The sequence below is a fragment of the Salvelinus namaycush genome, chromosome 16, assembly GCF_016432855.1.
Source record: "Salvelinus namaycush isolate Seneca chromosome 16, SaNama_1.0, whole genome shotgun sequence".
Taxonomy (NCBI): Eukaryota; Metazoa; Chordata; class Actinopteri; order Salmoniformes; family Salmonidae; genus Salvelinus; species Salvelinus namaycush.
This window is the reverse complement of record NC_052322.1, coordinates 47,573,765-47,645,853: the sequence shown is the minus strand read 5'-3', so window position 1 is coordinate 47,645,853 and position 72,089 is coordinate 47,573,765. Positions and strand designations below refer to the sequence as shown.

The 72,089-nt window shown below is 43.3% G+C and overlaps 2 protein-coding genes across 2 annotated transcripts; both read left to right on the top strand.

The window, feature by feature from the left end:
- Positions 1 to 6,267: 6,267 nt before the first annotated feature.
- LOC120061524 (ragulator complex protein LAMTOR5-like) lies at positions 6,268 to 13,802 on the top strand. The gene is made up of 4 exons (XM_039011428.1): positions 6,268 to 6,618; positions 6,709 to 6,770; positions 7,561 to 7,678; positions 13,376 to 13,802. The coding sequence occupies exons 1-4, from the start codon at positions 6,584 to 6,586 to the stop codon at positions 13,434 to 13,436; spliced, it is 276 nt and encodes a 91-aa protein (XP_038867356.1). The 5' UTR covers positions 6,268 to 6,583; the 3' UTR covers positions 13,437 to 13,802.
- Positions 13,803 to 29,253: 15,451 nt separating this feature from the next.
- On the top strand, positions 29,254 to 64,087 carry LOC120061712 (monocarboxylate transporter 5-like). Its single transcript, XM_039011607.1, has 8 exons — positions 29,254 to 29,346; positions 29,691 to 29,823; positions 30,325 to 30,468; positions 32,331 to 32,492; positions 32,764 to 33,459; positions 53,210 to 53,421; positions 59,128 to 59,221; positions 63,861 to 64,087. Exons 1-8 carry the CDS (start codon positions 29,254 to 29,256, stop codon positions 64,085 to 64,087), a joined length of 1,761 nt encoding a protein of 586 aa, XP_038867535.1.
- Positions 64,088 to 72,089: the final 8,002 nt, after the last annotated feature.

Below are 72,089 nucleotides of genomic sequence, written 5' to 3'. Positions count from 1 at the left end.
TGCCTCGCAAAGAAGGGCACCTATTGGTAGCTGTATAATAAAAATAATACAGACATTGAATATCCCTTTGAGCACGGTGAAGTTATTAATTACACTTTGGATGGTGAACTCTATGTCCTCAATACAAAGCTTTATGTTTGGGGCAAATCTAACATAACACATTACTTAGTACCACTCCTCATATTTTCAAGCATGATGTTGGCTGCATCATGTTGTGGGTATGCTTGCCAACGATAAGGAGTATACTTATGTAATCAATATATATGTGTTTAAAAATTATTATATATATTTTTTTAAACAAACGTCATAATTTTTCTTACACTTTGACAAAGCATTTTGTGTAGATTGTTTACATAAAATGACAATAAAATACATTTTAATCCCACCTCTTTACACAACAAAATGTGGTCAAAGTCAAGTGGTGTGAAAACTTCTGAATGCACTGTAAATAGATAGTGTAAAAGTGTGTGTGTGTGTTTGTTTTGTATGTGTGTTTGTTTTTTGTCGTGCCCTCTTCACGAGTGTGTGGACTATGTTAAGTCCTTAGTGATGTGGATGCCAAAGAACTTGAAGCTCTCGACCCGCTACACTAAAGCCCTGTTGATGTGGATGGGGGCGTGCTATCCCCTCTTTCTCCTGTAGTCCACAATCAGCTCCTTGATCTTACTGACATTGAGGGAGAGGTTGTTGTCCTGGCACCATACTACTAAATCTATGCTTTCCTCTCTGTAAGCTGTCTCATCATTGTCGGAGATCAGGCCTACCACAGTTGTGTCATCAGTAAACTAGATGATGTGCGTGGCCACACAGTCGTGGCTGAACAGATAGTATAGGAGGGGACTGAAAACACATTCGATGGGCCCTCGTGTTGAAGGTCCGTGTGGCAGAGGTGTTGTTACCTACCCTCACCACCTGGAGCCATCAGGAAAACCAGGATCCTGTTGCAGAGGGAAGTGTTCAGTCCCAGGTCCCCAGCTTGGTGATGGGCTTGGAGGGGACAATAAAAGTCCACTCTAAAATGTGCAGTTTTGTCACAACACAATGCCACAGATATCTCAAGTTTTGAGGGAGCATGCATTTGGCATGCTGACTGCAGGAATGTGCACCAGAGAATTTAATTTAAATTTATCTACCATCAGCCACCTCCAACATCCTTTTACAGAATTTGGCAGTACGTCCAACCGGCCTCACAACCACAGACCACGTGTAACCACACCAGCCCAGGACCTCCACATCCGGCTTCTTCACCTGTGGCATCGTCTGAGACCAGCCACCAGGACAGCTGATGAAACTGAGGAGTATTTCTGTCTGTAATAAAGCCCTTTTGTGGGGAAAAACACACTGATTGGCTGGGCCTGGCTCCCAAGTTGGTGGGCCTATGCCCACCCATGGCTGCACCCCTGCCCAGACATGTGAAATCCATCTATTAGGGCCTAATGAATTTATTTCAATTGACTGATATCCTTATATGATCTGTAACTCAGTAAAATCATTGAAATTGTAGCGTTTTGCATTAATATTTTTGTTCAGATAATATTGCAGCTTTTCAATTCTGTCTGATAGGAGACTTTTGAACAAATCTCATCTATCTGTCTGGACATTTTCCAATAGAACATTGGGGAGTACCGGTTGGTTTTCTCTTCCTCTCAATTTCCACCAGGATATGCTGGCACTTCTTCCCACGTCTACTCCTGCAGCACTTCGGTAGCCCATGAAACAAAGGAATGGGGTCCGGTGTGAACAAGGAACAGCTGAGTCGGAGTTGAAGTCAGATTTGAAGTCTAAATGGACATTAGTAACTGTCGATCTGATGTCTAGAAGTGCTTGGCGGTCATATGTGATAATGGTATGAGCTTTCTGTAAAAAGTAAAGATAAACACGGGGAAAAAAAGTAACTAACTAGCCCAAGCTCGGTTGAAATGTTGCTCTTCTCCGTCGACGCGATCTTTACAGGAAGAATGATATGATTTGAAACATTGCATAGCAATACTGTTGCGTATTTATAGGCTACTCATGAATGCGTGAATCAATTTGCAAAGCCTATATGGATATTGCCTTCATAAATAGCAATATATTTATTTTATTTCATGTAGATCCCATTATCTGAGGGAGGCTCAAACTGAATCCTGAGATGAGAGCTCTTCAGTGTGAGCTTATACTGTAAGTGAACACAAAGAGAGAGACATTGTTGACGTAGCAGGCTGTGTCACAGCAGTTGGCTAGCTTGGCCAGCCGGCTTTGTCCAGATTGCAGATAAGAATCAACATCCCTTTTCAAATATTTACCAGACACTTCTGTTGAGTTGAATAGAATAGGTGTACTTATAGCACCGGGATAAGGACACAGATTGGTGGTGGCTCAGATATGATCCTATCATAGAAAACTGCCAAAATAAAGGAAACACAGAAATAAAGTGTCTTAATTAACTCAGGAACAACACCTGTATGGAAGCACCTACTTTCAATATACTTTGTATTCCTCATTTACTCAAGTGTTTCCATTATTTTGGCAGTTACCTGTACCTAAAAGCCCTGTCGAGCATCAGTTGAAGACATTTCCTCCCTCACCGAAAAAATATGATATTTTTCCTCCCTCACCTAACATAGGTGATATTTTTCCTCCCTCACCAAACACAGGTGATATTTTTACTCCCTCACCAAACATAGTCAAAATAATTATGCACATGTCATGTTGAAAGATTGATTTGTTGAGACACTGAGAGAACACTTTAAAACATGAAATAAGTGTAAATGAAATATGTTATGTAGGGGAGAGTGGGGTAAGTTGAGCCAAAGGGATATGTTGAGCCACCCTTGTTTGATTTGACCAAATATTCAGGAAGAGGCCATCATTTCATGGAGTCTGTGAAGGAAGAAAACCACATGGAAAAAGTGGTAAACAAGTTAACTCCACAAAAAGTATTTTCGCCAAGTCAAATTTATTTGTGTTCGAGGTTTCATGATTGTATCTAAACCAAAGTAGATATTTTTAAGATTGTTCTATACATCAGTTGGGGGTCTCTATAAGCTTCAATATGAGATCCTAAACCTAGCATGAAAGTGCATCCTTGTAGCTGTGTGGGCTAATATAGTAAAAATGTTTGCCTTGGGGTAAGTTGAGCCAATGGTTGAGCAAATGGCAAGTTGAGCAAATTGAAGTGTTTTCTTCCCAGGCGTAATGCAATGCATTATCGCTGGGATATGGGTTAACAATAGGGCCTGTGTTAAACATATATTTTTAAGTACAAAGTGTTTGTTAGGTGTTATACAACGGGTGGGTCTAGTCCTGAATGCTGATTGGTTAAAACCACATTTCAGCCGGTGTCTATTCCACAAGTTACCACCGACTAAATCTATTACGTTAAAATACCTATTTGCTCTGTTCCATTTGACTGCGCAATCCACTGTCTCATCAGCCGAGCCAGGCAATTTATAAACTTGATCTCCACTATAAAAACATTTGGACATTATCTCATATTTATTTCAGACTAACATTTAGTTTTCAACAGCAGAGATTTGTAATAACCTTGCTGTCTGTCGCTCCAACATTTTCAACATTGTTTCAATTTCCAAATTCGATCTCTAGCTGTCCCATAGTAATGAGCGTGTCGGGAGTCTGGACGAGACAGACAGGCAGGCAGCTTTTCTCAGCCGTCGAAATCATGAATCAGCAGGCATTATTTTTATGGATACATACAAATAAATGTCTATTGGAAAAAAGGTCAAATGAAACAAAGTGCAGCTAGTTTGCAGTCTTTCCAGCTTCAGTTTGAAGTGATTGTGTTAGCTGTGTTGTTGGCTAGCTTCTCTGAGCAACAGTCGAAATCGCACCTCATTACCTAATTCTTATGGATGCATCCAAATATATGTCACTAGAAAACATCTTTAACAAATGAAGCTACTGTTGTTATTGTGGCTGCACTGTTTGATGTGACTGTATGTGACTGTAAGATAGCTGTAATTGGCTAGCAAGCAAGGGATAAGAATGTTGCCAGCCAGTATGGGAATGGAACATTTAGTCCATAGATACGGAACAAAAAGACTGAGCGACTGGGTCTCTGGCAACCAAACCGATAGAACGAACAACCAGCCGGCTTGAGTAGCAAACCTAGATTTATGTCGGGATTATATCTCGTGTAAGATTGAAATAGTATGAATAAATTAATCAAAATAAAGTTTTTAATGAAGATATGGCAATCATTATTTGAATATGTTGGTAACCCATTGTATAACAGTGATAATGCCCTTGAAGCCGGTGTTTGGAGTATATATTGACACAGTTTGCCGACCCCCGACTTCGTCTCTGGCCTAATAACACCCGTGCCATTATATCCTACAAACACCGGCTTCTCGGGCGTTATCACCTAATTAAACCTGTGTTAAAAGATACTTACGATGATTAAAAGTAAAAAAAGCCATTGTTATTGTGTTGAATTGTGTTTGGGAAATAAAGATAAACATGGTTTTAAAAAGGTAGTGGTAATATTCCATTCTGTACAGAAAATTGTAGGTGGCATAACTTACCCTGTCCCGTGGCTCAACTTTCCCCATTTTCCCATAAGTTGTGCCAAGATAACTTTTTTTGGACAAGCTATATTTTCGAAACTGTAATGTTTACATGAATTCTGATTATTTCCAGGGATACATAACATCCTGAAATATTTATAGATATATTTTTTTGAGAGAATACTATATTTTCAGGTGAATCACTCTGGGATATATGCATATTTTGTTTATTTATCAATCACTTAAGACCTAGTTGGTAAAGGATTTCAATCTTCACTGGTTCTCAAACCTCTCCTCGGGGAGCCTCAGACTTTTCACAATTTTGTTGTAGCCCTGAACAAGCTCAGTCGATTCACCTATTCAAGGGGCTTGATGATTAGGTAACAAGTTTAATCAGGCTGTGCTAGCTCTGGAATTGATAAAATACATGGAACGGCTGGGGGATCCCGAGGAGAGTGAGACTGAAAAAGATGACGGAAACGGATGTTGATGTGGAGCGTGAATATAATGGCGGGGTAATCAAGGAGAATTGGAATATTGTCCAAAAGAATAGGAAACGGAGCAATTAGCATACAGTGATGAGAATGTTCCTTCTTATCCTGTAGGAATACATTTTGTTAATGAGGAGCAGCTGATTGGATTACCAATTTTGAAGAATCTATTTGATATACCCAAACTGGTGGAGAGAGTGCTGGGTAAAGTGAAGGCTGTGAGGACCACGAGAGGCAGGCTTGTTTAGATCTGAGGAGCAGAAGAAGCGTGTGTTGCGTCTCACCAGATTTCCTGTGTGTCTCTTCGGAACAGGGCACCCCTAAAGGGGGTAATATCTGGCGTCTTTTGGGAAGTCGACGTTACAGAGATGGAAAATATTCCTGGAGTGATTGATGCTTGTCGGATGAATTGTATGGTCAATGAGGAAAAAGTGAAGAGTATCTGTTCTTTTGTTTTTTGAAATGGAGTCTCTCCCTACTCAAGTGCAGTTTGGGTATGTTAACTACAGAGTCAGAGCATGTATCCCAAGACCAATGCAGTGTGATCACTGTAAAGCTTTTGGACATGTTTCAAGTGTTTGCAGAAGAGAGAAGCCAAGATGTGGAAAAGATAATATCCTGTGTTTTAAAAGTAATGAAAATGTGACATGTTACCATTGTGGTGGGAACCATGAAGCCACATCTTTGGAATGACCAACAAGGGTGAAAGAGAATGAGATGGCCAAAGACAGGGCTGTCCAGAGCATTTCATATGCAGCGGTTGTTAAAAGGGTGGAGGTTTCGAATGGTGGTCCTGAAGAATCCATGATGGTGGATAGACCTTCACTGAAGGCTGCAGGGGTTGTCGTTCAGTAGCAGGACCCAGATATGTTAAAGGTTAAGAAGATGACCTTTTATAGCTATGGGGATTAATGGCACTGCCAAGGTGGAGAGGGAGTTCAGGAAAATAGATATCATTGTAGATGCGACGGAACGGTTCCAGGGACTGAAAGAACTTCTCAGTGGAGGAGTTTTATGGAGTATTGTCACAAGCCGTACCACCCTGTCAGGTCATAGAGCCCGAAAAGGGAGATATGGAGATTTTAAGAAAGGAATAAGTGGGGGTTTGGTTTTGTTAATGTTTTTTTTTAAATTGTTTTATATTGGGTGGATTAAGTTTTCCTTATCACGTATGGGTTTTATTTTTTGCCTTGGTTTTCTCAACCCTGTCCAGTTGGTGGCGGTAACACACCTTTTTTGGGTTGTAGTCTGCCATAAAACCTACAGAAGAAGGGTCCTGAGGAGAGGTTTGAGAACCACTAATGTAAAGTGGGGGTAGTTTACCAGCAAGAGTATATTGTTGTATGTCTATTGCTTTTGGGAGAGGAGCAACTGTTCTTATTTTGTAAAGTTGTATTCTTTCTCCACCCTCCTTTCCATTCCAGAAAAAAATCTAAAGGAATCGCGTTTGGTGTAATTTAGCCTTCGCTGTTTTCCGTAGGAATGCGCATCAGCTGACTGACTCGAGAAAAGTCAGAAAGCAGACAACCACAAGAAAATTATTGGCAAATATAACATTTATTAATTGCAGCTAACGCTATCATAACCATGGAGTCGACTCTCGAGCAACATCTGGATGATACGTAAGTGATTATTTGATCGAAACTTATTTGATTGTACTAAATCGTTGAATTATGTGAAAATGTTCCTCAAATGTTGTTTTGATATGATAGCATGAAGAATCCAGCTATTGTCGGAGTTCTCTGCACGGACCAACAAGGACATATTCTAGGCTGTAAGTAAAGTTCTCACTTCTTGTTGCTGTCTTTATGTATCTGATTATTCACCAGACAAATGTTTGACTGGCGACCACACGCATTCGTCGTCAAATCAATAACATGTATTTCACAATGCCCTGTATCAGCACTGTGCTTATACAGAGATACCCAGAGAACCACAGCGACTGTGGAAAAACTCCCTGTTAAGGCAGAAACCTAGAGGAACCAGGCCCCGAGGAGTGGCCAGTCGTCTTCAGGCTATGCCGAATGGCGATAGAGTATATGGCCATTAAGGCCTAATCGTTCTTCAAGAAAACGTTCATAGGTGACCAGCAGGGTCAAATAATAATCCGTGGTTATAGAGGGTGCAACAGATCAGCGCCTCAGGAGTAACTGTCAGTCGGCTTCCAGGACAAGGTACTAGGTAGCACATCTGGTGAACAGGTCAGGGTTCCATAGCTGCCCATCATTCGTCATAGGAGGAAATGCTGCTTAGCTAGCTAAAGTGTTTTGCAGCCTATGTCTGGTAACTACCTCTTCTAACATTTGACACTTAAACAAAATACTAACTGAATGTTTGAAAACTATAAAAATATACCGTCGAAATGGCAATAGTAACAAATATTAGACAATGCAATAAGTAAAATAATAGTAGCCTAACTAGAGAGAAATCCTGTTATCTCTGGTAATGCCTAGCTAATGTATCAGGCCCACTTTTGATACTAGGTAACTTATCACAAGATCAGCCTACATTTTGACCTTGTGGACTGAATCAGAGTCCACTTTGTCTCCTTGTGTTTATTTCAGGTCGCGGCTCTCTGTCTGATGAACATGGGGGAGTGGTATCTGTACTGGCCAGACAGGCAGCCTCTCTCACCAGAGACCCTACAGACAGCCCCACAGTGTGCCTGGAGTCAGATTCAGGGTGAGGAATCACATCCAGTCAATATTAGGGTGAGTTTGTTTTGCATCGCTTGGTGCCCCGGGTGGGTGGGATTTCACTTTAGGAACAATGGAATGGTCTAAAATGTGCAAACCCAGGACACCCGGCGATGCAAAACAAACTCTCCTTCGGATAGTTATATGACCAGTTACTATTTACAAATAAGGTTTCTAGCTCCTGTTTCTTTGGCAGAGGATCTAAAAGCATTGAATAGATAATAGTGAAAAGTTCCCAGCCTGTCAGAGGGCAATGCCAAGCTATTATCATGTTGCTAATACCTTTGCAAGTTTTTCACATCTACATGACAGGCATATGCAGGAGCTAGGGGTGGATTTGGGACTCGACTGGGAGCTTATCTGCAAAGTGCATGTCTTGTGAAACTGAAATCACATTTACCTAATGTTTACCAGCATCTCACCTGTGCAACTAGAGGTGACAAAACTCTTCATCACTTTTACCTAATGTTTACCAGCATCTCACCTGTGCAACTAGAGGTGACAAAACTCTTCATCACTTTTACTCCACACACAGAAATGCATACTGCATATAAAGATTTCCTCGCCCTCCCTTTGGCAAATCTGACCATAACTCTATCCTCCTGCTTACAAGCTAAAACCCCAAAACAGGAAGTACCAGTGACGCCCTCAATATGGAAGTGGTCTGATGAAGCGGATGCTAGCACAGACCAGAATATGTTCCGGGATTTATCCGATAACATTGAAGAGTTTACCACATCAATCACCGGCTTCATTAATAAGTGCATTGACGATGTCGTCCCCCACAGTGACCGTGCGTACATATTTCAATCAAAAGTCATGGATTACAGGCAACATCCGCACTGAGCTAAAGGTTAGCGCTGCAGCTTTCAAAGAGCGGGACACTAATCCGGATGCTTATGGATTAAAAAAAACAATGAGCGTGCTTCCATGGGGCAGAAGTTAGCCTGTTGTGATTCTGGATGGCCATATTGCTAGCAATAATGACATGAAACTGCCATGTGAGGAATCGTAAGTGGCTCGTTTCAGCTTATTTCATCTTGTTGATACCATGTCTTGTTTTGACTGATTTCATGTTAATGCTAATATGGCTAAGATTCGCTAGCTAACCAACAACTGTAACAATGTATTTGAGAGACAAGGTCATTGTGTAAATGTATGTTTTCAATAAAACCTTGGAGACTAAATATAGCTTACATGTTGTCAACAATCTAAGCCAACCTCTGTTTTGCCTCATGGTTGCGTGTCGTTTTTGTTGCTAAAGAACCAACCAGTCTAAGAAATCCTGCTACGACATCCGACGAACCACCAGCGTCAATACAGGACTAAGATCGAATCCTACTATTCCCACTCTGACGCTCGTCGAATGTGGTGGGGCTTGCAAACTGTCATGGATTACAAACGGAAACCCAGCCTGCCATCTGCCCAGTGACGCAAGCCTACCAGAGGAGTTAAATGCCTTATATACTCGCTTCGAGGCAAGCAACACTGAACCATGCATGAAAGCACCAGCTGTGCTGATCAACTTCTCCCTGACCTTGTCTATAATACCTACAGTACCAGTCAAAAGTTTGTACACACCTACTCATTCAAGGGTTTTTCTTTATTTTTTTACTATTTTCTACATTGTAGAATAATAGTGAAGACATCAACACTATGAAATAACACATGGAATCATGTAGTAACCAAAAGTGTTAAACAAATAAAAATATATTTTTTATATTCTTCAAAGTAGCCACCCTTTGCCTTGATGACAGTTTTGCACACTCTTGGCATTCTCTCAACCAGCTTCACCTGGAATGAGTTTCCAACTGTCTTGAATGAGTTCCCACATATGCTCAACACTTGTTGACTGCTTTTCCTTCAATCTGTGGCCCAACTCATCCCAAACCATCTCAATTGGGTTGAGGTCGGGTGACTGTGGAGGCCGGGTCATCTGATGCAGCACTCCATCACTCTCCTTCTTGGTCAAATAGCCCTTACACAGCCTGGAGGTGTGTTGGGTCATTGTCTTGTTAAATGATAGTCCCACTAAACGCCAGCCCATCTGGTTTGCGCATCTGCAGAATGCTTTGGTAGCCATGCTGGTTAAGTGTGCTTTGAATTATAAATAACTCACTGACAGTGTCACCAGAAAACCACCACCTCCATGCTTCATGGTGGGAACCACACATGCAGAAATCACCCGTTCACCTACTCTGCATCTGACAAAGACACGGCGGATGGAACCAAAAATTTAAAAGACATATTTCCACTGATCTAATGTCCAATGCTTGTGTTTCTTGGCACAAGCCAGTCTCTTCTTGGTGTCCTTTTAGTAGTGGTTTCGTTTTTTGGGGGTAAAAGCATCAAATTAAGTTTTTATACATTTCAGACATGGAATGAAATGTGCTCCTCAGAAAGAAAAACAAATAAAAACTGAAATATTTAATACACAAACATGAGGATTTAAAAACAAAAGAATAACAATTAAAAACAATGGCTAAAAAGCACCCTAAGTAAAAAGCAAAGCTAAAAAGGTGTTTTTAAAGATCTATTTTAAATATGTCCACAGTTTCGTACCAAGTTCTCTAGCAGGCTATTCAAGAGGCTGGGGGGCGTAGTAACTAAAGGTTGTCTCTCCATACCTCTTAGGCATGGGCTTTGGGATAGTTAAAAGGCCAGTGCCAGAGGACCTGAGGGAATTACTGGGTACATAACTTAAAAGCATGTCCGACATGTATCGGGATGCGCAATCTTGGATTGATTTAAAAACCAATAGTTTTGAATTTAAGATTCTTCTAACAAGCAGCCAGTGCAGAGACCTTAAAACAGGTGTAATGTGTGCTCTTCGTCTGGTCTTTGTCACTACCCGTGCTGCAGCATTCTGTGTTTTGAGGTTGACCAATGGCTTTCTTGGTAGACCAGACAGGAGAGCATTACAGTAGTTTAATGCCGCACCTTGGCAATGTTCCTCGGGTAGTAAAAAGCTATTTTGGTCACATTCCTAATGTGTTATTCGAAATTGAGTTCAGAATCCAAAATGACACCTAGGTTTTTTAGCTGGTGTTTTATCTTTATTGCCCGTGAATGTGCGACCAGATTCTCTGTGCTTTGGCTCAGACTTTAAAAAAAATGTATATCGTATTTTTGCTGTGGTGGTTACGAGAAACAGATTTATTTTTTGTATTTATTTTTGCTGTTTGAACCAATTTCTCCAGAATTTTTGCTTAATAGTGGAAGGTTGGAGATTGGCCGACCAATTGCTAAGAGCTGAAGAACAATAGCTTGCGCTTCTTCAGATATGCAAATATCTGGTGGGGATAGGATCGAGAAGGCAGGTAGAAGGCTTAAGTTGTGATATAACTTTCCTGAGCATGTCTGTGTCAACCGGGGGGGGGGAAATCCATAGTGCCTTTGCGTGGTAGGCTAGGACACATCATTAAACTTCTCATCAGGTCTTGTTTGACTGATACCCAGCCTAATGTTTGTCTTATAGGTTTGTGGGGGTAGGATTTTATCTGGCTATCCATGGTCGAGAAGCACACTCAAATGAGCACACTCAAGTTCGATATGCCAGACGGGCTAATTTTTCTAATTGACTTGTTATATATGCCAAGTTGCTCACTCAGAATATCATAATGGACCTGCGACTTTGACTTTCTCCACTTCCGCTCTGCCTTTCTACAATTTCCCTTTTTAATTGATTTTTAATTTATTTGTTTCCTCTCATCCTTGGATGTGGACTTTTTCAACCTTACTGGAGCTATGGCATTAATGGTTGCCTTTCATTTGCTATTAAAGTTATCAACTAAGTCATCACAAGAGGGAAGGCAGAATAGGTGATGGAGTATTGTTCATACACTCAAAATCTGTAGCAACTTCACAGGTAAGATGGCGTTTCTTAACGTGTTCATTATTACCCTGTACTATGGGCAACAGGGTAGTAAAACAATCCACAGTGGTGATCAGATGAAGCAATATTAACAATAGAAGCTATGTCAATAGAAAGTCTCTTGGTAGGGTGGGCCCAGTAACATGTTGGATAAATCTATAGAGCTGAAAATATTCATAAACTCAATGGCCTTGGAGTCAGTCTCTTTCTTTGTCAACATGAATATTAAGGGGCGGCAGGTTTTTAGAGCGTTGAGACAGTAACCGAAAGGTTGCAAGATCGAATCCACGAGCTGACAAGGTAAAAATATGTCGTTCTGCCCCTGAACAAGGCAGTTAACCCACTGTTCCCCGGTAGGCCGTCATTGAAAAATAAGATTTTGTTCTAAACTGACTTTCCTAGTTAAAGTCTACACTTGTTGTTTGCAAAGCATGTGACAAATAAAATGTAGATTTAGTTATTTGACTGTGCTGCCACCTTGTGGATGTCATAAGTATGTGCAACGCTTCATATTTATTTAACTAGGCAAGTCAGTTAAGAACAAATTCTTATTTACAATGGCGGCCTAAGAAAAGTGGGTTTAACTGCGTTGTCGGGGGGGACCTCGCCCAAATGTATAGCCCCGTTGGAAAATATAAATGTACTGTTTGACAATGTGAAGAAGGGAAAAAAAACGACGGCATTGCACGTACCCCCAGTTTGGGAATACCAGCTCATGGAAAGATATTCATAGTTTTATCATTGTTAATATTCTTGACCATTCTACATTCTTCTAATAAGAAAGCTGTTAAAAACAATCAATGTGTGTGTGTGCATCTTTTAAGGTCTTTGTTATAATCAGTAATTTGTTGTACCCCCCCCCCCCCAGCATATGTTATCATATGTCTGTTTGTATACTTCTTGTATGTATACTTTTTTTTTCTGCAATTAAAAAAAAAAAAAAACATTATAGTGGAAACCAGATGCGAGGCAAAGGAAAACGAAGTGAAGCAGTTTTTGGTGGCAAGCGAGACGAAGCGAGTCAAGTTTGAAATCAGCGTATTATATGCGCTATGGTTTGCATATTATCACAAAGTACTACTAGGTAGTGAAGTCAACTGTAAGCTAGCAAGGAAAGTTGGCCTACAATTTTAAAGCTGGAAGCTTAGCTACCTGTATTGTCTTGCATTTGTATAAGTGTTCTAGCCGATTATGGACATTGTTTTTTTGCGAACAGTTTCAACATTTCGTGTTGCTTTATTCAAGTGTGTTAAATTCTGTGCAGCAGGAGTGGGGAGCTGCTAATGCAGCTCCGACAACTCTAGCAATAAATTAGTACTTGGAGCACTTTGCCCTTCACGCTGTGCTGACTGACTAACCTCTCAACCACGTGAGACACGTTTGACAGCAATACCGAACGTAAAACAAATTCCATAAAAAAATGTATTTTACAAAAGTACCTACGTTTTGGTATACCGTGCAACGCTAATGGACAGGTGGGAGCTGCTATCCTACTTTAAGACGCTTTATTAATACGGGCCCTGATGACCTGCCTATGGTATTGAAAGACATGACAAGTTTGCTGTGGCAACTTTTTCCTCCTCTCCAAAACAATGCAAATAGTAGTAATACTATACCGTTTTAATAGTGATGTTTATTTGCATACTGTGAGTATTTTTGTTTGTTGGTTAGTGATTTTGAATATTGCATTATTTATTTAGTCATGTCTTGATTTGAAATGCAATTGATTGGCCACAGGCTTTTTACTATGGTAAACATTTCATTGATTTGTTTATCCCCCCCCCCCCCCCCCCCCCCCCCCCCCCACAGGAATATTCTAGTGAGAACACATGGAACCATCACCGTAGCTGTTCACAAGATGGTGTCATGAGGTCACCTAATGAAGATAGACGAGGCTGTTTGTACATCTGTTTGTTCACTAATGCTAAATAATCATACCCAATATAAAGTCTGGATCTGGGAGGTCACATTGAAGTTGCAGAAGATTGTATTTAAAAAAAAAAAAAAATTCACTGTCTGTTTGGCCAAGAGTCATATTTAAAGTCAAGTACATACTATTTCAGTTGTGTTTTGTATACGTGTCAAATGGGTCTGATCTGTTTTTGGGATGATTTCTTATTCAATAACTGGCTAATACTTTTTTTGGACATTTTTCATCTGAAATCAGGTCTGATTTTTCAAATCCATGTAGAAATATTGTATATGTTCATATTAAAAGCAATGTAACAATTTGTCACAGTTTGTAATGGTGTCTATGATTTCTGCACAGTCAGGGGGACTTGGTTGTGTTTGTACGGTGAGTCTGGACTTACACTCTTTTTAGTGTGGTATATTGTTTTCAAGTATAATGACAAATTTCCCTCTTGTGGGATACTGCAGTAAACTTGGCCTAGAGGAGCTGAACGTGGTAGTTGGTACTCTGTACTTCTATATTGTACTGCGGTTTCTGTTTTTTAAATGTGGCGTGTCAAATGGGTGACTCGTGTGTCGTACGGTATGTCTGAACTGAGTCTTCTAGGATTTTTAACTGTAGGGTTAAGTTGCCACCCTAGATGCTAGTCTTGTCAGTTTTGCATTTCCCCCACTAAAGGTTTGACATTAATAAGGGTTGCCCTATTGCTTGGGGCAAGTGATCTGACTGGTCATACAAGTTGAACCTGCTCTGTGATTGGCCTATTAGGCAGGTGATTTACCAAAATGCAATGAATTCCAGGAAGTAAATATGACCTACAAACCTACAGGAGTTGAACATTGAGTCCAGTCCCCATTACAGCCAGAAGACTACGCCCCCGTCACCTCTCACCAATCTAAAGGCCACCAAGACGCAGAACGCACTGACCTTTTTAATGCAGCTAATGTCAGAGGTCATTGTCAGTGATTCATTGTCTCTGTACCAAATAGCACTCTATTCCCTATATAATGGGCACTGGTCAAAAGTTGTTCACTATATAGTGACTGGGGTGCTATTTGGAATGCACATAATGTGTGTTCGTGACTAGCACACTGCTCACTGAATTATCTTATGTGTGTGTGATGCATCGCATTCCCCGTAGTTTTATATATTCATATGCTGGAAAAATAAAGAAAATATTTACCCAGAGTTAATTCACAGATATGGAATTTGGTCACAAGTGCTCCCTCCATGAAATGAGTTGCATGATGCCTCTTGGTGTGTGAGATGTTTTATAGATGCTTTCTCATTTAGCTCTCATTTAGCTCTCTCTTTCTCATTAGCTCTCTCTTTATCTCCCTCGTTTTAATTCGATCTATTATGTTTTACTACAGTGAACATACAAGTTGCAGACATGTGAACTGTGTATCTCTTCACTGTCTCAGCAGGTGCACATGCTTTCAGTGAACGCATTTCCAGTTCAATGCATTTCTAGGGCATTTCAGGTCGATAAACTTTAACCGGGATCCGGTCAGTTTAATCTTCTGACCTCCGTGTCATGGGTCCATTATTTTCTCCTTTAGATGTTCAGCATTTCTCTTGGCATCTTGCTGAGGTAATTCTGTGCAAATAATAGGCCTAAGCGTGGAACGTATTCGTTTCAAAAACCTAGTCGTTATATGGTTTTATACCATTTAAATAATCTCTCATTATTACACAATTGGAGTTCAGGTCATACAGACTTTGCGCTAAAGTCCCTCTGCAGTGGATGGGATGTCCAGTTACATGCGGCGAGAACACTGCAGTCAGCGATAACGCCTAGGCTGGCTGTCAACCTGCAGAAAGACCCTCTATCTCCGATCATCGCCAAATCTAACATTGTTCGTGCTCATTCTCAACTTTTAGCCTAGAAAACCTACTGGTCAAGACATTGTTTTTAACATGCTGTTTTGACAGAGCAGTGAGACGTTTTTTTACCTTTTGGGAGGTTTTCAGAGCGATCGTTACGTGCCAGTCACGTGTCAGCCCCTGTGAGAGCGACTTGGGTTCACGCGACCCTTCTCAATAAATCGCAAATGTTCTGTTGAACTCTGAGGGGGGAATACACACAGTTAACTAAAGCTATGGCTCATTCATCCTCAAAGGAACGGGTCCTGCTATGTCGATGTATATGCCAAGGAAACTTCTCCAAGTAGAAGCAGCCTATTAAGTGCACTATCAAAAGGGCAGAGAGTGCACCTAAAATGTAGGACTCTCCCATCTAGCTCTTCGAGCGCAGAACACCATCGACATTGCTTACTATTTGAGATCAAGAGGAAATTACTGCAAAATCTGATGGAAGCTTAAGGTATGTATATAAGTATGTTAAATACTGTAATTTCAGTTTTAATGAATCAATAGCTAAGTGTTCTACACTGAAGTGTTTTTGCATTTCTGTATTTCTTTTTATAGGGCTGTGGGGATATGCTTTTATTGTTTAAAAAAAAAGTCACAAATACATAATCATTTATATTAGCCTATTTTGAAGTTACGTTTTCTTGTTGGCTGTAGCCTACTTTTAATGATTGCTGCTACACACTACGTTTTATTTGTTGTAATTTCAATCACGTGCGATTTGGAGTGCCCGGGCACTGCACCGATGTAGTTTGATCGAATCTATTAACCCAGAAGTCCTTTATTACATTAATTAGCGGTGACAATTAGTCGTGATTATCCATCTTGTGTGAAATACTTGTGGGGGAAAATATATGTTCATATGGTCTTACATAATAACTTAATGAAGCAATCTGGGATCTGGCTAAATGTCATTCATTTATTTTAAGTCATTAATTTAAAAGTCCCAAAAGTGATGTGCCAATCCCAGATTGCCCATTTAATGTTCAGTTAATTTCTGTGTTCTTGACCTGGTCACCTAGTTGTTATAAGGTTACTGTAACTGAATTCAAACATACGTTTATGACCTGTGTGTTTCTCTAACTGAATTCAGACAGCTAGTGGGTAGTGATTTATCTATTTTTTCCCCAAACAGAGTTGGGACTGTAGATAGGGTGAGTGAGGGGCCACAATGCAACAAGGAAACTCTGATCTAAAAGAGAGCAACTGGTCCAGCAGATTTGTATATGGTAAGAGACCTCTCTATGAGTTTATATTTACAATACTGCGGTGGTGTATGGTCCAGACCTCGGTTTAAATAGTATTTTTTTTAAAAATGTTTTAAACTCTCCCAGTTCAAGTTTATTTAAATATTTTATTTTACCAGGCAAGTCAGTTAAGAACAAATTCTTGTTTTCAATGACATCCTTTTTTAAATACCAACTGGGGGCAGGGCAGAATGACAGATTTTTTTTAACCTTGTTAGCTCCAGGATTTGATCTTGCAACCTTGCGGTTACTAGTCCAACGCTCTAACCACTAGGCTACCTGCCCCCAAAAGTGGAAGCAATATAAAACCCTGACCACCTGGCACTCCAGGTGAGGACATGCAAACACTCAATGTATTTTAATGATTTCAAATAATACTTAAATACTTTGGCGTATGAGTTCACAATTCTGCGGCGTATGAGTTCACAATGTGGTATGTGGTCGTTCCATTCTCCTTTTCAGGGATAATAAACTAAGCCAAAATCTTTTTCACCTAATCACCAAGCAGCTTCTTAGCAACTTAATCTCACCATTCCTCATGACTAATGTAGTTTGCTTTTCTCATTAACACCAAAAGAGCGGATTCAAGAATGTGAGAGTTCGCTATTAGTATTGTGTTGTATTACTGTAATATGGAGTCATATGGGGAGGTTAAGCTACAGTAGTTGTGGCTATAGATCTGTGGTCACAGAGATTTTTAAATCCTTAAAAAGGAAACTGATACATTATCTCAAGCTATTGTATTCAAAACATACAATGATCAAATATCTTAATTTTAGTTGTTTGCGCTCAAATATTGGAAAAACCTTGAGATGAGAACAAATTACTCTGAAATGAGAGCATCTTTCATTTTCCAACGGAACAATGAGTTCAACAGGTTTTTGTTTCTTTTAATTGAACTTTTATGGCCGCCTGATAACCAATATCCTGTTTCAACCTGATCTACTCCAGGACAAACCAATCGACATGCCTAGTTTATTGTAATTAATTGCCTGTTAAGCCGTTGTTGACGCAACACACCAATGCGTCCTCCCTGCAGTAACTGAACCCACTAGGCATAGCCAACGTCAATTCGACGTCTACGTGAATTCAAAGTGAAGGCAATAAAAATGTCAATCATATCATTGGACTTAGGTAAAAAAATTTTTTTTTTTTAACAATTCTTGAAATGAGTTTACTTTGATGACTCTTTGGTAAATCCAATTCATTTTTCAGGAAAAAACATGTCATTTTAGTTGAAACAACAACGTGGATACAACAGCGATTCATCCAGTTCCTGCCCAGCGAGAAAGCTTCTAAATAACGTCTTGGCTGACCTGAAGGTTTCCATCATAGGGTTCTTATATAGATAGACAGATGAGACCAGAGCCCCTTGGTCTTAATATAGGAAATGAATATGCTAACTTAGCTATCCAGACATGCTAGCTCTTCACACAGAAGATGGATATGGTAGCTGTCCAGACATAGCACACAGCTAGCTATGTGGCGTATAATGTGGCATACTATAGTATGTGTCAATAACTAGCACGCCTCCACCCCAGGGGCCCTAGCACTGCTCAGAGACAGAGATACTAGCAGCCTCAACCTCAAAGCCCTTAGCGATACTCAGAGACAGAGATACTTGCACGCCTCCACCCCAGGGGCCCTAGCACTGCTCAGAGACAGAGATACTAGCACGCCTCCACCCCAGGGGCCCTAGCACTGCTGAGAGACAGAGATACTAGCAGCCTCAACCTCAAAGCCCTTAGCACTGCTCAGAGACAGAGATACAAGCAGTCTCAAACTCAGGGCCCTAAGCACTGCTCAGAGACAGAGATACTAGCAGCCTCCACCCCAGGGGCCCTAGCACTGCTCAGAGACAGAGATACTAGCAGTCTCAACCTCAAAGCCCTTAGCACTGCTCAGAGACAGAGATACAAGCAGTCTCAAACTCAGGGCCCTAAGCACTGCTCAGAGACAGAGATACTAGCAGCCTCCACATCAGGGCCCTTAGCACTGCATAGAAACTCAGAGATAATGATAAGGGCTGGAAACCCCTGACACACACCCTACAGCCCCACCCCCACAATAGCTCATCCTCCTGCTTCTGAGCTCCTCCCTGGTATACCCTGACAGACAGCTCCTCTCTCCTCCTTGGTATAACCCAACAGACAGCTCCTCCCTCCTCCCTGGTATACCTTGACAGACAGCTCCTCCCTCCTCCCTGGTATACCCTGACAGACAGCTCCTCCCTCCTCCCTGGTATACCCTGACAGACAGCTCCTCCCTCCTCCCTGGTATAACCCAGCAGACAGCTCCTCCCTCCTCCCTGGTATAACCCAACAGACAGCTCCTCCCTCCTCCCTGGTATACCCTGACAGACAGCTCGTCCCTCCTCCCTGGTATAACCCAACAGACAGCTCCTCCCTCCTCCCTGGTATAACCCAACAGACAGCTCCTCCCTGGTATAACCCGACAGACAGCTCCTCCCTCCTCCCTGGTATAACCCAACAGACAGCTCCTCCCTCCTCCCTGGTATACCCTGACAGACAGCTCCTCCCTCCTCCTTGGTATAACCCAACAGACAGCTCCTCCCTCCTCCCTGGTATAACCCAACAGACAGCTCCTCCCTCATCCCTGGTATACCCTGCCAGACAGCTCCTCTCTCCTCCTTGGTATAACCCAACAGACAGCTCCTCCCTCCTCCTTGGTATAACCCAACAGACAGCTCCTCCCTCCTCCCTGGTATAACCCAACAGACAGCTCCTCCCTCCTCCCTGGTATAACCCAACAGACAGCTCCTCCCTCCTCCCTGGTATAACCCAACAGACAGCTCCTCCCTCCTCCCTGGTATACCCTGACAGACAGCTCCTCCCTCCTCCTTGGTATAACCCAACAGACAGCTCCTCCCTCCTCCCTGGTATACCCTGACAGACAGCTCCTCCCTCCTCCCTGGTATAACCCAACAGACAGCTCCTCCCTCCTCCCTGGTATAACCCAACAGACAGCTCCCCCCTCCTCCCTGGTATACCCTGACAGACAGCTCCTCCCTCCTCCCTGGTATAACCCAACAGACAGCTCCCCCCTCCTCCCTGGTATACCCTGACAGACAGCTCCTCCCTCCTCCCTGGTATAACCCAACAGACAGCTCCTCCCTCCTCCCTGGTATAACCCAACAGACAGCTCCTCCCTCCTCCCAGGTATAACCCAAAAGACAACTCCTCCCAGGTATAACCCAACAAACAGCTCCTCCCTGGTATAACCCAACAGACAGCTCCTCCCTCCTCCCTGGTATAACCCAACAGACAGCTCCTCCCTCCTCTCTGGTATAACCCAACAGACAGCTCCTCCCTGGTATAACCCAACAGACAACTCCTCCCTCCTCCCTGGTATAACCCAACAGACAGCTCCTCCCTCCTCTCTGGTATAACCCAACAGACAACTCCTCCCTGGTATAACCCAACAGACAGCTCCTCCCTCCTCTCTGGTATAACCCAACAGACAGCTCCTCCCTGGTATAACCCAACAGACAACTCCTCCCTCCTCCCTGGTATAACCCAACAGACAGCTCCTCCCTCCTCTCTGGTATAACCCAACAGACAACTCCTCCCTGGTATAACCCAACAGACAGCTCCTCCCTCCTCCCTGGTATAACCCAACAGACAGCTCCTCCCTCCTCTCTGGTATAACCCAACAGACAACTCCTCCCTGGTATAACCCAACAGACAGCTCCTCCCTGGTATAACCCAACAGACAACTCCTCCCTCCTCCCTGGTATAACCCAACAGACAGCTCCTCCCTCCTCCCTGGTATAACCCAACAGACAGCTCCTCCCTGGTATAACCCGACAGACAGCTCCTCCCTGGTATAACCCGACAGACAGCTCCTCCCTGGTATAACCCGACAGACAGCTCCTCCCTGATATAACCCCACAGACAGCTCCTCCCTGGTATAACCCGACAGACAGCTCCTCCCTGATATAACCCCACAGACAGCTCCTCCCTGGGAGAACCCGACAGACTGAGCACCAGGTCTGTGGTGGTTCAATACATGTCATGCCAGAGGTGACATTTAGCTTACTTCAGCCCTGGCTTGCAGGAAGGAAATCCAATCCGGCATGATCTAGTTTGAACCTGCTCGCGCTCGTAAAGCAAAATGTAGAGTAATATTAAGATGCACTGTAATGACATGACAGTTTTTGTAGGACAGCTTCAACTGACTTCCAACTGACTCTCCAATTTGATTTTAATAATATAACCAAACACATCTATAGATGATCATAATTGTTCAACCTTTTTGGCTGGTGAAAGAGTGCTACGGTCAGACTATTGCTTGAGATCTGTCTGTCCCCCTCACCTACCTTATGTCTGTCTCTCTGTCTGTTTGTCCAGAGATGTCTCTGCTTTTTCAGAGTTTCTCAAAGAAAGATGGTCATTGTGCTAGTGGTCATCGTTGACATCCAGCCGAGTGTTTTTAAAAACGGGGTTCTTGCCCCCGTTCATTATCTCAAGGTTAGTTCGTCCTGATCCCTGTCTCCTCCTTGGTGATCTGTTAGATCTATTTGATCACCCTGAAAGGAATCTGGAAAGGCATGAAGAAAGTTGCATCATTCTGCAAAGGTGGTCATTGTGAGAACTCAATCAAATGGATCTCATTTAAATACTGTGTCTTCATGCTCATGTTTTGATGAGTGGTTATCTGTGTACAACGCATTGCTAACTTCAACTTCAGTCAGGGAAAGATTTTCTCTCAAGACAAGTCACACTGTTGCCATGAATTTCATTTCATTTAGCTTTTATCAAACCATAAAAGACCTTGAGGTTAAACATTTTCTAGGGTGATTTTCAAGTTATTTCTAACTTGTGTGTATGTTGTTACAGGTGCAAGGCTAACCCTGATACAGCTGTAGATGTATCTCCCTATCCAGACACACCAGAGGATGATGCTACAGTAGACAACAGATCTTCTTTTGAATTCTCTCTGCTGCTGCTGCTTTCACCATGCTACCTAAAGAACACAACAGGTAAATGACACCTCCGCCTGTATCTGTACCTGTAACCACTAATGACTGTAGAGATCCTATGGCTGCTTTTAATTCATCTAATTACCAATAATAATATGTATAAAACAGCATAAATCAGGTCCTTAGGAAACTATGCAGTTATTCGTTTTTTTGGGGTATTATTTCTTACATTGTTAGCCCAGAAAATCTCAAGTGTTATTACATACAGCCGGGAAGAACTATTGGATATAAAAGCTATGTCAACTTACCAACATTACGACCAGGAATACGACTTTCCTGAAGCAGATCCTTTGTTTGGACCTCCACCCTGGACATGGGATCTTATCCCAGAGGCCAACCCAAAACAACGTGGTTGCCGCAGGAGAGGCCGACGGAGCGGCCTACTGGTCAGACTCAGAAGGCGAGCGCACCATCCACCGCTTCCGAGCATATTACTCGCCATTGTCCAATCTCTAGATAACAAGGTGGACGAAATTAGGGCACGAGTTGCCTTCCAGAGAGACATCAGAGATTGTAACATTCTCTGTTTCATGGAAACATGGCTCACTCGGGATATGTTGTCAGAGTCCGTACAGCCACCCGGTTTCTTCATGCATCGCGCCGACAGAAACAAACATCTTTCTGGTAAGAAGAAGGGCGGGGGTGTATGCCTTATGTTTAACGATTCATGGTGTAATCACAACAACATACAGGAACTCAAGTCCTTTTGTTCACCTGACCTTTCGGACGGGCCGCCCCAAGGTGGCGAAGGTAGGAAACAAAATCTCCACCCCGCTGATCCTCAACACTGGGGCCCCACAAGGGTGCGTTCTCAGCCCTCTCCTGTACTTCCTGTTCACCCATGTCTGCCATGCACGCTTCCAACTCAATCATCAAGTTTGCAGACGACACTACAGTGGTAGGCTTGATTACCAACAACGACGAGACGGCCTACAGGGAGGAGGTGAGGGCCCTCGGAGTGTGGTGTCAGGAAAATAACCTCTCACTCAACGTCAACAAAACAAAGGAGATGATCGTGGACTTCAAAAAACAGCAGAGGGAGCACCCCCCCATCCACATTGACGGGACAGTAGTGGAGAAGGTGGAAAGTTAAGTTCCTCGGCGTACACATCACGGACAAACTGAAATGGTCCACCCACACAGACAGCGTTGTGAAGAAGGTGCAACAGCGCCTCTTCAACCTCAGGATGCTGAAGAAATTTGGCTCTTCACTTCACAAACTTTTACAGCTGCACAATCGAGAGCATCTTGTCGGGCTGTATCACCGCCTGGTACGGCAACTGCACCGCCCTCAACCGCAAGGCTCTCCAGAGGGTAGTGCGGTCTGCCCAACGCATCACCAAACTACCTTCCCTCCAGGACACCTACAGCACCCGACACTTGTGTGTAAAAGGTAGTTGTTGTGAATTTGTTCGATTACTTGTTAGATATTACTGCATTGTCGGAACTAGAAGCACAACTATTTTGTTACACTCGCATTAACATCTGCTAACCATGTGTATGTGACCAATAACATTTGATTTGGTTTGATACAATATTACTTCTACAAACGTGGGAAAATGTCCAATCAACTGAAAAGTACATTTTGTGCCGTTGGCTATCTACTTGTCAAAATATAACTTTTTTTTTTAAAGAAATGACTGATGGTTAACTAGTGTGAATCTGTCAAGTCTGATGTGTTTATGGGAATATTCTCTGCAGTGTTTTCTCATCACCCCAGTACTTAGTGTCACTACGTCACTCAATGAACATGCTTCACATACCTTCAGCATTTTGACCTAACGAAGCTGAACATGACTCTTCTCTCATTCCTCACACACACACACACAACACACACACAACACACACACAACACACACACACACACACACACACACACACACACGAACTAACCAGCGTCATGTTCTGATCAGCCTGATCGACCTGTTTGCTCTCTCTCTTTTTTTCGCTGTTTCTCTCTCTCTCTTCTCTCTCTCTCACTAAAGGGTTCTATTTTCAGCTGGTGCTCAGGCGCTAGTGTCAAACGCACATTAGTTTGCAGTTCCGTCATGTAAAAACTGGCACACCCTGGACAGTTTCGTCAATTTACCCGTCTAACATCAGCTCGCTTGTATTGAGATGGGAGGGGCGGTAATATTTGGGGTTTGTCCTTAAAAACAATCGCAAAAGTGACAATTTTAAGACTCACAAAAAGCAGGTTTTAACGGTAACACAGTTGAGAGCGGAAGTGCAGCCTATCCAGCAGTGACACACAGGGCCCGTGGAAGTGGATGTTGTATTTCAAAAACATAAAAAATAGCCAAGTAGCCTATGAATAAAGGGGTTTTAAATGGTCTTCTGAAAGTGCTTTGAAATTTGAAAGGTTTGAAAGTGCTTTGAGGTTTTTTTTGCCTTTCATCATGCTTTTTCATGATTCACAATTCACCTGCATACTTCATTTTGCTTGTTCAAGTAGGTTATCCATCCCCATTTTCAAAGAGCGCTCCTCGTCCGATTACCAAAGACACGCTCCTTAAAACTATTCAGTCCTCCTATAATGCCATATTAATGGGGGAAAAAATAGGCAACGATACAGGAGTCTAGTATTTTGTATACAGTGCATTCGGAAAGTATTCAGACCCCTTGACTTTTTCCACATTTTGTTATGTTACAGCCTTATTCTAAAATGTATTATATCGTTTTTTCCCTTATCAATATACACACAGTACTCCATAATGACATCACAATACCTCATAATGACATCACAACCCCCCTAATGACAGAGAAAAAAACAGGTTATTGTAAATTTTTGCACATTTGTAAAAATAAGGAAATATGACATTTACAGAAGTACCCTTTACTCAGTAAAGGCACACACAGTGTTGCAGAGACGGTTGTGGAGATGGGAGAACCTTCCAGAAGGACAACCATCTCTGCAGCACTCCGTCAGAGTGACCATCGGGTTCTTGGTCACCTCCCTGACCAAGGCCCTTCTCCCCCGATTGCTCAGTTTAGCCGGGCGGCCAGCTCTAGGAAGACTCTTGGTAGTTCCAAACTTCTTTCATTTAAGAAGGGAAAGGGGGGTACCTAGTCAGTTGTACAACTGAATGCATCCAACTGAAATGTGTCTTCTGCATTTAACCCAACCCCGCTGAATCAGAGAGGTGTGGAGGGCTGCCTTAATCAACATCCACAGCGACCAGTGGGTTAGCTGCCTTGCTCAAGGGCAGAATGACAGATTTTTACCTTGTCAGCTCTGGGATTTGATCCAGCAACCTTTTGGTTACTGGCCCAACACTCCTACCCGCCAGGCCACTTGTCGCCCCCTTCCCCAGACCTGTGCCTCGACACAATCCTGTCTCGAAGCTCTACGGACAATTCCTTCGACATCATGGCTTAGTTTTTTGCTGACATGCACTGTCAACTGTGGGACCTAATATAGACAGGTGTGTGCCTTTCCAAATCATGTCCAATCAATTTGATTTACCACAGATGGACTCCAATCAAGTTGTAGAAACATCTCAAGGATGATCAACGGAAATAGGATGCACCTGAGCTCAATTTCGAGTCTCATAGCAAAGGGTCTGAATACTTATGTAAATAAGGTATCTGTTTTTTATGTTTAATAAACGTTTAAAAAAATATCTCAACCTGTTTTTGCTTTGTTATTATGAGGTATTGTGTGTAGATTGATGAGGGGAAAAAATATTTAGTCAATTTTAGAATAAGGCTGTAAGGTAACAAAATGTGGAAAAAGTCAAGGGGTCTGAATACTTTCCAAATGTACTGTAAGTAATAGTAAAATGTGTTTTTTTGGAGAAGCGCATCTTTGGTAACCAATTTTGAGAGGTTCTATTTGATGGGGATGGATACTTGAACAAGCCAAGGGAAGTATGCAAGTAGGGATGGACACTTGACCAAGCCAAATGAAGCATGCAAGTAGGGATGGACACTTGACCAAGCCAAATGAAGTATGCAAGTAGGGATAGATACTTGACCAAGCCAAATGAAGTATGCAAGTAGGGATGGACACTTGACCAAGCCAAATGAAGCATGCAAGTAGGGATGGACACTTGACCAAGCCAAATGAAGTATGCAAGTAGGGATGGATACTTGACCAAGCCAAATGAAGCATGCAAGTAGGGATGGATACTTGACCAAGCCAAATGAAGTATGCAAGTAGGGATGGACACTTGACCAAGCCAAATGAAGCATGCAAGTAGGGTGGATACTTGACCAAGCCAAATGAAGTTTGCAAGTATGGATGTGTGTGTATGTTTTAGGATGTGCAGTATATTTTCAATTCAAGGCAATCTGACGAATAGCACAACATACAAAAAAAGATTTATATTTTTCCCTTTCATGTGATTAAAAACCAAGCCCTCCATAGGATATCTTTACCCTAGGCCTAACTACTATAATGCGTCAGGTCGTTTTTAACCTGGCCTTTCCATAAAATGTGTTTAAATGGTCTATTCATCAAAGTGCCTTGAATTATATAAGGGTCGCATGATGCAAAGTACCAACCGAGGTCAACAGACACCAAAAGGAAGTGTGGTCAGGGATCAGACAGTATTCATCACCTATCTGTGTGCTGATTTGAATGACCCTCTGTAGCCCGGAGACTTTGACCTCCTGCCTTTAGTCCAGGATTGTGTCAGGAATCAATGGAGGTGTGGGAATATGTTGCAACGTGTTGGTTGTTGTATGAGAGGATACTGTAACGGCAGATTTCCTCTTCGTCTGAAGAGGAGGTGTAGCAGGGATCGGACCAAAGCGCAGCGTGGTTAGTGTTCATCATGTTTAATAACGACAAATAAACGTGAACAAGCTGGCTGCTAGTCATTATCACCCCCAGCTGGCTGCTAGTCATTATCAACCCAGCTGGCTGCTAGTCATTATCACCCCACAGCTGTCTGCAAGTCATTATCACCCCACAGCTGTCTGCTAGTCATTATCACCCCACAGATGGCTGCAAGTCATTATCACCCCACAGCTGTCTGCTAGTCATTATCACCCCACAGCTGTCTGCTAGTCATTATTGCCCCACAGCTGGCTGCAAGTTATTATCGCCCCACAGCTGGCTGCAAGTCATTATCGCCCCACAGCTGGCTGCTAGTCATTATCACCCCACAGATGGCTGCTAGTCATTATCACCCCACAGCTGGCTGCTAGTCATTATCACCCCACAGATGGCTGCTAGTCATTATCACCCCAGCTGGCTGCTAGTCATTATCACCCCAGCTGGCTGCTAGTCATTATCACCCCACAGCTGGCTGCTAGTCATTATCACCCCACAGCTGGCTGCTAGTCATTATCAACCCAGCTGGCTGCTAGTCATTATCACCCCACAGCTGGCTGCTAGTCATTATCTCCCCAGCTGGCTGCTAGTCATTATCACCCCACAGCTGGCTGCTAGTCATTATCACCCCACAGCTGGCTGCTAGTCATTATCACCCCACAGCTGGCTGCTAGTCATTATCACCCCAGCTGGTTGCTAGTCATTATCGCCCCACAGCTGGCTGCTAGTCATTATCACCCCAGCTGGCTGCTAGTCATTATCGCCCCAGCTGGCTGCTAGTCATTATCGCCCCAGCTGGCTGCTAGTCATTATCACCCCACAGTTGGCTGCTAGTCATTATCACCCCACAGTTGGCTGCTAGTCATTATCACCCCACAGTTGGCTGCTAGTCATTATCACCCCACAGTTGGCTGCTAGTCATTATCACCCCACAGCTGGCTGCTAGTCATTATCACCCCACAGTTGGCTGCTAGCCATTATCACCACACAGCTGGCTTAGACAGATTTAAAGAGTCATGAACAAGTCAATCTCCTCAACCACTTCTAATTCCAGGGAGAACCTCACGACACAAGGCTACGGATTCATGTTAGCAAAGCTGGGGTCTTACACACACACACACACACACACACACACACACACACACACACACACACACACACACACACACACACACACACACACACACACACACACACACACACACAAAATCATGTGTAGCTAGATGGATGATAATTGACAGTTTCTAAGAAGAACTCCCAACCTCTCAGTATCCTCAACTCTCTATCTATATGTAACAGTATAACTTTAGTACGTCCCCTCGCCCCGACCTCGGGCGCGAACCAGGGACCCTCTGCACACATCAACAACTGTCGCCCACGAAGCATCGTTACCCATCGCTCCACAAAGGCCACGGCCCTTGCAGAGCAAGGGGCAACACTACATCTAGGTTTCAGAGCAAGTGACGTAACTGATTGAAACGCTACTAGCGCGTACCCGCTAACTAGCTAGCCATTTCACATCCGTTACATATAGAGTCCCTCGAGTAAAGAGCTGTCAGCAGCGTTGCACGTGGCCAGTGACTATAGGAAATGTACATTATCCTGGGACAAGTATGGTGTTGCTGACAGCGCTTTTACTCTAGGGACTCTATAGATGGAGCGTGTTGAAATATTAACGCGCGCTGCGACATACAGGCCGAGTTCGTCTTTCATCGCCGGGTGCCCTGGGTGGGAGGAGTTTACACATTTTAATTTAGACCATTCTATTGGTGCTAGGGTGAAATCTTCAAATTCACCCACAGACAGTCGGACCAAGGAGATCTACTGTACTTCAGACACGTGTTGTAAACACACCTAAAACACTAAGGTGCAGTGACCTGTTAACCTGTTAACTAGGGCCGGGACGATACCGGTATCGCGATACTCGTCAGTATCTTAGCAAAGAAATAAAACATGAAGTGAACTTAACTTCTTAAAGAGAACATCCCTAATGTAAACAAACCTCATTATGATGTCATCCAGAGTCACATGTCTTTATTTCCCAGGTTATAGAACACAGTGTGTTACATACAGAAGGTTTTTAAAAGACCAAAGAGTTTGGTCTGCTTTGTGTTTTTATTTTTGCCATGGGAAAAAAATAATATGGTACTGGTATCGTCACAGGCCTTAATGTTAACAACCCTGAAATAATCTGCCCAGGGACTCTGTCTGCACTAACCAATAGGAGTTAGTAACCTGTCCTTATCCATCACTGAACCAATTACCAACCGGAGTAAAATAAATAAAGAATAAGTAGCCATGGTTGATTACTTTAAAACTATTCTTTAACGTATGAAGACATTGCAGTGTCTCTACGGTAGCTACTGTACAACTAAAGCTTTGTCAGTAGAGGTCAAATTAGGTCAAATGAGCCAGTACTTTTAGAGGTTTTTGTATTGATTACATACAGTACATTTGGAGTATGACTTATTTCATAAAATAAATAAAAAAGTACTTTTCTGACCACAGCTTTTCATGTACACTATATACCAGTACAGTATACAGTAGATTCTATAATTCTATACCGAACATTTTTCTTATTTTCTCATCAAGCGTTTAGCTGAGATTTACTGTATGGCTCAGGATTAGGATTATTATCAGAATGCGCTGTGGCTAAGTAACTAAACCCATAGATGTGGTGGTTTACAGTCCTTTGAAAGTGTTCCATTATGTTTTTGTTGTTGTTGTAAGCATTACATTGTAACATTTTACTCTGAAAGTGTTCCATAGCTATTGTTTACTTTGAAAAGTGTTGCATTATCGTGGTATGTTTGCAGCGAGCCCAAGGCTGCGAAGCTCAGCCTGTTCAACAGGAACAATGCCCTGAACGCCTGTATGAAGAAAGAGGAGAAGAAAGAGAAGGAGATTCATTATGAGGATTCTCCGGATGGTGGCTGGGGCTGGATGGTCGTACTTCACTGCTTCCTGGTACGGCTTCTTCTTTTCTCATCTTTGAGTGTTTGGAGGTTCACCAAATGTTTGTCTATTGGACATGTTTCTAGATTTAAAAAAAAATATATATAATTGTTCATATGTTATACAATTACGCAGAGTTAGGGTCAATTTAATTTAGATTCCAGTCATTTCGTAAAAGTAAACCGAATTCCAATTTGGAATTTCAGTGTACTTCCTGAATTGACTTCAATAGAAAGGGAATTGACCCGAACCCTGACCCCAACCCTGCGTTTTGTAGTGTGGCAGATCATGTGTGTGTGTGTGTGTGTGTGTGTACGTCTGCCTACCTGCGTCCCTCTGTCTGTCTCTGACTCCAGGTGAATATGCTGGTGATGGGGACCCTGAAGACCTTTGGGATCTTCTTCGTGACATTCCAGGATGAGTTCGGAGGGTCGGCAGAGAGCATCAGCTGGATCGGCTCGATCATGTCTAGCCTGCGGCTCTCTGGAGGTCAGAGTTCACATGACATGAAAACACTCAGACTACTATTGTATCACAGGAGGTTGGTGGCACCTTAATTAGGGAGGACGGGATCGCGATAACGGCTGGAGAGGAATGATTGGAACGGTATCAAATACATCCAAGCACATGGTGTCCAGGTGTTTGATTCCATTCCATTTACTCCGTTCCAGCTGTTATTATGAGCCGTCCTCCCCTCAGCAGCCTCCACTGTACTGTATCTGTGTGTGTGCGTGTTTAATTCAGATGTGTGCAGGGTGCAGTGTGCATGTGTGCATGTGTGTGTGAGGTCAGAGTTCACATAAAACCAAAGTCTGACCACATCACTCGTCCCTCTGGGTCGGGGTCTGGGGGTCTGGGGGTCTGGCTCTTGTGTTGCATCACTGACAACATCTGACGTCTGTCTGTCCTACTAAGAGGTTCGTAATTGGATGGATGGATGGATGAATTATGGGATACATTTTCATGTTTTTCTGTTTGTTCCTGTGTTAGGTCCCCTGGCCGCTGTATCGTGTGCGAAGCTGGGTAACAGAGTGACCTCTATAGCTGGGGCTGTGCTGGTCAGTGTTGGCTTCCTCATGAGTGTCTTTGCCACCAGCGTGGTATTCCTCTATATCAGCATGGGGCTGATTGTGGGTAAGTTATAAGAGGTTAAAAGAGGTGAAAATAGGTTAAAAGAGGTCAGGGGCAGAGTAGGCCGGAGTCCAATATATGTGTAAAATACTTGAAAGTACTTGTCTTTAGGTATCTGATATACTTGAAATGTGTTTTTTTTCTGTCTTGCATTTTTTGGGGGGGGTATTTGGTGACAAATCACATGTTTTTAATGAAAAAAAATCGGAATATGTGTCTGAATCTGTGATGATCATAATATATTTGATCATAAATACACTGCATGACCAAAAGTATGTGGACATGTGCTTGTGGAACATCTCATTCCAAAATCATGAGCATTAATATGGAGTTGGTCCCTCCTTTGCTGCTATAACAGCCTGCACTCTTCTGGGAAGGCTTTCCACAAGATTGTGGAACATTGCTGCGGGGACTTGCTTTCATTCAGCCACAAGAGCATTAGTGAGGTCGGGCACTAATGTTGGGCGATTAGGCCTGGCTCGCAGTCGGTGATCCAATTCATCCCAAAGGTGTTCGATGAGGTTGAGGTCAAGGCTCTGTGCAGACCAGTCAAGTTCTTCCACACCGATCTCGACAAACCATTTCTATATGGACCTCACTTTGAGCACAGTGGCATTGTAATGCTGAAACAGGAAAGAGCCTTTCCCAAACTGTTGCCACAAAGATGGAAGCACAGAATCATCTAGAATGTAATTGTATGCTGTAGCGTTAAGCTTTCCCTGCACTGGAACTAAGTGGCCCAGCCCAAACCATGAATAACAGCCCCAGACCATTATTCCTCCTCCACCAAACTGTACAGTTGGGACTATGCATTCAGGCAGGTAGTGTTCTCCTGGCATCCACCAAACCCAGATTTGTCCGTCGGACTGCCAGATGGTGAAGTTGAGTGGCTGCTGCCAACATACTGACTCAAATCTCTAGCCACTTTAATAATTAAAAATGGGATGTAATACATGTATCACTAGTCACTTTAAACAATGCCACTTTATATAATGTTTACATACCCTACATTACTCATGTCATATGTATATACTGTACTCTATACCATCTACTGTATCTTGCCTATGCCGTTCGGCCATCGCTCATCGATATATTTATATGTACATATTCTTATTAATTCCTTTACACTTGTGTGTAAAAGGTAGTTGTTGTGAAATTGTTAGATTACTTGTTAGATATTACTGCATGGTCGGAACTAGAAGCACAAGCATTTCGCTACACTTGCACTAACATCTGCTAACCATGTGTATGTGACCAATAAAATTTTATTTTATTTGATGCATGAATTATCACTCCAGAGAATGCGTTTCCACTGCTCCAGAGTCCGATGGCGTTGAGCTTTACACAAATTCAGCCGACGCTTGGCATGGTGATCTTAGGTTTGTGCGCGGCTGCTCGGCCATGGAAACCCATTTCTGGAAGCTGGCGACGAACAGTTCTTGTGCTGACATTGCTTCCAGAGGCAGTTTGGAACTCTGTAGTGTGTGTTGCAACTGAGGACAGCTACAGCACTTGGCAGTCCAGTTCTGTGAGCTTGTGTGGCCTACCACTTTGCGGCTGAGCCGTTGTTGCTCCTCAACGTTTCCACTTCACAATAACAGCACTTACAGTTGACTGGGGCAGCTCTAGCAGGGCAGAAATTTGACAAACTGAGTTGTTGGAAACTATGACGGTGCCAAAGTCACTGAGCTCTTCAGTACCGGCCATTCTACTGCCAATGTTTGTCTATGGAGATTGCATGGCTGTGTGCTCGGTTTTATACTCCTGCTAGCAACAAGTGTGGCTGCAATAGCCCGAATCCACTAATGTGAAGGGGTGTCAACATACTGCTGTCTATATACTGTATGTCATGTGACCCCTCTCAGGCCTTGGTTTTGCACTCCTGTACCAAGCCACCTCTGTTGTCACGGCAACATATTTCCGTAAGAGGTTAGCGACGGCATACTCCATCGGGCGGTCTGGGATGGGCTTTACCTTCGCCCTCGCCCCTTTCACTCAGCTGCTGCTGGATCAGTACGCCTGGCAAGGTACTGACACACACACACGCACACGCACACACACACACACACACACACACACACACCACAGACACACACACACACACACACACACACACACACACACACACACACACACACACACACACACACACACACACACACACACACACACACACACACACACACCCCTACCTACCTATCTATCTGTTGTTGAGATGTGGAAATGATTGAATTATTATGGGAATATCATAATGCTATTCTAGAATGACACCGTAACACACCTATGCTCCTCCCACAGGAGCTCTGCTAATCCTAGGAGGCCTGATGTTAAACCTGGTGGCCTCTGGGATGCTGCTAAGACCCATCCACGTGAAGCCTGCACCACCCCCTTCCTCAACCTCATCTTCATCCATCCAAAAAAGCCCTCTGATAGGTCCAGAGAAGGAGAAGGACCGCCCTCAGAATGGATGCTGCTTTAACGGATCCACAACGTTAACCAATGGCAACGCCAAATCAGACTCTTCTCCTTCAACTCCACAACCCCTGCACTGGGACACTGAGACCTCAGAGAAGGACTCTACACCTAGGTTGGGTCAGAACAACCACAGCCCCCCACCTCCACCAAACCCTGAACTGACCAAGCTGGTACAAAACAACGTGAACAGGCACGTTCAGGAGGCATCCCCCCCCACGGCCACCATAGACAGCCCCAGCATCATGGAACAGAACGGTACCATTAGCCTAAACGGTTCCGCTGTGTTTGGGTTCTCCTCACCTAATGGCACTACCACTGTGGATGATCACATCCCACCGGCCGTGAAAAATAACAGAGTTCTAGACTTCTCCCTGTTGAAGAACCCTTTCTTCTGCATCTACACTTGGTCCGTGGTGTTCAGCCAGCTGGCTTACTTCATCCCCTACTTCCACTTGTCTGCCCGGGCCAGGAACCTGGGTATAGATGCCATGGACGCTTCCTTCATCATCTCTGTGGCAGGTGAGTCTCAGGCAGTCGATCAACCTTCCCCTGAGACAAGGCTGTAGACATTAGGTCACCATACAGGGCAAGTAAGCTGTAGACATTAGGTCACCATACAGGGCAAGTAAGCTGTAGACATTAGGTCACCATACAGGGCAAGTAAGCTGTAGACATTAGGTCACCATACAGGGCAAGTAGGCTGTGGGCATTAGGACACCATACAGGGCAAGTAAGCTGTAGACATTAGGTCACCATACAGGGCAAGTAAGCTGTAGACATTAGGTCACCATACAGGGCAAGTAAGCTGTAGACATTAGGTCACCATACAGGGCAAGTAAGCTGTAGACATTAGGTCACCATACAGGGCAAGTAAGCTGTAGACATTAGGTCACCATACAGGGCAAGTAGGCTGTGGGCATTAGGACACCATACAGGGCAAGTAGGCTGTAGGCATTAGGACACCATACAGGGCAAGTAGGCTGTAGACATTAGGTCACCATACAGGGCAAGTAGGCTGTGGGCATTAGGACACCATACAGGGCAAGTAGGCTGTAGGCATTAGGACACCATACAGGGCAAGTAGGCTGTAGGCATTAGGACACCATACCGGGCAAGTAGGCTATAGGCATTAGGACACCATACCGGGCAAGTAGGCTGAAGGCATAAGGACACCATACCGGGCAAGTAGGCTGAAGGCATAAGGACACCATACCGGGCAAGTAGGCTGTAGGCATAAGGACACCATACCGGGCAAGTAGGCTGTAGGCATAAGGACACCATACCGGGCAAGTAGGCTGTAGGGTCTACAGCCATGTCCCAGGGCTTTATCAACCCACAGAATCTCTCTTTTTCACTACATTTCCACAGTGCAAACAAGCAAGGATGGTGACCAAAGACAATCATCTCTCAGAATACTCATACTTGTACCCTTGATGATGAAACAGTTGAATTTGAATATACCTTGTTGAATATAGGGTAGTAATAACACCTTCCCTAGTAAAGGGAAAGACCTAGTCAGTTGTACAACTGAAATGTGTCTTCCGCATTTAACCCAACCCCTCTGAAAGAGAGAGGTGCGGGGGGCTGCCATAGTCGACATCCACAGCGCAGTGGGTTGCTGAATCAAATCCCCAATCTGACAAGGTAAAAATCTGTCGCTCTGCCCCAGTGTAGATAATGGGAGGCACAATTTTGGGGGGGGACATTTTAACATGCATTTCCTGGAATTCGACACAGTTTGACGTTACTTATTATGCCTCTTTTGAGGCGTATATATGGAGGGGCTATATATGGAGGGGCTATATATGGAGGGGCTATATATGGAGGGGCTATATATGGAGGGGTATATATGGAGGGGTATATATGCAGGGGTATATGTATAGGCTATATATGGAGGGGAATATATGGAGGGGTATATGGAGGGGAATATATGGAGAGGGGAATATATGGAGAGGGGAATATATGGAGGGGTATATGGAGAGGCTATATATGGAGGGGAATATATGGAGGGGTATATGGAGAGACTATATATGGAGGGGAATATATGGAGGGGTATATATGGAGGGGTATATATGGAGGGTATATATGGAGGGTATATATGGAGGGGTATACAGTGAAGGAAAAAAGTATTTGATCCCCTGCTGATTTTGTACGTTTGCCCACTGACAAAGAAATGATCAGTCTATAATTTTAATGGTAGGTTTATTTGAACAGTGAGAGACAGAATAACAACAAAAATATCCAGAAAAACGCATGTCAAAAATGTTATAAATTGATTTGCATTTTAATGAGGGAAATAAGTATTTGACCCCTTCTCAATCAGAAAGACTTCTGGCTCCCAGGTGTCTTTCATACAGGTAACGAGCTGAGATTAGGAGCACACTCTTAAAGGGAGTGCTCCTAATCTCAGTTTGTTACCTGTATAAAAGACACCTGTCCACAGAAGCAATCAATCAATCAGATTACAAACTCTCCACCATGGCCAAGACCAAAGAGCTCTCCAAGGATGTCAGGGACAAGATTGTAGACCTACACAAGGCTGGAATGGGCTACAAGACCATCGCCAAGCAGCTTGGTGAGAAGGTGACAACAGTTTCTGCGATTATTCGCAAATGGAAGAAACACAAAAGAACTGTCAATCTCCCTCAGCCTGGGGCTCCATGCAAGATCTCACCTCGTGGAGTTGCAATGATCATGAGAACGGTGAGGAATCAGCCCAGAACTACACAGGAGGATCTTGTCAATGATCTCAAGGCAGCTGGGACCATAGTCACCAAGAAAACAATTGGTAACACACTACGCCGTGAAGGACTGAAATCCTGCAGCGCCCGCAAGGTCCCCCTGCTCAAGAAAGCACATATACATGCCCGTCTGAAGTTTGCCAATGAACATCTGAATGATTCAGAGGACAACTGGGTGAACGTGTTGTGGTCAGATGAGACCAAAATGGAGCTCTTTGGCATCAACTCAACTCGCCGTGTTTGGAGGAGGAGGAATGCTGCCTATGACCCCAAGAAACCATCCCCACCGTCAAACATGGAGGTGGAAACATTATGCTTTGGGGGTGTTTTCTGCTAAGGGGACAGGACAACTGCACCGCATCAAAGGGACGATGGACGGGGCCATGTACCGTCAAATCTTGGGTGAAAACCTCCTTCCCTCAGCCAGGGTATTGAAAATGGGTCGTGGATGGGTATTCCAGCATGACAATGACCCAAAACACACGGCCAAGGCAACAAAGGAGTGGCTCAAGAAGAAGCACATTAAGGTCCAGGAGTGGCCTAGCCAGTCTCCAGACCTTAATCCCATAGAAAATCTGTGGAGGGAGCTGAAGGTTCGAGTTGCCAAATGTCAGCCTCGAAACCTTAATGACTTGAAGAAGATCTGCAAAGAGGAGTGGGACAAAATCCCTCCTGAGATGTGTGCAAAGCTGGTGGCCACCTACAAGAAACGTCTGACCTCTGTGATTGCCAACAAGGGTTTTCCAACCAAGTACTAAGTCATGTTTTGCAGAGGGGTCAAATACTTATTTCCCTCATTAAAATGCAAATCAATTCATAACATTTTTGACATGCGTTTTTCTGGATTTCTTTGTTGATATTCTGTCTCTCACTGTTCAAATAAACCTACCATTAAAATTATAGACTGATAATTTCTTTGTCAGTGGGCAAACGTACAAAATCAGCAGGGGATCAAATACTTTTTTCCCTCACTGTATATGGAGGGTATACAGTGGGGCAAAAAAGTATTTAGTCAGCCACCAATTGTGCAAGTTCTCCCACTTAAAAAGATGAGAGAGGCCTGTAATTTTCATCATAAGTACACTTCAACTATGACAGACAAAATGAGGGGGAAAAAATCCAGAAAATCACATTGTAGGATTTTTAATGAATTTATTTGCAAATTATGGTGGAAAATAAGTATTTGGTCACCTACAAACAAGCAAGATTTCTGGCTCTCACAGACCTGTAACTTCTTCTTTAAGAGGCTGCTCTGTCCTCCACTCGTTACCTGTACTAATGGCACCTGTTTGAACTTGTTATCAGTATAAAAGACACCTGTCCACAACCTCAAACAGTCACACTCCAAACTCCACTATGGCCAAGACCAAAGAGCTGTCAAAGGACACCAGAAACACAATTGTAGACCTGCACCAGGCTGGGAAGACTGAATCTGCAATAGGTAAGCAGCTTGGTTTGAAGAAATCAACTGTGGGAGCAATTATTAGGAAATGGAAGACATACAAGACCACTGATAATCTCCCTCGGTCTGGGGCTCCACGCAAGATCTCACCCCGTGGGGTCAAAATGATCACAAGAACGGTGAGCAAAAATCCCAGAACCACACGGGGGGACCTAGTGAATGACCTGCAGAGAGCTGGGACCAAAGTAACAAAGCCTACCATCAGTAACACACTACGCCGCCAGGGACTCAAATCCTGCAGTGCCAGACGTGTCCCCCTGCTTAAGCCAGTACATGTCCAGGCCCGTCTGAAGTTTGCTAGAGAGCATTTGGATGATCCAGAAGAAGATTGGGAGAATGTCATATGGTCAGATGAAACCAAAATATAACTTTTTGGTAAAAACCCAACTCGTTGTGTTTGGAGGACAAAGAATGCTGAGTTGCATCCAAAGAACACCATACCTACTGTGAAGCATGGGGGTGGAAACATCATGCTTTGGGGCTGTTTTTCTGCAAAGGGACCAGGACGACTGATCCGTGTAAAGGAAAGAATGAATGGGGCCATGTATCGTGAGATTTTGAGTGAAAACCTCCTTCCATCAGCAAGGGCATTGAAGATGAAACGTGGCTGGGTCTTTCAGCATGACAATGATCCCAAACACACCGCCCGGGCAACGAAGGAGTGGCTTCGTAAGAAGCATTTCAAGGTCCTGGAGTGGCCTAGCCAGTCTCCAGATCTCAACCCCATAGAAAATCTTTGGAGGGAGTTGAAAGTCCGTGTTGCCCAGCAACAGCCCCAAAACATCACTGCTCTAGAGGAGATCTGCATGGAGGAATGGGCCAAAATACCAGCAACAGTGTGTGAAAACCTTGTGAAGACTTACAGAAAACGTTTGACCTCTGTCATTGCCAACAAAGGGTATATAACAAAGTATTGAGATAAACTTTTGTTATTGACCAAATACTTATTTTCCACCATAATTTGCAAATAAATGCATTAAAAATCCTACAATGTGATTTTCTGGATTTTTTTCCCCTCATTTTGTCTGTCATAGTTGAAGTGTACCTATGATGAAAATTACAGGCCTCTCTCATCTTTTTAAGTGGGAGAACTTGCACAATTGGTGGCTGACTAAATACTTTTTTGCCCCACTGTATATGGAGGGTATATATGGAGGGGTATATATGGAGGGTATATATGGAGGGGTATATATGGAGGGTATATATGGAGGGGTTTATATGGAGGGGGATATATGGAGGGGTTTATATGGAGGGGGATATATGGAGGGGTTTATATGGAGGGGGATATATGGAGGGGGATATATGGAGGGGTATATATGGAGGGGGATATATGGAGGGGGATATATGGAGGGGGATATATGGAGGGGTATATATGGAGGGGTATATATGGAGGGGTATATATGGAGGGGGATATATGGAGGGGGATATATGGAGGGGTTTATATGGAGGGGGATATATGGAGGGGGATATATGGAGGGGTATACAGTGCTTTATTCAGACCCCTTTACTTTTTCCACATTTTGTTACTATACAGCCTTCCTCTAAAATGTATTTAAAAAACAACAACAATTTCCTCATCAATCTACACACAATAATGAAATGAAAGTAATGTAATGAAAGTAATGAAAAAGCAAAAACAGGCTTTTAGAAAACCTTTGGTATTCAGACCCTTCACTATGAGATGTGAAATTGAGCTCAGGTGCATCCTATTTCAAATCAAATCAAATCAAATGTATTTATATAGCCCTTCTTACATCAGCTGATATCTCAAAGTGCTGTACAGAAACCCAGCCTAAAACACCAAACAGCAAGCAATGCATGTGTAGAAGCACGGTGGCTAGGAAAAACTCCCTAGAAAGGCAGGAACCTAGGAAGAAACCTAGAGAGGAACCAGGCTATGAGGGATGGCCAGTCCTCTTCTGGCTGTGTCGGGTGGAGATTATAACAGAACATGGCCAAGATGTTCAAATGTTCATAAATGACCAGCATGGTCAAATAATAATAATCACAGTAGTTGTCGAGGGTGCAGCAAGTCAGCACCTCAGGAGTAAGTGTCAGTTGGCTTTTCATAGCCGATCATTAAGAGTATCTCTACCGCTCCTGCTGTCTCTAGAGAGTTGAAAACAGCAGGTCTGGGACAGGTAGCACGAGTTTCCATTGATCATCCTTGAGATGTTTCTACAACTTGACTGGAGTCCACCTATGGTACATTAATTTGATTGGACATCATTTGGAAAGCCACACACCTGTCTATATAAGGTCCCACAGTTGACAGTGCATGTCAGAGCAAAAACCAAGCCATGAGGTCGAAGGAACTGTCCGTAGAACTCCGAGACAGGATTGTGTCGAGGCACAGATCTGGGGAAGGGTACCAAAAAATGTCTACAGCATTGAAGGTCCCGAAGACCACAGTGGCATCCATCATTCTTAAATGGAAGAAGTTTGGAACCACCAAGACTCTTCCTAGAGCTGGCCGCCTGGCCAAACTGAGCAATCGGGGGAGAAGGGCCTTGGTCAGGGAGGTGACCAAGAACCTGATGGTCACTGTGACAGAGCTCCAGAGTTCCTCTGTGGAGATGGGAGAACCTTCCAGAAGGACAAACATCTTTGCAGCACTCCACCAATTAGGCCTTTATGGTCGAGTGGTCAGACGGAAACCACTCCTCAGTAAAAGGCACATGACAGACCGCTTGAAGTTTTCCAAAAGGCACCTAAAGTACTTTCAGACCATGAGAAACAAGATTCTCTGGTCTGATGAAACCAAGATTGAACTCTTTGGCCTGAATGCCAAGCGTCACTTCCGGAAGAAACCTGGCACCATCCCTACGGTGAAGCATGGGGGTGGCAGCATCATGCTATGGGAATGTTTTTCAGCGGCAGGGACTGGGAGACTAGTCAGGATCGAGGGAAAGATTAACAGAGCAAAGTACAGAGAGATCCTTGATGAAAACCTGCTTCAGAGCACTCAGGACCTCAGACTGGGGCAAAGGTTCACCTTCCAACAGGACAACAACCCTAAGCATACAGCCAAGACAATGCAAGAGTGGCATTGGGACAAGTCTCTGAATGTCCTTGTGTGGCCCAGCCAGAGATGGACTTGAACCAAATCGAACATCTCTGGAGAGACTTGAAAATAGCTGTGCAGCAACACTCCCCGTCCAACCTGACAGAGCTTGAGAGGATCTGTAGAGAAGAATGGGAGAAATTCCTCAAATACAGGTGTGCCAAGCTTGTAGCGTCATGCCCAAGAAGACTCAAGGCTGTAGTCACTGTCAAAGGAGCTTCAACAAAGTACTGAGTAAAGGGTCTGAATACTCATGTAAATGTGACATTTGTAAAACAAATATATATACTGTATATTGATGAGATTATTATTATTTTATATTTTTTTACGTGTTGGAATAAGGCTGTAACGTATCAAAATGTGGAAAAAGTGAAGGGGTCTGAAAACTTCCCAAATGGATTGTATAGATGGGGTATTTTGAGGCCTATATATGAAAGGGTATTTTGTAAACCCAGTGCAAGTGGAAGGATAAGTCGCCATCATCATTAATGAAGGTATTTGAAGGCAAATATAACAAATTCACTAAATATGAACACTGAGTTGCATTATAATGATGCACACATGCATATTTATTTATATTATGAAGACACAAAAAGATGAAGACTGAGTTTTATTATAGTTGTTTTGCTGGTGCCACCTCGGGCCCTCCCCCCCTCGTATCGCCCCTGACTGAAATGAGTGAGGGAGGAGCGCGAATAGACTGTGCGAATGTCTATAGACCGCGTCGCTGAGCAGAGGACATGCAGTGCGTCCGAGCAGGGCCGGACTAACGCATTTGGGTCTCCGGGGGACCTACCCCACAACCCCCCAAAAATAATAACAATATTGTTGGGGAAAGCAGATTATTTTCGTAAAACAACTAGATTCCTGCATTTCAACATATTTTGCCATGTCCCCCGTGACAATTTTGCCTATGTGACCAACAGAGCATGACTGGCAAAGTAATTGATCCAAACGACCTCAAGCTGTTGGCAATCAATCTGGAAAGCCAGTACAGTAATTGAATGAGCCGAGTGTTTCAACATTTTTCTATGAATATATGCAAGATTCAAATGTCCAGTTTTTCCGTATGCCTAGTCACGTAGAACGAGCCCAGCCGACTACCTAGTTTCCTTTGCAGTGGTTATGAGATAAGATTTTATTTTAGAAAATGACGCAAACATACTATATCTTCAAACGTGTAGTTTTCAGGGCACTGTGTTTAGAGGTAGAACCAGCCTCCTGTGCCGTTGTGGTTGGATAGATTTTCAGAAATAGTTTTTAGAAGTGAGGATAGAAAAAAATAGTCCTCAGCTATTAGTCATATTGTTCTTCTTACGCTATTTATGAATTATTTGTGAGTACTGTAGCAGCAGACTCAGACCCTAGCCGCAGTAGTCTTATGTAACACGTTCTTATATAAAACCTGAACTTTGGCCTAGTGGCCCGAGCCGTCGAGTTCAGCTCAGTAGTATCCCCATTGATGAGGCTGAGGCCACTCTGTATGAAAACCAGGCTTGCGTCCTAAATGGTACTCTATTATCTATATGGGATCCTGGTCAAATGTAGTGAAGTATATAGGGGCACACCCCTAGTATAAACGTCTTTCTCCTCTGACCAGACCGCTAGTCTAGCTGTACACACCACGTGCATACTGTAGCTAAAGCCAGATGGCTGAATGTGCTTTTAACAATTTCAAGTACACACACTTACATTTGCATTAGAATAATTTAGCAGACGTTCTTGGAGTACCATGTTAGTAGTTGGTATGGATCTGTGCAACACCGCTTGGTATCCCAACTGCACCGCCTTCGATCATATGGCGCTACGGAGGGGGGGTGCGGACTCCCCAGTACAATCACTGGCACCGAGACCCCCATGCCATCCAGGACCACTATATCAGGCAGGATATCCTCCTAATCAACATTTTACAAATAAAATCATTAAAGCGCATTTAGAAAATAAATCCATAACGCAATGCCATTCATTTGGAATGGATAACATTGCATAGTTCATCATCAACAATTAATATTGTTAACAAATACACCATGACAGCGCCATACACAAGGGGTGGAACAGTGGCAAAGGTACCCACCGGACAAACAGAATAATATTAGTCTGAGGAGAGATTAAATAGCATTAATACAACAAAAATAATTCTAAACACACCTTTAGTTTACAAAGTTAAACAGATGTATTTTTTCTTTATAATAAGCAGGAGTAATATTCTTAGATTAGGGAAAATTGTTAGACTCCAGCTACCCAAGTCATAGACTCTTCTCTCTGCTTCCACATGGCAAGCGGTACCGGAGCAACATCTCTGACACCAACAGGCTTTTGAACAAGAGTCATAAGACTGATAAATAGCTAACAAAATGGCTACACGGACTATCTGACTTGATCCTTCTATTTGTAGTTTTTCAAGTTTCAAGTTTTAATGTCACGTGCACAAGTACAGTGAAATGCCTTTCTTGCAAGCTCTAAACTCAACAATGTATTTGCCACATGCGTCGAATACAACAGGTGTAGAACTTCTAGTGAAATGCTTACTTACAAACCCTTAACCAACAATGCAGTTTTAATCAAATAAGTATTAAGAAAATATTTACTAAATAAACTAAAGTAAAAAATAAAAAGTAGCAGCAAAATAACAATAACGAGGCTATATACAGGGAGTACCGGTACTGAGTGAATGTGCTGGGGTACAGGTTAGTCCAGGTAATTTGTACATGTAGGTCAGGGGTAAAGTGACTATGTGTAACCGATGTGAAATGACTATCTAGTTAGCGGTGGTGCGCGCTAATAGCCATTCAATCGGTGACGTCACTTGCTCTGAGACCTTGAAGTAGTGGTTCCCCTTGCTCTGCAAGGGCCGCGGCTTTTGTGGAGCGATGGGTAACGATGCTTCGTGGGTGACTGTTGTTGATGTGTGCAGAGGGTCCCTGGTTCGCGCGAGAGGACGGACTGAAGTTATACTGTTACATATGCATAGATAGTTAGACTCAATGTAGAACTAAAAATAACATAAGATCGAACAAAAACACACTCCAACACACACACACACACGTAACACATAACACACACACATAACACACACATTCATACTGACTCTACACTCACGAACATACCCTCACATACAATCATCATATAAGCTGCTGCTACTCTGTTTACTCATGTATCCTGATGCCTAGTCACCTTACCCTTATACATACTGTATCTGCCTCTATCACTCCAGTATCCCTGCACATTGTAAAATGGTGTTGGCACTGACCCTGGAACTGTCCCTGTATATAGTCACCTTACCCCTATACATATCTAACCCTCCCCCTCATGTATCCCTGCACATTGTAATATGGTGTTGGCACTGACCCTGGAACTGTCCCTGTATATAGTCACCTTACCCCTATACATATCTAACCCTCCCCCTCATGTATCCCTGCACATTGTAAAATGGTGTTGGCACTGACCCTGGAACTGTCCCTGTATATAGTCACCTTACCCCTATACATATCTAACCCTCCCCCTCATGTATCCCTGCACATTGTAAAATGGTGTTGGCACTGACCCTGGAACTGTCCCTGTATATAGCTTACCAGTATTGCATTGTTGGGAAAGATCAACCAAGGAGGGCCTTTCAATGTGCTTGTGCACGGTGACAATTAAAAACTGTAAAGTTGTGCTGTAGTGTACTTTAGTAAAATGTTAGTAGGTGATATGGATCTGTACTGTAGTGTACTAGCTAATTAGCAAATGGGTTGTTGTCCTCTATTAGCCTAAACTGTGGTTTTGTTCCAAGTGGGTCCCTGTCCTCTATATAATGCACTACTTTTAACCAGATCTCCACTACTTTTGTAGTCCACTATTAAAGGGAATATGGTGCATTTTTGGGAGTAAACTCTGTGTGTCTTCAGTGGAGTGATGAATGTGCTATATTGGTGAGTTATGATTGTGGGTAACTAGTTCAGCCAAACGGTTTCCCAAGAGAATGTCTGTTACAACAGTCCTTTGCTCTGTGTGTAGTAATGGAGGGAATGTAATGACTGGAGATGTATCTTGTGACAGACTGTCATATTGAGTAGATGGCTAGCTAGTGCACACAATTTGGTTCTGGCTTCTGAGATTGGGCAGTGGGAGTTGGTATGTGAATGAATGTAGGTCTAACACAGAGGTTCGTCCATATGAGCCGGGATCCAGTCAGTCCGTGAATGCTGACCCCAGACAAACTCAACAGTGGGTATGGATGTCTCTATTTCCGTCTTGAACCCAAAGTACCTCTAAACGAGCAGAGGGTGCCATGGAGAACATAAATCGATGGCCTATGCTCCTCACGGACTTTGTGTATTAAAGTAAGTGAGTCTGAGCCTGTCTGTGAGAGGAGCAGGGATGATAGCATTGAGTTATTCTCAGCACACATGCGTTCTGTCTCACATTCTGCTGCCATGTCATGTTCCATGTTCCCAGAAAGCAAATGGAGAGAGAGAGAGAGAGAGAGACAGACTGCCACCCTCGCACGCACACACGCCACAACAAACCCAACATGTCCCCCAGCCTCCCTCCGTCCACCCTCCCTCCCCACCTCCATTGAAACAGGTCCTTTCAGCTAGCTGAGCTCAGACAGAGAGGAGGGCCACCATAGTCCAGACCATAGAAATATAATTAATAGAATGCACATTCCCATTCCAGTCCATGTTTATGCATTCTATTATTTACATTTCTATGCTCCAGACCAGGCCTCATGTCAGGCCACCGTCGGCAGATCCACTGGGGTCGCTAGGCAACGGCTTAGTGTGTAAAAGTGGTTGCCGTGGCGACATGAGGGAATTCCGATTTATACATTTTTTGTCCAATGTTGAAGTGCCTGGTTGATATTGTTCCCTCATAATCATTGAGGTGGGGATGTTTACAAAAGAGGTGGGGAGATGAGCCAACAGAGATTGTTTAGTAATGAGAAAGACTGGGGGGAAAGAGGACTGACTAACGTGGTTTAAAACTCTCCCACATTAAAAAAATATTATAGTATACTATGGTATAAAAACTAGACTATTCACTGTAGTGATTTTGCGGACTAAAGACCTCACTGTGTTAAACCCTTTAACTCAGAGCATAGGCCATCCACTAAGGTTCTCCATGCCTGGATACAGCCCTTAGCCGTGGTATATTGGCAATATACCATTTACATTACATTTTACATTTAAGTCATTTAGCAGACGCTCTTATCCAGAGCGACTTACAAATTTACCTTTATATTTAACTAGACAAGTCAGTTAAGAACAAATTCTTATTTTTCAATGATGGCCGAGGAACAGTGGGTTAACTGCCTGTTCAGGGGCAGAACGACAGATTTGTACCTTGTCAGCTCGGGGATTTGAACTTGCAACCTTTCGGTTACTAGTCCAACGCTCTAACCACTAGGCTACCCTACCACAAACCTCTGAGGTGCCTTATTGCTATTATAAACTGGCTAGCAACATAATTAGAGCAGTAACAATATGTCAGCCAATCAGCATTCGGTGCTATAGTTAAAAAAGGGAAGTGTTATTGGGACATTGCTGTAGTATTTACTGTAGTATTCTACAGGATACTACAACATCCTATAGTAAGTACTACACATGATTGAGGGATACAGTTTACTATAGAATTCTATAGTAAGTACTGTAGTATTCTATAGTAAACTGTAGTATTTTTTAATGTGGGCTGCTTTAATAACAGGGGAACCTCACTAGCACTTTGTGACACCTGCCGATGTAAAACGGGCTTTATAAAATACATTTGATTTGATTAAATGTCTCTTTTGAAGTGAGAGGAATTGAAAAGCAATCCTTCTGCCTTGTAGTTGGACCTTTAGCTTGTTAAGGGTTATCGCTGGGAGGCGTGTAGCACTAACACCCGCTTGTCTTTTCTGGCTGACAGAGGTGAGAGCCTCACAAACATTTGTGACTTCCCGTTCCCAAGCAGGAAGAGGAAGAGTAGAGTGGAGAGAGAGAGATCCTGGTTCCGGATCTGTTTGTGCTGTCCCACATGAAAACATACTATAGTATACTATGAAATACTGTAAATACTATAGTATTATTTGTGACTTCCCATTCCAAACCCGTTTGGCTTACAGGAAGAGTAGAGTGGAGAGAGAGAGAGATCCTGGTTCCGGATCTGTTTGTGCTGTCCCACATGAAAACATACTATAGTATACTATGAAATACTGTAAATACTATAGTATTCACTGTACTGTTTTTTTGCAGGCTTTACTCTAGTATTCACTGTAGTTTTTTTGCGGACTAAAGTCATTAACAACACTACAGTGAATACTGTAGTATGTACAGTTAACTGTAGTATAAATACTGTAGTAATGAAAACTGTAGTATTCAGTTCCTTCAGAAAGTATTCACACCCCTTGACTTCTTTCAGATGTTGTGTCACTGATCTACACACCCCACCCTACACACCTCAAACTTGAATTATGTTTTTAGAATTCATTTTTTAAAATTAATTTGTTAACAAAAGCTGAAAAGTTCTTAAGTCAATAAGTATTCAACCCCTTTGTTATGGCAAGCCTACATAAGTTCAGGATTAACAATTTGCTGAACAAGTCACATAGTAAGTTGCGTGGACTCACTCTGTGTGCAATAATGGTGTTTTTGAATGAAAACTCTGTCTGGGTCTCTGTACCCCACACATTATATGTAAGGTCCTTTAGTCGAGCATGTGAATTTCAAGTACAGATTCAACGACAAAGACCAGGGAGGTTTTCCAATGCCTTGCAAAGAAGGGCACCTATTGGTAGAGGGGTAAAAAATATATATATATATTGAATATCCCTTTGAGGATAGTGAAGTTATATATTATATATATTTTATCTATATATATATATAGGCTATATATATTATAGGGAATACTTTGCAGGGCCGTGAAAAAAAGTTTTTCTCCCTTTCTAATTTTCTCTACTTTTGTATATTTTTGATACTAATAACCTAATATTAGATAAAGGGAACCCGAGTGAACAAATAACACAACAATTTCATACTTATTTCATTTATTTTATGGACAAAGTTATCCAACATCCGATGCCCTTGTGTGAAAAAGTAATGGCCCCCTTACACTCAATAACTGGTTGTGTCAACTTTAGCTGCAATGACTCCAACCAAACGCTTCCTGTAGTTGTTGATCAGTCTCTTACATCACTGTAGAAGTATTTTGGCCCTCTCTTGCATGCAGAACTGCTTTAACTCAGCGACTTTTCTGAGTTTTCAAGCAAGAACTACTCGTTTCAAGTCTTGCCACAACATCTCAATTGGGATTAGGTCTGGACTTTGACTAGGCCATTCCTAAACTTCAATTTTTGTTGCTTTCTATCCATTTTCATGTCGACTTGATTGTGTGTTTTGGATCACTGTCTTGCTGCATGACCCAGCTGCACTTCAGCTTCAGCTCACAGACGGATGGCCTGACATTCTCCTGTAGGATTCTCTGATACAGAGCGGACTTCATGGTTCCTTACTATTAAGGCAAGTCGTCCAGGTCCTGAGGCAGCAAAGTAACCGCAAACCATCACACTACCACCACCATGCTTGACCGTTGGTATGAGGTTCTTACTATGGAATGCAGTATTTGGTTTTCGCCAGACATAACGGGACCCATGTCTTCTAAAAAGTTATACTGTCCATAGAACATTCTTCCAAGAGTTTTGATGATCATCCAGGTGCTTCCAGGTGCTTTTTTTGGCAGAATTTAGTCAACTTTTTGGACGACATGTGAGAGACTGATCAACAACTAACAGGAAGCGTTTGGTTGGAGTCGTTGCAGATAAAGGTGGTACAACCAGTTATTGAGTGTAAGTGGGCCATTACTTTTTCACACAGGGGAAAGAGGGTGTTGCTTAACTCTGTTTAATTAAATAAATAAATAAATATCATTTTTTGTTATTTGTAAACTCAGGTTCCCTTGATTTAATATTAGGTTTTGGTTGAAGATCTAATAACAGTCAGTTTCTATGCAAAAATAGAGAAAATCAGAAAGGGGACCAAATACTTTTTCGCGGCACTGTATATGGTCTATACTTGGCATGTAGGTTTATATCTTATGGGTGGCACAAATTGTGATATGGGCGGGGTATATGCAAATTAAATACTGTAATATTTAATATAGTTTCAAAAAGTGTTGTGTTTTTTGCGGACTGTAGTGTTTTTGCATACATTACTGTAGTATTTACTATAGTATTCTACAGTATATTACCACATACTATAGTAAGTACTACACATGATCGAGTGATACTACAGTATGTAGTATAGTATTCTACAGTATAATACAGTTTAGTATAGAATTCTATAGTAAGTAGTGTAGTATTCTATAGTATAATACAGTTTAGTATAGAATTTTATAGTAAGTAGTGTAGTATTCTATAGTAAACTGTAGCATTTTTTTCATGTGGGGTCTTGAGTTGTCATGAGTTGGCAAGATGGCACAAACTGATCTGGGACCAGGCTAGAGAGAGAGAGAGGCAGCTCTATTGAAACCCATTGTCCTGCGTTTCTACAGAAACAGCTGTAAAAAAAACTTCCACCAACCTGCTGTGAGTAAAACAGACAAAAAACACCAGGGCTAGTCTGTTCTCCAGGGGGGGAACAACCTCAGGGCTAGTCTGTTCTCCAGGGGGGGGAAGAACCTCAGGGCTAGTCTGTTCTCCAGGGGGGGAACAACCTCAGGGCTAGTCTGTTCTCCAGGGGGGGAAGAACCTCAGGGCTAGTCTGGGGGGGGGGGGGGGTACAACCTCAGGGCTAGTCTGTTCTCCAGGGGGGGAAGAACCTCAGGGCTAGTCTGTTTTCCAGGGGGGGAACAACCTCAGGTCTAGTCTGTTCTCCGGAGGGGGAACAACCTCAGGGCTAGTCTGTTCTCCAGGGGGAGAACAGGGGGAGAACAGTTCTATGTGATACTATTAGTCAGTTCACATGACCTTTATGAATTATGAAGGCGTCGTGTTTTGTTCTATGATATACTAAACTCAGCAAAAAAAGAAACGTCCTCTCACCGTCAACTGCGTTTATTTTCATCAAACTTAACATGTGTAAATATTTGTATGAACATAACAAGATTCAACAACTGAGACATAAACTGAACAAGTTCCACAGACATGTGACAGAAATTGAATAATGTGTCCCTGAACAAAGGGGGGTAAAAATCAAAAGTAACAGTCAATATCTGGTGTGGCCACCAGCTGCATTAAGTACTGCAGTGCATCTCCTCCTCATGGACTGCACCAGATTTGCCAGTTCTTGCTGTGAGATGTTACCCCACTCTTCCACCAAGGCACCTGCAAGTTCCTGGACATTTCTAGGGGAATCGCCCTAGCCCTCACCCTCCGATCCAACAGGTCCCAGATGTGCTTAATGGGATTGAGATCCGGGCTCTTTGCTGGCCATGGCAGAACACTGACATTCCTGTCTTGCAGGAAATCACGCACAGAACGAGCAGTATAGCTGGTGGCATTGTCATGCTGGAGGGTCATGTCAGGATGAGCCTGTAGGAAGGGTACCACATGAGGGAGGAGGATGTCTTCCCTGTAATGCACAGCATTGAGATTGCCTGCAATGACAACAAGCTCAGTCCGATGATGCTGTGACACACCGCCCCAGACCATGACGGACCCTCCACCTCCAAATCGATCCCGCTCCAGAGTACAGGCCTCGGTGTAACGCTCATTCCTTCGACAATAAACGCGAATCTGACCATCACCCCTGGTGAGACAAAACCGCGACTCGTCAGTGAAGAGCACTTTTTGCCACTCCTGTCTGGTCCAGCGACGGTGGGTTTGTGCCCATAGGCGATGTTGTTGCCAGTGATGTCTGGTGGGGACCTGCCTTACAACAGGCCTACAAGCCCTCAGTCCAGACTCTCTCAGCCTATTGTGGACAGTCTGAGCACTGACGGAGGGATTGTGCGTTTTTGGTGTAACTCGGGCAGTTGTTGTTGCCATCCTGTACCTGTCCCGCAGGTGTGATGTTCAGATGTACCGATCCTGTGCAGGTGTTGTGCCACTGCGAGGACGATCAGCTGTCCATCTTGTCTCCCTGTAGCGCTGTCTTAAGCGTCTCACAGTACAGACATTGCAATTTATTGCCCTGGCCACATCTGCAGTCCTCATGCCTCCTTGCAGCATGCCTAAGGCACGTTCACGCAGATGAGCAGGGACCCTGGACATCTTTCTTTTTGTGTTTTTCAGAGTCAGTAGAAAGGCCTCTTTAGTGTCCTAAGTTTTCATAACTGTGACCTTAATTGCCTACCATCTGTAAGCTGTTAGTGTCTTAAAGACCGTTTCACAGGTGCATGTTCATGAATTGTTTATGGTTCATTGAACAAGCATGGGAACCAGTGTTTAAACCCTTTACAATGAAGATCTGTGAAGTTATCTTTGAAACACAGGGTCCTGAAAAAGGGACGTTTCTTTAGTTTATTATTATTTATTTCTGAGACAATTAGTCAGTTAACATGGTCTTTATGAACTATGAAGCCTTTATGTGCATGATGTGCTTCAAAACTCACAAAAAGTGACTTTAGCTGATGAAAAATATCTCATAGAACAAAATGTATCGGATCTCCTAAGTCTGTGTTTACCGCAGACCTTATTTTTTGGTCATTTATCTAGAAAACCCTATTCATTTCCACATAGACTTTGACCAACGAGCTATGGCGAAGCGAACCTCTGTTGGCGCCTCTCTATTAAGTCATGTTTTGTGATGGCCTTTCTAGAGACCGTGAGCCAACTACACTCTCATTCTGACAAAAGGCTGTTGACTTGTTTTCAAATCAGTAAGACTAGAAAAGATTACCAGCTTAAAAAGCTATCACTCAACTCTACTATTTTTTCCCGAGACCCTCACACTGTGATAACGTTGCAGAGTATCTGAGCTGATAGAAGTCCACAGTAGATTCAAGTCCACTAACTGCAGTGTGTCCCTGCACTCCGCCTTTATCACTGCAGTACTCCATCTATATTCATCCCATTCGCTACAACAGTAGTGCACTGCATAGGCAATAGGCTGCCATTTGGGCCGTGAAATCACTATGGTTTGTGTCCCAAATGGCATCCCATTCGCTACAACAGTAGTGCACTGTAATAGGCAATAGGCTGCCATTTGGGCCGTAGACTAGCACTGATCTGACTGCATGGGGATGAGGGACCTGTTTACTTTATTCCATTGATCAATGGGATGATGCTGCTCGCCTGCCTGCCCATCCAGAGCTATTTCTGAACCCTGGATCAATACAGCCACTGCAGCAGCCATCACATTCACATTGACTCCAGAAAAGACAGGAGAGAGAGAGAGGCCACAATCCCGAATGGCACCCTTTTTCCTATATATATATATATACGGTATATTGCACTATTTTTATCCAGGGCCCATAGATCTGTGTTCACAAAGTTCTGTACTTTATAGGGAATAGGCTGCCATTTGGGACCAACCCATTCTAGATGCACAGTCATTATCAGCCACTAGAACTAATGAATTCAAAACATAATCAATAGCTGTGATGTGACAGATGATCATGAATACAGTCGTTGATGCAGATCTTATCTACTCATTAGATATTTGTTTTGCTGTTATCTACTGATTTGTCTATCATATTCAGCTGTTGGAGTCAGCTGTTGTCAGCTGTTGTTGCCGTCAGCTGTTGCCCGTAAGCTGTTGTTGTCGTCAGCTGTTGCTGTTGCCCGTAAGCTGTTGTTGTCGTCAGCTGTTGCCGTCAGCTGTTGCCCGTTAAGCTGTTGTTGTCGTCAGCGCTTGTCGTAAGCTGTTGTTGTCGTCAGCGCTTGTCGTCAGCGGTTGCCGTCAGCTGTTGCCGTCAGCTGTTGCCCGTTAAGCTGTTGTTGTCGTCAGCGCTTGTCGTCAGCGGTTGCCGTCAGCTGTTGCCGTCAGCGGTTGTCAGTCAGGGCATTATGAAGGAACACTCTGTTGCTTATGATAAGCCACTGCACTAATTAACCTCTGTATCTTGCTTTACCTTGCTTTACTCTTTCTCTCTCTATCTATCTCTCTCTCTGTCTTTCTCTCTCTCTCTCTCTGTCTTTCTCTCTCTCTCTCTCTCTGTCTTTCTCTCTCTCTCTCTCTGTCTTTCTCTCTCTCTCTCTGTCTATCTCTCTCTCTCTCTCTCTGTCTATCTCTCTCTCTCTCTCTCTGTCTATCTCTCTCTGTCTTGCTCTCTCTCTCTATCTCTCTCTCATTCTTTCTCTATCTATCTCGCTCTCTGTCTTTCTCTGTCTTTCTCTGTCTTTCTCTCTCTCTCCGTCTTTCTCTCTCTATCTATCTGTCACTCTCTCTCTCTCTCTAATAGAGGTTGGTCTGTCTCTTTCTTTCTCTCAAAAAGCTGATTGATTTACGGATTGATTGAAACCTGGACAAAGTCCAGCACAGCCTCCTTGCATTCCAAACATGTGTGCCACAAAGCTAACAGAATGCACATTGGTTTGAAATTTTGCTAAAGCTCCTTGTCTGTGCGTCTCCAGAAGCACTACTCACTCAACAGCCCACCCACCTTTAAATAGGACAGGTACATGAGTAATGAAATGATCCGTTGATGACAAAGAACATAATATAAAATCATCATTAAAGTCATCAAAAGTCTTGATAGACTAATACAGATGTTTCTCATCTCCCTCTCTTTCTCTTTCTCCTTCCCCCTCTCCTTCTCCAACTCCTTCTCCTTCTCTGTCCCCTCTCCTTCCCCCTCTCCTTCTCCCTCCCCTTCTTCTCTTTCTCTGTCCTCTCTCCTTCCCCCTCCTTTTCTTTTTCCCTCCCCTCTCCTTCTCTTTTTCCCTCCCCTCTCCTTCTCTCTCCCCCCTCTCCTTCTCCGCCCTCCCTCCCTCACTCTCTCCTTCTCCCTCCCCCTCTCCTTCTCCCTCCCCCACTCCTTCTCCCTCCCTCCCTCACTCTCTCCTTCTCCCTCCCCCTCTCCTTCTCCCTCCTTCTCCCTCCCCTTCCCCCTCTCCTTCTCCCTCCTCCCCCCCTCTCCCTCCCCCACTCCTTTTCCCTCCAGGTATCACAGAGACTATAGCCCAGCTAGGCTCCGGTTGGCTAGCGGATAAGAACCCGTTCCATAAGTACCACTATCACAAGGCCTACCTGATCCTGTGTGGAGTGGTCAACCTGTTTGCCCCGCTGGCTAACACCTACATCCTGCTCATGGTTTACGCTGTCTTCTTTGCCATCTTCTGTGGCGGTTACATGGCACTGCTACTGCCTGTCCTGGTGAGAAACACACACACACACACACACACACACACACACACACACACACACACACACACACACACACACACACACACACACACACACACACACACACACACACACACACACACACACACACACACACACAAGCCTAATCATACAATATATCAATATCAGTGTTTGGGTCTATTAAGCCATGTTCTGCGGGAGCTGCTACTGCCCGTCCTGGTAAGAAACCAGTCCGTCAGAGTTGGGGTCAATTAGAAGAACTTAAGTCGATTAACTGAAATTCCAATTTAATAATATAAAACATTTGCATATTTTCTATGACTTCTCACTGGGTAATTAGATTATATAATTTAAGAAAATAACTTGCACACTGCGTGAGCTTATTTACTCGGTGTCTCAGCTGAGAGACAATTCAAGGCCAATACTTAATAATCTACTGTTGATACTGGCAAAGCGTGCAAGTTTTTATTTTCTTTCAAGGTGACCTAGATACCACCCACCAATCAATGAAGATAAAGAAAGTAACCATACAGGGGAGATGAGCGATTTCTTGAGAAATTGCTAGTACCATTTGTTCCATAGCAATAATGTTTTCTGATTCGGATTTAGAATCCAGCACTAGTGATATCTATTGAGAGAGAGAACAGTTTTTTAAAAAGTGCTGGCCAACCATTCTTAACAGGATCTTTGAAGGATATGTTCACTGTTTGCTGATCTATGCCTTCCCAGTCTGAGAATGTAATGTTATGAGTATAACTACTGTTTCCTGAAGGAGGGAAATGAGGTACAAAATACTATGGGAAGTCGCACTCTCGCGACTTCAGTTGAAGGATCTGCAATCACACCTGACAAGGCCAATGTAATCCGTGACTCGCTGGAATCCCCGCCTTCCACAGGCGTGAATCTCGGATTCATTCCTTCAACTTAATACCCGTCTTCACTGAGCCCAGGAACTGTCGGTGCGGGACCAAACGGGTGTTTCACCTTGTTTCAGAGAACGTTAAGAAACAACGTGTAACGTCCGTCGTCGGAATGAGACCAAAGCGCAGCGTGGAAAGTGTTCATGATTTTTATTATCAAAAAAACACTCAAACAAAATAACAAAACGAAAGCGAACAGTTCTGTCAGGTAACAGACACTAAACAGAAAACAACATCCCACAAAACCCAAAAGGAAAATGACAACTTATATATGATCCCCAATCAGGGACAATGATAGAGAGCTGCCCCTGATTGGGAATCAACCACACCAACATAGAAATAAGGAAACTATAATGCCCACCCTAGTCACAACCTGACCTAACCGAAATAGAGAATAAAAACCTCTCTACGGCCAGGGCGTGACACAACATTCTTCCTTCCCGAGGGAATGTTACATTTTATACTGGACCATGACCTCAGTGTGCATAAATTAGAATAATTTGCTGATGTCAAACTTTATATGAAAACATGATACATATTTTAAAAGCTGAGAAACAGCTCTTTCAAATGATATGACATACAATCAATCAAATTGTAATCAGTCAAGAAAAAACAACTTGTGACAGACAAAGGTCTGTCACAAGATGAGCTTATAGTTTTCACAGATGAAGGTCTGTCACAAGATGAGCTTATAGTTTTCACAGACAAAGGTCTGTCACAAGATGAGCTAATAGTTTTCACAGACAAAGGTCTGTCACAAGATGAGCTTATAGTTTTCACAGACAAAGGTCTGTCATAACATGGATACCTGTCATTAATATAAATACCTCCTAATTGACGGCGAGGTTCTCTCTGAATGTAATCTGTCTCTAATCAGTTTGCTGATTTACCTTGCCAGGTGGTGTGTGATTACACTGCCAAAGGTAACTGTTGACAACTGCAATGTCAACACAGTGGGATTTAAAAAATATAAAAAATCCACCACTTCTGGTTCTTCTGCATAACATTGTAGGAGTTGACTGATCAGACTTGTCAACCCCACCCATCTGTCTATTGTAATCGTGGATTACAGCAGGCTGGCGGACCACTTTCCTATTCCGGACTAGCCTCGTTACTTGAGTGGAATCATTTGCATTGTGAAAATTGTAAAGGCAAATAACAGTATGTGTGTCTCTCCACTGTATGGCCAATACGTTGCCCCCTATCCTACACCAACACATATCTCCACTGTATGGCCAATACATTGCCCCCCTATCCTACACCAACACATATCTCCACTGTATGGCCAATACATTGCCCCCCTATCCTACACCAACACATATCTCCACTGTATGGCCAATGCATTGCCCCCCTATCCTACACCAACACATATCTCCACTGTATGGCCAATACATTGCCCCCCTATCCTACACCAACACATATCTCCACTGTATGGCCAATGCATTGCCCCCCTATCCTACACCAACACATATCTCCACTGTATGGCCAATACATTGCCCCCTATCCTACACCAACACATATCTCCACTGTATGGCCAATACATTGCCCCCTATCCTACACCAACACATATCTCCACTGTATGGCCAATACATTGCCCCCCTATCCTACACCAACACATATCTCCACTGTATGGCCAATACATTGCCCCCTATCCTACACCAACACATATCTCCACTGTATGGCCAATACATTGCCCCCCTATCCTACACCAACACATATCTCCACTGTATGGCCAATACATTGCCCCCTATCCTACACCAACACATATCTCCACTGTATGGCCAATACATTGCCCCATATCCTACACCAACACATATCTCCACTGTATGGCCAATACATTGCCCCCTATCCTACACCAACACATATCTCCACTGTATGGCCAATACATTGCCCCCTATCCTACACCAACACATATCTCCACTGTATGGCCAATACATTGCCCCCTATCCTACACCAACACATATCTCCACTGTATGGCCAATACATTGCCCCCTATCCTACACCAACACATATCTCCACTGTATGGCCAATACATTGCCCCCCTATCCTACACCAACACATATCTCCACTGTATGGCCAATACATTGCCCCCTATCCTACACCAACACATATCTCCACTGTATGGCCAATACATTGCCCCCCTATCCTACACCAACACATATCTCCACTGTATGGCCAATACATTGCCCCCTATCCTACACCAACACATATCTCCACTGTATGGCCAATACATTGCCCCATATCCTACACCAACACATATCTCCACTGTATGGCCAATACATTGCCCCCTATCCTACACCAACACATATCTCCACTGTATGGCCAATACATTGCCCCCTATCCTACACCAACACATATCTCCACTGTATGGCCAATACATTGCCCCCTATCCTACACCAACACATATCTCCACTGTATGGCCAATACATTGCCCCCTATCCTACACCAACACATATCTCCACTGTATGGCCAATACATTGCCCCCTATCCTACACCAACACATATACGCTCGGTTTGACGCTCCCACTTTTTAAAGTACTTTAAATGCATCAGGCAACTGTTTCCAGTTTATCCTACAAGTCCCAAATGCATTGAACCCCTGTTCTCTGACTACTTACGATGTATAAAAGTTGTCGAACCAAACTTTTATACCTTGCTTTTCATATGTCACAACTCATTCTTAAAAGAAACAACTCGTGTTAAAAGAAACATGGTGTGCTAGCTTCATCCTGTTGGTGCGGTGGACTAATTCCATGGATAAAAAACAGAACATCATAGGTTCAAATCTCACTGATGCTGTATCACAATAAATTAAAAAAAAAATGTGTTTGCATTATTAATGCCCAAGCAAAGTCATTTCCATGTGGCCTGTGCTTGGAGTCCAAAACACTTAACCCAAACTAGCAGTGTTATTAATAGTCTTATTGAAACATGTTCTCAGAACGTTATTTAATTACCTTCAAATAACCTAGAATTTCCATTCTCAGAACATTAATAAAACCTTGCAGGCAAACTTTCAGGGAACCATAGTCAAATGTTCTCAGAACCTCCCTGCAATTTAAAAATGTATGTTCCTAGAACAGGCTAAATTTTCACTTCCGTTCTCAGAACGTTTTAAAAACGTTCAGTTTTACCGATCAGGAAACTTATGGCTTCATTCCCAGAACCAATGGAACCAAATGTGGTTGCTGGGAACCATGTTAAGTTTGGCATTGATATCTTAAAAATAAGCAAACTATTAACTTTTTAGACTATGTAACGCTAATGCTTAAAATAATCATCAAAAAATCTTCTTCTCATGGACTAAAAGTCAGATTCAAGCCAAATGTGGTATTTGGACTCATCATAATAGTCACTAAAGAGTTTGATAAAATAACGTTGATGCTTTCGAAGAAGACCACACTATACCTGTAGATACAAATGAGCACATACATGAGCACATACATGCTCAAAAATACTTCAAATACCTTCTTCTCATGAACCATAGGTCCAAATGACACCAAATGTGGAATGTAGGACCATTGTACATGTCTCAACTTACTCTGAAAAAAGCTAAGGGATTGGTTAAAAGATGTCCGAGTAAAAAAAAAAAAAAAGATATTACATGTCCATTTAAACCACTGTAAATCCATTCCACAGTGGCCTAACAACTTGACACTTGTCGTCGCTATCATGGATGTTCCAAATATGACCCACACTTCATTTCGTAAAGATATCTCAAAAAACAAGGAAACTATTAACAACATTTGTGTAACGCTAATGCTCAAAATCGTCTACAATCATCTCCTCCTCATGAACCATGCGTCAGACTCCAAGTTTAGCATTTAGACTCTGATGGGAAAAATTGTTGCTGCATAAAAACATGGCCGTATTGTACATTTTAGATGCAAGTTAGCACATGTGCTAATGCTAAAAATACTTTTCAAAATGTTGTTCTCATGAACTACAAAGCAGATTGATTCCAGATTTGTTATATAGACTCAATGGATTAGCCTCTAATGACTTTGAGAATGATTAGTCGCTGCACTCAAAGTCGGCCAAGCTACACCACTAGGTGTCACCATAACACACCAGGGCTATAAGAACCGAACCCATGGACATGGGGCCATGACATTTGGTTGTGTGAATATCGAATTTACAGTGTTCATACCTCTGAGTCAATACATGTTAGAATCACCTTTTGGTAGTGATTACAGCTGTGAGTCTTTCTGGGTAAGTCTCTAAGAGCTTTGCACACCTGGATTGTACAATATTTGCCAATTATTATTTTTTAAATTCTTCAAGCTCTGTCAAGTTGATTGTTGATCATTGCTAGACAGCCATTTTCAAGTCTTGCCATAGATTTTCAAGCTGATTTAAGTCACAATTGTAACTAGGCCACTCAGGAACACTATTATTGCATACAGAGTGAGTCCATGCAACTTATTATGTGACTTTGTAAACCATTTTTTACTCCTGAACTTATTCAGGCCATAACAAAGGGGCTGAATACTTATTGACTCAAGACATTTCAGCTTTTCATTTTTTAATTCATTTCTAAAAATGTCTTACAAACATAATTCCACTTTGACATTATAGGGTATTTTGTGTAGGCCAGTGAGACACAATTTCAAATTAATCAATTTTAATTTTAGTCTGTAACACCAACAAAATGTGGAAGATTTCAAGGCGTGTGAATACTTTCTGAAGGCACTGTACTATACCTGGGTTTGTGTTCCTACTTAGATAGTTTGGTAACAAACACTAGTTAGTTTTTGACTGGTGTGTAATGTTTCTTTGTTAATTCTTTCCTCAGGTGGATCTGGTAGGGCAAGAGAAACTCAACAACTCCATGGGATTTTCTATGTTCTTCGTAGGCCTCGGCTGTCTGACAGGACCTCCTCTCGCAGGTGAGGGAGTGTTACACGCAAGAAAGACTTGTGCACGTGACAATAAAAACGTGGAACTTGAAACACACGCATTGCATGCATGCATGCATGCACACACACACACACACACACACACACACACACACACACACACACACACACACACACACACACACACACACACACACACACACACACACACACACACACACACACACACACACACACACACACACAATGACAGATGAGTGATTTATTTTTTAACTCACTCGTGTGTGTGTGTGTGTGTGTGTATGTGCGCGCGTGTGTGTGACCACAGCTGTTCTTAACTATCTGGTGAAGTTTGAGTAGATTAGCTAACATGTGTGTTCATGTTTCGAAAACAGAAAAAGCCAGGTGAAAATCAACCTATAGTTAGCTGTTTGTGGGTTGATTGACAGAAATGCATAGCAGTGCATTTCATCAGCCCTTCTAGGCGAGCTAAGCCATAGAAAAACATTGTCGGGCCTCCCGAGTGGCGCAGTGGTCTAAGGCATCGCAGTTGCTAGCTGTGTCACTAGAAATCCTGGTTCGAGTCCAGGTTCTGTCGCAGCCGGCCACGACCGGGAGACCCATGAGGCGGCGCACAATTGGCCTAGCATTGTCCGGGTTAAGGGAGTGTTTGGCCGGCAGGGATGTCCTTGTCCCATTGCGCTCTAGCGACTCCTGTGGCGGACCGGATGCAGTGCACGCTGACACGGTCGCCAGGTGTACAGTGTTTGCTCCGACACATTGGTGTTGCTGTCTTCCGGGTTAAGCGGGTTAAGCGGGCATTGTATCAAGAAGCAGTGCGGCTTGGTTGGGTCGTGTTTCAGAGGACGCGGGGCTCTCAACCTTCGTCTCTCCTGAGTCCGTACGGGTAGTTACAGTACGAGACTGTAACTACCAATTGGATTTCACAAAAGGGGGTAAAAAACAACGTTGTGTTCATTTCATTTTTCCCACAATACTATACTATACTAATATACTAAGCTATAAATACTATATTATTCACGTACGGGTAGTTACAGTACGAGACTGTAGTGTAGTGTTTTTGCAGACTAAAGCCATATTTACTGTAGTATACTTAAGCAATAAGACCCAAGGGGGTCAATATATATGGCCAATATACCACATCAAAGGACTGTTCTTAAGCACGACGCAACACGGAGTGCCTGGACCCAGCCCTTAGCCATTGAGCATATACCACACCCCCTCTTAGAAATTAGAACGACTGGAGGGAAAGAAGACTGACTAACGTGGTTTGAAACCCTCCCACATTAAAAAATAAGACCCAGAGAAGACCCCCTCCCAGCAGTCAAATCGAACGCTGCGCTCCATATTGTGACGTTTTATTGGTAACGACCTATAGTAGAAATACTGTAGTAAAAGAAAACTGTAGTATATACTATAGGAATGAATGTAGTGTTTCTTGCAGATTGTAGTATTACTGTTGCATTTACTGTAGCATCTTTGCAGACTGTAATATAGTATTTACTATAATGTTATCTTTGACAGTGGAGGCTTTCTCCTTCACGAAACCCAAACCTATAGACAGGTCTGCTGTTTTCTATAATCTGTATGAAACACAATATGGTCTATACTTAGCATGTAGGTTTCTCACTTATGGGTGGCACAAATTGAGATATGGGGAGGGGAATGGGCAGGGTATATGCAAATTAAATAGTGTAGTATTTACTATAGTTTTTTAAAAGTTTTGTGTTTTTGCAGACTGTAGTGTTTTTGCATATATTACTGTAATATTTACTACAGTGTTTTCTTTTGCTGATAATACTATAGTATTTACTATAGTATTCTACAGTATACTACCACATACTATAGTAAGTACTACACATGATTCAGGGATACTACAGTAAGTAGTGTAGTATTCTGTAGTAAACTGTAGTATATTTTCATGTGGGTTGTAGGCGAGCTAAGCCTTACTTGGTTTCAGTCCAGAATGTTTTAACTGTTGACATTGGCCATTTGTTTTGGTTTACAATCTGTTTTCAATCGCCAGAACAAGTTTGTTCTTCAAATGTTATTAAAAAAAAGGTCATGTTTACTCCTAAGGGCCCGTATTCGTGAGTAGGAGTGTTGATCTAGGATCAGGTCCATGTCATCTTATTGATTAGGATCTAAATAAACTCAACTAGATCAGCACTCCTACTCTGAGATGCTTTGTGAATATGAGCCCAGGTTAGTAGGTTGTTCTGGGTTACACAATGCCCACACCAGCCAAGACATTAACTAAGAAGGGCTTTCCTCTCTTTCGCTGCCATTGATAAACTGGTATTTCATCATCTAAACTAGTCTAAATGTACAATACCAAAAGTCAAAAGTTTCTTTATTTTTACTATTTTCTACATTGTAGAATAATAGTGAAGACATCACATATGGAATCATGTAGTAAGCAAAAAAGTGTTAAACAAATATATATATTTTATATTTGAGATTCTTCAAAGTAGCCACCCTTTGCCTTGATGACAGCTTTGCATACTCTTGGCATTGTCTCAACCAGCTTCATGTTTACGATTGCTTTAGTCTACTAGATATATATATGGCAAACTAAAATAAGTTCAAAACACCTTCACATCTTTGAACTGTGACCTACGAACACAGGTGTTCCTATTTCCAGGAAAAATAACACGGCATTCCCCTAACTGGTGCCTTTTGACTTCAATCTGTAGGAGAGGGTAAGGGCTTGTAAGCAAGCATTTCACGGTAAGGTCTACACTTGTTATATTGGGCGCATGTGACAAATAAAATTTGATTTGATTTGAGGTACTCCTTGAACTTTCAAGTTTCAAAATGTATTCGCCACGTACACAGGCTACAACTTGTGTAAAACAGTACAGTGAATTTCTTACCTCCAGAGCTTTTTCCCCAACAATGCAGTGTTAATAATAATATAGATAGTAATAGAAAGTATTATAAAACATTAAAGTAATAATAAAAACTACACAGGAACTTACGAAGACACGATTGACACAGAGAGCGGGGGTTGGTTTGGGGGAGGGGTGGTTGGGTCTCCCACTTTGTCAGGCTGTCCTGAGAACTGAGAGGGGATCTGTATTCCAGGGTCTGAGAGGGGATCTGCATTCCAGGATCATTGGGGTCCGGAAATAGCGTGCTGCTGTGTTTGCCATTCATGCTGCTAGTCCTGCAGGATGAACTCAACTGACCGCAGTCCACCATGACCTGGCACCCCCTCTCCTTCCCTCCCCACGGCCAGCTAGCTATACATGCTGTGTTAGCGTTCCCCCTCTCCCTCCAGCTATATATGATGTGGCGCAGCGGTCTAAGGCACTGCATCTCAATGCTAGAGGTGTCACTACAGACCCTGGTTTGATCCCGGGATGTATCACAACTGGCCGTGATCGGGTGGCGCACAATTGACCCAGCGTCATGAGGGTTTGGCCCGGGGGTAGGCTGTCATTGTAAATAATAATTTGTTCTTAACTGACTTGCCTAGTTACATAAAGGTAAACAAAACAACTACACAGGCTGTGTGTTAGCTATCCAATTCCTGCTGGACTGGGCTGGCCCTAGCCGTTCTCTTCCCTTCAGGCTGGTAACCTAAAGAGCCATGACGATGAACTAAAGATCTAACAGGACCAGAAATAGAGCTTACTTATTCAGGACGTGATGTACCATGTCTCCATCTGTTCCATTCAGATACTACCACCACTTTTAAAATATATCTTAGGTCCTTAAATTTAGAGTAGCCTTCATGTAAAATTAATTTCAGTTCTAAACCAGAAAATGCTCATAGCTGTATAATGTTGTCTGTTAGTATGTACGCAACATTTTATTGTTAGTTATGTTTACGCCCCCCCCCCCCACGTATTGTTCAGTTGACCTTTTGATTAAAAGAGTGCCGTTAACTCTGACATATATCGTCATGTGAGACGTATGCTGTTATTGGATGACGTTACTAACGGTCTCCCTTTGCTATGGTGTCTTCTTTCATTAGAACGTGTGGTGTCGGGGGATGTCAATTTCTCCCTGGTATTGCTGACGTTATTAATGTGTGTTTGTGTGTTCGTAAAAATAGACTCTAAAATGAGGAGCAGGCCACAGTATGTGTTGTATATTGAGGAGCAGGCCACAGTATGTGTTGTATATTGAGGAGCAGGCCACAGTATGTTGTATATTGAGGAGCAGGCCACAGGCTGTTGTACTGTATATTGAGGAGCAGGCCACAGTATGTTGTATATTGAGGAGCAGGCCACAGTATGTTGTATATTGAGGAGCAGGCCACAGTATGTTGTATATTGAGGAGCAGGCCACAGTATGTTGTATATTGAGGAGCAGGCCACAGTATGTTGTATATTGAGGAGCAGGCCACAGTATGTTGTATATTGAGGAGCAGGCCACAGTATGTTGTATATTGAGGAGCAGGCTGTTGTATATTGAGGAGCAGGCTGTTGTATATTGAGGAGCAGGCTGTTGTATATTGAGGAGCAGGCTGTTGTATATTGAGGAGTAATTCTATATCTATGTGTCCGTTGTTTCTCTCATTGAGGAGTGATGTTATTGGCCTCCTCCCTTCGCGGTGGTGTCTTCTGTCCTTTTAATGTGGATGTCCATTTCTCTCTTTTCATTGAATGACGTCTTCCCTTTGTCTTCCATCCTCTAGGTTTCCTGTATGACTACACCCAGACCTACGATTGTTCCTTCTACCTGGCAGGGGTGTGTTACCTGCTGTCCTCTGTGTCTCTCTTCCTGGAGCCCGTGGCGAGGAGGTGGCAGAGCAGAAAGAGGAGACGCGAGGCCCGCGACGTAGACACCAGCTGGAAGACTAACGGCTGCTTCTGCCCTGAGCTTCCTGTCCTAAAGAACAGCAACAACAATGACGTGGTCTAGAGGGTAGTTTCACCCCAGCTAGCACATTTGGTTCCTTGGAAGTTCGTATGCAAAATAACCATAGGGCAATCACCATGCCTTAACAATCACTACGGGCCTTATAACTTTTGGTGCTAGCTGGGGGACATTACCATACTCTCCTTCATTAAGCCTGGAATCGAGGCTATGTAGATGGAGGGAGGGCAGGGTTGGCTCTCTGTTCCTAATATATGTCATTTAGCAGACACTTGATAATTATTCAAAGCGACTTACAGTAAAGTGAGTACAGACATTTTGGGGATTTGTGATCCCGGCGGGAATCGAACCTGCGACCTTGGCATTACTAGCACCATTGCTCTTACTGAGACACACGTAACCATGTGGAGGGAGAGCAGAGTTGGCTGCTTCCCCTTTCTCTCTCCTTCCTTAAAACAAGCATGTGCCAACTGTGCCAGTTACCCAGCTTTTGGGTGGACTGAAATGACCCTGCTGCTTTGGCGAAAGCCAAGGAATACCCAACTGACTGACTGACTGACTGTCTGACTGTCTGACTGTCTGACTGAGGAGAAAGCCAAGGAATACCCAACTGACTGACTGTCTGACTGACTGACTGTCTGACTGAGGAGAAAGCCAAGGAATACCCAACTGACTGACTGACTGAGGAGAAAGCCAAGGAATACCCAACTGACTGACTGTCTGACTGAGGAGAAAGCCAAGGAATACCCAACTGACTGTCTGACTGACTGTCTGACTGAGGAGAAAGCCAATGAATACCCAACTGTCTGACTGTCTGAGGAGAAAGCCAAGGAATACCCAACTGACTGACTGTCTGAGGAGAAAGCCAAGGAATACCCAACTGACTGACTGACTGACTGAGGAGAAAGCCAAGGAATACCCAACTGACTGACTGACTGACTGTCTGACTGAGGAGAAAGCCAAGGAATACCCAACTGTCTGTCTGACTGACTGAGGAGAAAGCCAAGGAATACCCAACTGACTGACTGACTGACTGAGGAGAAAGCCAAGGAATACCCAACTGACTGACTGTCTGACTGAGGAGAAAGCCAAGGAATACCCAACTGACTGACTGACTGTCTGACTGAGGAGAAAGCCAAGGAATACCCAACTGACTGTCTGACTGACTGAGGAGAAAGCCAAGGAATACCCAACTGACAGGACTGTCTGACTGAGGAGAAAGCCAAGGAATACCCAACTGACTGTCTGTCTGACTGAGAAGAAAGCCAAGGAATACCCAACTGACTGACTGACTGACTGAGGAGAAAGCCAAGGAATACCCAACTGACTGTCTGACTGACTGAGGAGAAAGCCAAGGAATACCCAACTGACTGTCTGACTGACTGAGGAGAAAGCCAAGGAATACCCAACTGACTGACTGACTGACTGACTGTCTGACTGAGGAGAAAGCCAAGGAATACCCAACTGACTGACTGACTGACTTAGGAGAAAGCCAAGGAATACCCAACTGACTGACTGTCTGACTGAGGAGAAAGCCAAGGAATACCCAACTGACTGACTGACTGACTGAGGAGAAAGCCAAGGAATACCCAACTGACTGTCTGACTGACTGTCTGACTGAGGAGAAAGCCAAGGAATACCCAACTGACTGTCTGACTGACTGTCTGACTGAGGAGAAAGCCAAGGAATACCCAACTGACTGTCTGACTGACTGACTGACTGAGGAGAAAGCCAAGGAATACCCAACTGTCTGTCTGACTGACTGTCTGACTGAGGAGAAAGCCAAGGAATACCCAACTGACTGACTGACTGAGGAGAAAGCCAAGGAATACGCAACTGACTGACTGACTGACTGAGGAGAAAGCCAAGGAATACCCAACTGACTGTCTGACTGACTGACTGACTGAGGAGAAAGCCAAGGAATACCCAACTGACTGTCTGACTGAGGAGAAAGCCAAGGAATACCCAACTGACTGACTGACTGACTGTCTGACTGAGGAGAAAGCCAAGGAATACCCAACTGACTGTCTGACTGACTGACTGACTGTCTGACTGAGGAGAAAGCCAAGGAATACCCAACTGACTGACTGTCTGACTGAGGAGAAAGCCAAGGAATACCCAACTGACTGACTGACTGACTGACTGAGGAGAAAGCCAAGGAATACCCAACTGACTGACTGACTGACTGACTGAGGAGAAAGCCAAGGAATACCCAACTGACTGACTGACTGACTGACTGAGGAGAAAGCCAAGGAATACCCAACTGACTGACTGACTGACTGAGGAGAAAGCCAAGGAATACCCAACTGACTGACTGACTGAGGAGAAAGCCAAGGAATACCCAACTGTCTGACTGACTGACTGACTGACTGAGGAGAAAGCCAAGGAATACCCAACTGACTGTCTGACTGACTGTCTGACTGAGAAGAAAGCCAAGGAATACCCAACTGTCTGTCTGACTGACTGTCTGACTGAGGAGAAAGCCAAGGAATACCCAACTGTCTGTCTGACTGACTGTCGGACTGAGAAGAAAGCCAAGGAATACCCAACTGTCTGTCTGACTGACTGAGAAGAAAGCCAAGGAATACCCAACTGTCTGTCTGACTGACTGTCTGACTGAGAAGAAAGCCAAGGAATACCCAACTGTCTGACTGACTGACTCTCTGACTGAGGAGAAAGCCAAGGAATACCCAACTGTCTGTCTGACTGACTGTCTGACTGAGGAGAAAGCCAAGGAATACCCAACTGTCTGACTGACTGAGGAGAAAGCCAAGGAATACCCAACTGTCTGTCTGACTGACTGAGGAGAAATTATTATGACCACAGCAATGTTACTGTAATAGCTTAAAAATGGTTGTAGATATAACAAAGACTTTTCCTTCAGTCCATAAAGAGAGGCAGCAAACGGAGAATCCTGTTTTGTAACGTTTTGAATACAAGACAAATGTACACTTATTCTGCTAGGCCACATGTTAACCCTCATGTTCTCATGGCATCGCCTGACGCCTGCTACACAAATCTCATTGTAGTGTGGACTAATGTGGCTGGAACACTTGACGTCATTTTTTTTTTTTCGGTATGAGGAGGAATTGAACAACACAACAAACTTCTGACACAACACAACCACCATTGTCTATACAATCCCATCCTATATGTAACGGATGTGAAATGGCTAGCTAGTTAGCGGTGGTGCGCGCTAATAGCGTTTCAATCGGTTACGTCACTCGCTTTGAGACCTTGAAGTAGTGGTGGAGCGATGGGTAACGATGCTTCGTGGGTGACTGTTCTTGATGTGTGCAGAAGGTCCCTGGTTTGCGCCCGGGTCGGGGCGAGGGGACGGACTAAAGTTATACTGTTACATATATTCATCAGAAACGGTACACCTCTGTGTTAAATACAGTACAACGTACAGTACAACGTACTGTACAACGTAACGTCCGTACACCCATGAATGAGTCTTGGGTTCCGTCCCAAATGTCACCGTATTCCCTATATAGTGCACTACTTTCAACCAGGGCCCATAGGGCTCCCATAAGGGCTGGTCAAAAGTAGTGCACTACTTTCAACCAGGGCCCATAGGGCTCCCATAGGGGCTGGTCAAAAGTAGTGCACTACTTTCAACCAGGGCCCATAGGGCTCCCATAGGGGCTGGTCAAAAGTAGTGCACTATATAGGGAATATAGAGTGTTTTTTTGGCACGCAAGCCCTGTACACAGAAAAAATTTGAGATCATGTTATATATGATATGGGTTACCGTATGTACCATATAGATGATGTACCATATGTCTGGTATATACAGTTCCTTCAGAAAGTATTCACACCCCTTTGACTTTTTACACATTTTGTGGAATTAAAATTGATTTAATTGTTCCTTTTTTTTGGTCAATGATCAAATGTGAAAGTGGGAGAAAAAACACTAATATATCTTGATTAGATAAGCATTCAACCCCCTTGAGTCAATACATGTTAGAATCACCTTCGGCAACGATTACAGCTGTGGGTGTTTTGGGGTAAGTCTTTAAGAGCATTTTTGCAAAACTTCAAGCTCTGGTTGTTGTTCATTGCTAGACAGCCATTTTCAAGTCTTGCCATAGATTTTCGAGCTGATTTAAGTCAAAACTGTAACTTGGCCACTCAGAAATATTCAATGTTGTCTTGGTAAGTAACTACAAAGTATATTTGGCCTTGTGTTTTAGGTTATTGTCCTGCTGAAAGGTGAATTTGTCTCCCACTGTCTGGTGGAAAGCAGACTGAACCAGGTTTTCCTTTAGGATATTGCCTTTGCTTAGCTATATTAAATGTATTTTTATCCTAAAAAACTCCCTAGTCCTTGCCGATGACATGCATACCTATAACATGATCTAACCACCACCATGCTTGAAAATATGTAGATTGTAACTCAGTGATGTGTTGTGTTGGATTTGCCCCAAACATAACACTTTGTATTCAGGACAAAAAGTAAATTGCTTTGCCACATTTCTTGCAGTTTTACTTTAGTGCCTTATCGCAAAAAGGATACATGTTTTGAAATATTTATATTCTGTACAGGCTTCCTTCTTTTCACTCTGTCATTAGATTAGTATTGTCGAGTAACCAAAATGTTGTTGATCCATCCTCAGTTTTCTCTTATCACAGCTATTAAACTCTTTAAAACTCTGTTTTAAAATTATCACCATTGGCCTCATGGTGATATCCCTGTTTCCTTCCTACAGTATCCGGCAACTGACTAAGGAAGGACGCCTGTGTCTTTGTAGTGACTGGGTGTATTGATACACCATCCAAAGCGCAATTGATAATTTCAGCATGCTCAAAGGGACATTCAATGTTGGCTTTTTTTTTTTTCACCCATCTACCAATAGGTGCCCTTCTTTGCGAGGCATTGCAAAACCTCCCTCGTCTCTGTGGTTCTGTCTTTGAAATTCCCTGCTTGAATGAAGGACCTTACAGATAATTGTACGTGTGGGGTACAGAGATGAGGTAGTCATTCAGAAATCATGTAAAACACTATTATTGCGCACAGAATGAGTCCATGCAACTTATTACGTGACTTGTTAAGTACATTTTTACTCCTGAACTTATTTAGGCTTGCCATAACAAAACGGGTTGAATACTTATTCTAAAAACAAAATTCCACTTTGACATTATGGGGTATTGTGTGTAGATCAGTGACACAACATCTCAATGTAACCCGTTTTAAATTCAGGCTGTAACAACAACATGTGGAACAAGTTAAACGGGTGTGAATCCTTTCCAAAGGCAATGTGGGTGTTCCCACCTAGACCATTTTCTGCCACCCACTCATCAAAGCCCTATTTCACAATACTACACAAATGTCTTAATGAACTATGTTCACATAATATCACCAAGGGTTGCAGTCAATCAGACCCAAATATAATAGTTTGGGAATCGTACCGCTGCACCATGCAATATACTGAATCGCTGCACCATGCAATATACTGAACCGCTGCACCATGCAATATACTGAACCGCTGCACCATGCAATATACTGAACCGCTGCACCATGCAATATACTGAACCGCTGCACCATGCAATATACTGAACCGCTGCACCATGCAATATACTGAACCGCTGCACCATGCAATATACTGAACCGCTGCACCATGCAATATACTGAACCGCTGCACCATGCAATATACTGAACCGCTGCACCATGCAATATACTGAACCGCTGGCCATGCAATATACTGAACCGCTGGCCATGCAATATACTGAACCGCTGCACCATGCAATATACTGAACCGCTGCACCATGCAATATACTGAACCGCTGCACCATGCAATATACTGAACCGCTGCACCATGCAATATACTGAACCGCTGCACCATGCAATATACTGAACCGCTGGCCATGCAATATACTGAACCGCTGGCCATGCAATATACTGAACCGCTGCACCATGTAATATACTGAACCGCTGCACCATGTAATATACTGAACCGCTGCACCATGCAATATACTGAACCGCTGCACCATGCAATATACTGAACCGCTGCACCATGCAATATACTGAACCGCTGGCCATGCAATATACTGAACCGCTGGCCATGCAATATACTGAACCGCTGGCCATGCAATATACTGAACCGCTGCACCATGCAATATACTGAACCGCTGCACCATGCAATATACTGAACCGCTGCACCATGCAATATACTGAACCGCTGCACCATGCAATATACTGAACCGCTGGCCATGCAATATACTGAACCGCTGCACCATGCAATATACTGAACCGCTGCACCATGCAATATACTGAACCGCTGGCCATGCAATATACTGAACCGCTGCACCATGCAATATACTGAACCGCTGCACCATGCAATATACTGAACCGCTGCACCATGCAATATACTGAACCGCTGCACCATGCAATATACTGAACCGCTGCACCATGCAATATACTGAACCGCTGCACCATGCAATATACTGAACCGCTGCACCATGCAATATACTGAACCGCTGCACCATGCAATATACTGAACCGCTGCACCATGCAATATACTGAACCGCTGCACCATGCAATATACTGAACCGCTGCACCATGCAATATACTGAACCGCTGCACCATGCAATATACTGAACCGCTGCACCATGCAATATACTGAACCGCTGCACCATGCAATATACTGAACCGCTGCACCATGCAATATACTGAACCGCTGCACCATGCAATATACTGAACCGCTGCCCATGCAATATACTGAACCGCTGGCCATGCAATATACTGAACCGCTGCACATGCAATATACTGCTACAAAGGACTGCTAGAGAAATCCACTCATAGCAGTGCATTTGGAAAGTATTCTCCACATTTTGTTACATTGCAGCCTTATTCCACAATTTATTAAATTGTTTTTTCCCCCTCATCAATCTACACACACTACCCCAAAGCAAAAACATATTTAAAAAATGTTGCTAATTTATATATATATTTTTATATCACATTTACATAAGTATTCAGACCCTTTCCTCAGTACTTTGTTGAAGCACCTTTGGCAGAGATTACAGCCTCGAGTCTTCTTGGGTGTGATGCTACAGGCTTGGCACACCTGTATTTAGGGAGTTTCTCCCATTCTTCTCTGCAGATCCTCTCAAGCTCTGTCAGGTTGGATGGGGAGCGTTGCTGCACAGCTATTTTACGGTCTCCGCAGAGATGTTCGATCAGGTTCAAGTCCGTCTCTGGCTGGGCCACTGAATGCAATTCAGAGACTTGTCCTGAAGCCACTCCTGTGTTGTCTTGGCTGTGTGCTTAGGGTCGTTGTCCTGTTGGAAGGTGAACCTTCGCCCCAGTCTGAGGTCCTAAGCGCTCTGGAGCAGGTTTTTAATCAAGGATCTCTCTGTACTTTGCTCGGTTCATCTTTCCCTCAATGCCGACTAGTCTTCTAGTCCCTGCCCCTGAAAAACATTCCCACAGCATGATGCTGCCACCACCATGCTTCACCGTAGGGATGGGTGCCAGGTTTCCTCCAGGCATAACGCTTGACATTCAGGCCAAAGAGTTCAATCTTGGTTTCATCAGACCAGAGAATCTTGTTTCTCATGGTCTGAGAGTCTTTAGGTGCCTTTTGGCAAACTCTAAGCGAGCTGTCATGTGCCTTTTACTGAGGAGTGGCTTCTGTATGGCCACTCTACCATAAAGGCCTGGTGGAGTGCTGCAGAGATGGTTGTCCTTCTGGAAGGATCTCCCATATCCATAGAGGAACTCTGGAGCTCTGTCAGAATGACCATCGGGTTCTTGGTCACCTCCCTGACCAAGGCCCTTCTCCCCCGATTGCTCAGTTTGGCCAGGCGGCCAGCTCTAGGAAGAGTCTTGGTGGTTCCAAACTTCTTCCATTTAAGAATGATGGAGGCCACTGTGTTCTTGGGAACCTTCAATGCTGCAGAAATGTTTTGGTATCCTTCCCCAAATCTGTGCCTCGACACAATCATGTCTCGGAGGTCTACGGACATTTCCTTTGACCTCATGGCTTTGTTTTTTCTCTGACATGCACTGTCAACTGTGGGACCTTATACAGACACGTGTATG

What these genes read in the sequence shown, in the direction of transcription:
- LOC120061524 (XM_039011428.1), top strand. Translation starts at nt 6,584, where the DNA reads ATGGAGTCGACTCTCGAGCAACATCTGGATGATAC. An exon ending in GAGCAACATCTGGATGATAC is followed by an intron (nt 6,619 to 6,708) that starts GTAAGTGATTAT and finishes TTGATATGATAG; the next exon opens with CATGAAGAATCCAGCTATTG. An exon ending in TGCCTGGAGTCAGATTCAGG is followed by an intron (nt 7,679 to 13,375) that starts GTGAGGAATCAC and finishes CCCCCCCCACAG; the next exon opens with GAATATTCTAGTGAGAACAC.
- LOC120061712 (XM_039011607.1), top strand. Translation starts at nt 29,254, where the DNA reads ATGAAGAAAGAGGAGAAGAAAGAGAAGGAGATTCATTATGAGGATTCT. An exon ending in CTTCATCATCTCTGTGGCAG is followed by an intron (nt 33,460 to 53,209) that starts GTGAGTCTCAGG and finishes TTTTCCCTCCAG; the next exon opens with GTATCACAGAGACTATAGCC. An exon ending in CACTGCTACTGCCTGTCCTG is followed by an intron (nt 53,422 to 59,127) that starts GTGAGAAACACA and finishes TTCTTTCCTCAG; the next exon opens with GTGGATCTGGTAGGGCAAGA.